Raw genomic sequence first — 71,723 nt, 5'->3', positions numbered from 1 at the left:
TGGTTTGGACGCAATGATCAGTCCTGGAGTCTGTACTGCTCTCATGCTGGTCCTCGTTATGTCTGTCACAATAACAGAGAAACATCCATCTCCTCCTCCTCCTCCTCCTCCTCCTCTGTCTCTAACAGAGCAGCAGTGTATGTGGACTGTCCTGCTGGCACTCTGTCCTTCTACAGAGTCTCCTCTGACACTCTGATCCACCTCCACACCTTCAACACCACATTCACTCAAACTCTTTATCCTGGGTTTACAGTCTGGTCTGGTGCCTCAGTGTCCCTGTGCTGAGTGGAGTGTAAAGAGTGTCTCCTGTTACAGAAACACTCTGACTGTTGAACAGATAGTTCAGTCTGTACATGTCTGTCTCTTTCACTCACAAACACGTTTTCAGATTCATGGATTCAATCAGTTGATGTTTGAAACTCTTCTAAATGATTCCTTGTAAACTTCTTCAGTCACAAACAAACAGGAAGTGATGTCACATGTGTTCCTGTCCACACAGCAGAATGAGTCTATTGCTGACAGTGATGTACAAACAGAGTGAGCATTTCTGAGGCCCAAAATAAACTGAGTAGTTCACTGAATGAACAATGGACTGTGAGCTCAGTTCCTTCATCATTAGTATGGATTATATATGTATATGTATTATATTAGTATCATATATATCAGGTGCTGCTGCTTTCAGTCATTGTGCAAATGTGCTGTTTGTAAGCTTGTAAAGCTGCAGTCAGCTGAGACTGAAGAAGTCACCTGATCAGTGAGCAAACGTTTCTGAAAACGTCCAGATGAACAGAATCAACCTTTTGGGATCAGCCAGCAATGCAGCATCATTGTTGTTCAGCTTCAGAGGTTTGCAGGAATGAACTGATGACCAGAAACAGCTGCAAAGTCCAAGAAAATACCAGCTGGAGTTCAGCTGCATTTGAAGAAGTCAAAGAAAAGTAAGGATGGCAAAGGGCGACGTTTTCTTCCAAAGAGCTGCAAACATGGTCGACGCCTCATTAGAAGAATCATCTGGACATTTGTGAGGAACTCTAACCAAGAAAGCAACGTCACACAGATCCAACAGACAGTTTCCATGACTGCAAGTGTTGAGTGGAAAAATGCTACATTGCATTATTGCATCCTCTCACCACAGGAGGCGCTGTTGGCACCACTGATTGCTGATCAGCTGTTCTCTGATGATCTGATTGATACTGTGAATAACGGGACTCACTGAACTCTGTGACACAGTGAAGATTACAGAGTTTAACTTCACCCTTTAAGACTGACCACAGAACCAAGTCCGCCAGAGCTTTTGTTATATTTTTACATGCTGTGGAGCCATTTGTGGGAGCATTTCAAGTTGCTATACATCAATACAACTGTTATAGCCCTAATTTTAATAATATGTGTGCATTAAGTCCATAGTAACTACATAAACTGCAAAAACAACCTCTGCTCATCCATCTCTGTGTGTATCAGGATACATTTGGTTCATAATACACAGAAAAATCAGAGTTATTACCTGTAATAAATGTGAAAGATTCCTGCAGTGATAACCAGGCAGGACTGAAACACATCCAAGCTGTCACTACGGTAACAGCACCGCCCATCCACAGGTGAGGGGAGGAGCAAAAAGAGGGACTTTGACCATTTTATACTAAAAACACTCAACTAATGTTTCTAATATGAAACAAATAAGCCCACATTAATGTGAGCGTTTATTAAATAATAATAATGATGATTTCCTCCTGATCTCATTTCCACAGCAGAGAAAACTGTGGTGTATATTGAGGTGGAGGGTGTGGTCTGTGGCTCAGGTGTAGAGTGAGGGTGGGGTGCACCACAGCAGCATGCTGGGACTGCTGAGGGTGGAGGAGGGAGTGATGATGACATCAGAGCTGCAGCACAGAGACCAGTGAACACACAGTCTGTTCATCTTTGCATAGATACAATATACAGCACAATATTGAATGACAGACACGCTGTGGGAGCTTCCACAGATACACTGACGTCAGCATCCAGAGTCCTCCTGCTGCTCCCCCCTCAGAGCCCCGTGATCAGCACCAACACATTCAGTTAGATGACAGAGTCCAGCTGCAGCTAGAATCAGCTCCCCTCTGTGAACAACAGCACAGCGTCAGTGTTTCACACTCAGTGAAAGGAGGAAACAGCAGAAGAACACCATGTGTGCTACGTTTCCCAGGACACACTACAAACTGCACAAATACAGAGCAGCACGTGGAAGGACCTGGAGCTGCATTTACAGAGCTGCAGACAGCGTGATGTCCTGTATGGACAGGTGGAAGGAACCAAGTCCTCAGCTGGAACACTCGTGTTTGTCCACAGACAGGAAACACAGCAGGAAACTTCCTCACAGAAGTGCAGCTCATGGATAACACACTTCCTGTCAGTCAGAATGAGGCTGCAGCCAAACACAGAAAGGTGTTTTTGTCCAGATGAGCCCAGAGAAGAAACACGAGTGTTCACAGACATCAGAAGCTCAGAGAGGTGAAACATGAGGTTGGAGTCCTCGTCAGCATCCAGAAGAGCTGCTGTGAAACCCTGAGTACTCATGACAGACTCTGATGGCACAAACACATCATGATTCAAACAGAAAGACAAACATGGAGCTCCTGATCCTCCTGCATGAGAACAAGCTGACATGAGCGCTGTGTCTGAGAGTGTCTCCCTGTCACAGTGACAATAACACAGCTGCTGCTCACAGTCATTAAACTGACCTGAGGTCAGCTGTGCTCCTTACATATGAACCATGTGACCTCACATCAGTGCTGTGGATGACTGTAGTCATAGAAGAGTAGAGCTGTAGCAGGTGGTGTGAGGAGGAGGTGGTGTATTGTAGTTAACGCAGTACTGAAACACTCCAGCAGAGGGCGCTGTTAAGTCCTTATTGTAACACAGTTACTGTGTGCAGTTAGACTTCATACATAATCTGCACTTATTTCCATCAGACATGCTGTCAGTAAATGATTGGTTTCTATTGATTCTACTTCCTGTTGACTCGTTTGATGACAGTGAAACAATCACAGCTGATTGTGTGATGATGTAAACTGTCACTGTTACATTCAGTGTGTGTGACATAATGTTAGTGCAGGCTGATAACAGCCTGGTTCTGTTAGAAACACATGAACGTGTCCATAGATCAGTGTGTGTTTAACATGAGAGCTTCAGCCCTGCTGATGTGTTAAATAAAGACATGCAGGAAAACTGATGAGACTCTGAAATAACTCTTTATATTTATAATGTAACTCTGCATCAAAAGAACAACAAAGGATCCCAGACAGGTTTCTGTGAACAAAGACCATTCTGATGTTTCTGTGTTTCTAACACTTTGACATTATTAGTAAACAGACTGCAGTGAGCAGCATTTATAAAGAGCTTCTATATAAAGATATGACAGCTGTTTGACAAGTTTATCACTCTGTGTTTGGACCTGATCAGTCCAGCTGTTTACTTGAAACATGTTCATTTACCTGTTCTGTTATATTCATGTTCTTGTCTCTGTTGAAAACACATTTTAATGTCCCTCAGATTTTTCTCCCAGATGAATAAATCTAAAAATGACACAAACTGACTGCAGCTACTTTTTGTCCTTTCTGTCAAAAACCTTCATGTGACTCATGAGAGACACGTTTCAGCTGTTTGTGACAGATCAGAGGCCAACAAGTCATTTATAACACTTTCCATCATTGTTTAAAGTTCTCAGTGTTTCTGTGTTGCTGCGTATAGGATCTCCCAGCATCATCACTGTGCTGTCCAATCATTGTGTGCGAGGTTACCCTTATAGTGCGATGTGTGTTTGCACAAAGAGAAGCATGTGTGTCAAATATAAATAAGCACAGAACAGAAACAGCTGCTCGTTTCTTCTGTTTAGAGTCAAGTTAGTGTTTTGTGTCTTTGTTTGAGGCCTGATGTCGAGCAGAGGTGTGTGTAACTGCACTGCTCTGTTATATGTGTGAAGTGTGTGCTTCTCTTCAGCATCATCTTTGTCACTGCTGATTCCTTTGTGTCATCATGTGTTGAGAAGAGAGAACAGTTATAACGGAGGAGCAAAAGGAAGCCCTGAAATCTGCATCAACAAGGAAGTGTTGGCTCACCAGTGATCCCAGCAGAGCCACTGGTTTGGCTCCAGTTGTTCTAGATTCAATGATGTTGCTGCTACAGATAAATGTCAGCATCTTTATTGAATTTAATATGAAGCAGAAATGGTGTCATTAGGAGAAGAAGAGGAGAACAAGTCCGGCGAGGAGGCAGCAGCTCTTAAAGATGAAACAGCAGCTCAGCCCTGAGCTCAGAGAGCTGCACATGAAAAAGCTCCTCAAGCAGATCCTGTCAGAGGTTTGTCATCAACAGGAGGAACTGTTCACATCATAGGATGAAGATGCTGTCAGCTGGATGAAGAAGGTTATTTAATGCAAACGTTCACACTGAAGTCAAATTGTTGTCGTGTTGAACAGATTCATGTACTGATCGTCTCCAGAATGTTAGAAGAGCTTCAATGAATCATTAGAAACAACTTACAGCTGCACAGCTGTGTCAAACACATCTGTGTGTCATTGTGGGATTGTTGTGTTTCTACATGTGACACACGTCTAAAACATGCACACAATCTGAACACAAACAGGGACTCATGTGTTCCCACAGCCAGATGCTGAGAGCCATTTCCTTGTAGTCCTGTGTCTACATACATGAACCATTAGATGTTATTGGAATGATTGTCAGCTCTGATAGTTTCATGTGTGTTTAGCTGGACGCTGTTTGATCCTCGACATGTTTAAAGGTGTCCAGTCCTGAGACACTGGGGCTGGAAACAGCTGTGATGTCATTGGACTGTCACACAGACAGAAGTGCATGAAGTGAGCAGCCGAGGAGCCGCTGATGTTTTGGATTCAACAGCATTTGAAAGGTCGACACAGACACATTTGCACACAGAAAGCTGAATCTGTCATATGCCACAGTGAACTCACTGTTCAGTGTTTTTCAGGAAGCTTCTTAACTGCCTCTGCTGCCAAACAAGCAGCTGATGTCCTTGAGAAGAAGCTGAAGAAGTCTTCAACAACAAATACAGGAAGTGGACTTTCAAATACTAGATTCACTTTAGACTCACAGAGAAATGACTCAACCAGCTGTGTTTGACTATATGAAAGGTCAGTGTGTGTCTGCACACAGACTGTTGTGTTGGACTGTTATTCAGTTGTCTGCTGAATGTTTTCAAATGTCTGCATCTCAGCTGTGATGAGAGTTATGAGCAGTTAGTGGGGTTAGGTTGATTGGTGTATGTGCCCATGAGTATGAGTGTACACGGGTGTTTCTCTGTGTTAGTGACAGTCTGACAGAAGGCTGCATCCCTCAGCCTCATGTGGGCTGTGTAGCCCCTTTACCACTGCAGTGAGAGCTCAGACCTGTTTCTGGTGGGTGGTGGACTCCTCCAGGGCTTCCCCTGATTCCCCTTCTGCCACAGAAGACTGTGGCCTCAGAAACTCATATCTGCTTTTTGCAAATGAAGCGAACCTGTTGGCTTCATCAGCAGGGGCGGATCTAGAAGGGTGGCATGGGGTGGCAAGTGCCACCCTAAAATGATCCCTTGCCACCCCAAGTGCCACCCCAGTTTTGCATATGACAGTGTTGTTTATTAAAATAAGTTTAACAGTTTGAGCGTAGTTACAGTCAGCAGTGAATATAAATGCTAGAACTGGATATATTCCATAGTGTCCCCCCCTCCACATTAACAAATGGTTCAGCCCATAGCAGGACTGGCTTTCTTCTTGTTTTCAGCAGCAAGCGATGCTTATGATTGTGCCAGAGCACATTTTGAACAACACCATGGGAATTTCGGATGTTACACAGGTGGGTGGATGTTACACTGTGGAAATGGAAGGAAGGTGAGTGCTATTAACCCTCTGTGGTCCACGGACACGCTGCACCTCCAGATCACATGACTGATGTAAGCTGACACAGCAACAAGCTGCAGCAACGCTGAGTCTGTTTCAGCCACATTGAAAGTTCGGACTTCAAAGTTTTTTACCAAGGGCGTAGATTGTCACGGACGGAAGTGACGTGTCCCCACCAATAATTTGATCTCTTCCAGTAAAGAAAATCAAACCCGATAGAAAGAAAGAAAAACGATCTGTCAGCGTCTCTATGGAGTGCCAGGACTGCCATAATGCATTAATTAAATACACCATTAAATAATTAATTAAATGTGGCAATAATTAATTAAAATTGGAATTAATTAATTAAATAGTTATAACACATGTAATTAATTATTTATGTATTTCACATTTTAATTAATTATTGACACATGTAATTAATTATTTAATGATATATTTATTTATTTCATTTTGGCAGTCCTGGCGCCTGGCTCTCATCATGAAATAATTTTATCTGTCAGCCTCACCCATCAAACTCAGGGGGCGGGGTTAACGCTGCCCATGCAGCTTCTCTAACATTTGATTGGTTGCCGTGCAAAGTAAGTCAAAACAGGTCGATCCTAGATAATCGATTGCTTGTGTAGACTTGGGGCAGGCAGGTATCCCAGAATGCAGATCAAATCACAGGCAGCAATGGTGGTGGTGTAGTTTTAAAATACCCCGTTTTTCTGTCACCAGCTACACTTTTAACAGTGTTTTAGCCGCGAATGTCGCGACGTATGTCTGGTCAGGTTGTCAACATAGAACATGTTTGCAAAAGTGCTCAGATGTTTTCAGAGATTTCACTAGCTCTGCTAACAATTAGCATGCAGAGTGCACCGAGGGGGTTACGTTAACCGGTTTGTTTACATATTCCACTCTCCGTGTTCCACATGTTGCATTCGCAGATTCTCATTTTCACCGAACGATCGTCTCTTTCCGCCTGGTCTTGTGTCTCTGTGCTTCTGTAACATAAAGAACGAGCTGACATTTTTCTCACGAAACCAGCGATCAGCTCAACAGACCCTCAGTTTACCTGCATGCATCCTCCTCCTCATCTGTCAGCTGTTTAACACCTGCTGCTAATTCAAGAAACACGCCTACGTTACCTGGTGATAGTCACAGTTTAACTGGGCAGCCGGTGCTCGATATAAAGCAATGTCAGCGCATTTTTCTGCACAAGATAAGGAAATATAGTGTTTTCCCCGAGTGCAGAGCTGCTGGAGCTCGTTTCCTTACAGAGCACTTTATAGGCGAACAGCTTCATCAGCGGCTGATGTCCAATCACCGGCACACAGCTTTGAAACCTCAGCTGAGTTTTAGCTCTCAGTGGTTAAACGCTGGACTTCATTCACTCAGGTTCTGTCTGTCGGGTCACGTTTACTTCGCTGTTTTATTTACAACTGAGCAAATCGGTTTGGCTGAGGTTAAAGTTACGTTTCATAACTGCATAGTTTCACAGACGTTTAACGGTTCACTGGCACATGTGTTAGACTGAACTATCATCTAAATATCATCTGTTTTTTAATAGTTATTCAACTGTATTCTAAGCACCAGCTGTCTGTTAGAATGTGATTTTTTTTTCTCTCTCTGTTGGCAGAGGTATAAAAATGCGCAGGAAAATCTGACATGCATGGCGAACTTCACCGACGATATTTAGGGAGGAATAAACACACATCAAACATAAATGAACCATTTGTCTGTCTCCATAATTGAGAGCATTTTCTCTTCTTATGTCAACTCTCTCTCTCTCTCTCTCTCTTTTTTTTTTCGGTCATGTTATGTTTACCTGTCAAAGGCTTGTTACAAACTATGAAACACATCGTGCAGACTTCTGGATGTTAGAAGAAAACTAATACTGCTCATGAATGAGACTAAAGGCAGGAAGGTGTCCTTTAAAACTAAACATGTTAATAGGACCTCCCTGTTTATATCATAGTTTATGATATAGCACGTGTATTTCACTAATAGCCTGCTGAGGCCACTATACGTGCTGGCCTCATATCAAATGTGAAGGCAGACTGAGTCTATGTTTGACGTTTTTTATATCTAATCTTCCTTTTCAAACATTTAAACAGCAGCGAGTCTGCAGCTGAGGGAACACAAACTCAGGTTTGCTCGTTTCTTGGATTCATTTGGTGATTTATTAAATGTATAACTGTTATTCTAATCTGCTGCTGAGTCTCTTACACTTTTCTTTATGCTGTATATTTTCACGTCTCTGGAATAGTTGGCAGTTAGATAGTCAGCTGGGAAACTTTGTGTTAACTCATGGAGCTGAGGATATCGTGGATATGCTGACCTCGCTGCGTGGTGTACAGAGCGAGGTCAGCATGATTAATATTCACAATAAAAATATTAGCCGAACATCATGAAGTCTGTATGTGTTTCACAGTGTGGAACAACCTTTGTACAGTTAAAGCCAGCAGTTACTACATGACGGAAACACCAACGTTATCTCTTTTATGTGTTTATACACAGGTCACGCTGATTACTGAACAAAAACCCAAAGATCAGATGTTAAACAGATTTATTTGCTCTCTCTCCTCCTTAAACATGTTTTTAATGTTAGTTATAATTCAGACTGAAACACGTAGGACACATAAGAACATCAGGAAATAAAACATCGATAAATATAACCTTAGTAAAAGAAGTCAGCGGAGGTTACTACAGCTGTGTACCGGGGCCTGCGCTTTGTCGGTGGGATTGCTTGCGAGGCGAGCGGGTCTATCCCACGCTTTGCCGTGAGACTGGGACGACATCTCCGAAATCATCGAAGCACTTTTGCAAAGAGGCTGTATCTTGACAAACCGACCAGACACATGAAGATTAAACCACTACATTCTCGGCTAAAAAAATATTAAAACGGTATTTGGTAACACACAAACAGGGTTTTTCAAAGCTCAGTTCTGTTAGCTTCCACATGCAGGTTGTTGTGTGCTAGAAACAATGGCCACCAGGCCAAAGCAATGGTTTTGACTCGATCAGCGTTAACCCCGCCCCCTGAGTTTGATGGGTGAGGCTGACAGATAAAATTATTTCATGATGAAAGCCAGGCGCCAGGACTGCCAAAATGAAATAAATAAATATATCATTAAATAATTAATTAAATGTGTCAATAATTAATTAAATGTGTCAATAATTAATTAATTAAATGTGTCAATAATTAATTAAATGTGTCAATAATTAATTAATTAAATGTGTCAATAATTAATTAATTACATGTGTCATAACTATTTATTTAATTAATTAATTCCAATTTTAATTAATTATTGCCACATTTAATTAATTATTTAATGGTGTATTTAATTAATGCATTATGGCAGTCCTGGCACTCCATACGTCTCACCCAGCGGTGCCCAAAGAGTTAAATTACTTCTACTGGAGTCCTGGTCATGTGACAAGTATGGCCAATGTGATTGGCTGAGCCTGTCAGGGAGCTCTGTTTAGTTTCAGCAGCGGCAAGCCTGCGCTGCGAGGAGGAGAGGAGGACGGCAGCAAAGAGGAAGAAGCTGGATGTAAGAAAGTGTTTTTCAAAGAAACCTGTGAGTCACTTAGAGCCAAGTTCACTCATAAAATGTGTCACAATAACGTTACAGGTAGTGATGGCTAAATGAAGCTTTCTGAAGCTTGTATTGAAAAACGGTTCATTACTCGAAGCTTTTCAACACAGTCCTCTCTGGTGACATCTGGTGGCCAAAAATATGAAGAGCAGCTTGAATCCACAAAAGAAAACCAACTGCTTCATAATGACTGCTCACTCTACAGAGTGGAGTTCTGTCTGATATTGGGCCGCCGCTGTGTTGCTTTGAACGTGTATTTTTTGGTGGTTAAAAAATGTGTTTTATTTGTTTAATAAATAGTTTTGACCGGTAAACTCTCCTTGTTTAAACATGCACCATGGTGTGGTCTTTCTTTGCTTGTGACTTCTTGATGTTGGTAAATACAATAATTGAAAAATACCACGTTACATATATATACATGTAATAATGTACAACACATTATGGAGTATGCTTCTGCTGTGAGGTCCTGCCTCCATGCAGGTATGCATTTAATCGCCGGAGGGGTATATTTATAAATAATATTATCCATCCATCCATTCGCTTCCGCTTATCCTTTTCAGGGTCGCGGGGGGCGCTGGAGCCTATCCCAGCTGTCATAGGGCGAGAGGCGGGGTACACCCTGGACAGGTCGCCAGTCTGTCACAGGGTCAACACACAGGGACAGACAACCATTCACACTCACACCTAGTGGCAATTTGGATTATCCAATTAACCTATCCCCACAAGCTGCATGTCTTTGGACGGTGGGAGGAAGCCGGAGTACCCGGAGGGAACCCACGCAAACACGGGGAGAACATGCAAACTCCACACAGAAAGACCCCGGCCTGATGGTGGAATTGAACTCAGGACCTTCTTGCTGTGCGGCAACAGTGCTAACCATCGTGCCACCGTGTTGGTATAAATGTAATAAATAATATTATATTAGGGAAATTTTCCCAGACATATTTTTGACCTGGGGGTAGAATTGATTGTGAAATGGAAAATGCTTATGAACTTGCAAATGAAAAACATGATGCATTGACGGTAACCCTTTTTCATTTTTATTTAAGCAGAGAATTTGTTCTAGTGTGCGATGACTGAACCTGTTCCTTTTCGTGGAGATCATTTCTCCTGCCTTAAGGAAAATCCCTTCACATGGCACAGAGGAGGCTGGAGTGCAGAGAAACTGGTAGAGATGCAGGTATACAGTCTACCTGGGCCCCACAAACTATCAGCCAAAGAGAATAAATAAATTCAATTGCTGCACATTTGGCAGACTAACATTTTCAGATTAATTAAACAATAAAATATATATTTTTACAACATTACATGTAAAGAGTCAAGTGGAAGTTTTTCTAAAGTTATTTAATGATATTTATATTATGGAAGCAGATTTTTGACATTTTATCTTTTTCCCGTTTTCAGATATAATAAACACGCACAAAACAAAAGCAAACGGCCAGAACACAAAGCTGGAAAACCCACCGGATCGACCAAAATCAACTCAAAATTCTCCCACACAACAGAACCTCCTCTATTCCTCACTGGCTCCAAATCTCTCAGTGGAATGATCAGTGGTTCACTATCTGTCACCACCAAACACTCCACAAATCCCGCGAATGATTCACTTCCTTATAAACCATTGAATCAGACACCGAAGCAGTTAGGTTCTAAATGAAGCTCCGGACGTCACTGATCACTCTGGCCAAACGAATCAAGCTTCGACACAGAGCTTCTGAAGCAGTGTGTTGATTTTTTTTTTTTTTTTTTGTCCCGTTTGGATCTATAGCCATCAGAATTGTTGTCTTAAGGCCAAGAAAGATGCCAGGCGCATTTATTTTACCAAGTGGATCATCATGGCCTTGCCATATTGGTCCATTTGATTGACCTTTATTATAATTATGAATTTATTTTATTTTCAGTTGCAAACAGGACAGACATGACTGGGGGATAGGACAGGGGGAAAGAATGAAAGAAAGAGAGGGAGAGAAAGAAAGAAAACCAAAGGGGAGAAGAGACGGTGAGAAGGGGGGAAGAGAGAAAAAAACAAACAAATAAAAAAAACAAAACTCCTGGGTCACCTGTATGGAGAAAAAAACCAAGAGGAGACAGCAAACAGCAAAGAGCAACATAATAAAAAAAAACAGCACCATCACAATAAACTAGCTAGCAGTAGATATCAGTAGATACTAAATAATAACCGATATTGTGCAGCACGCAAGATAGACAGCGCACAATGTGCTTTGAGGCAGCAGCCAAGAAAGCTGTAGTCCGTGTCTGTGAATACACATGTGTACACCTGTGTGCATACCTGTGTGGATCAGCATGCTTGCATTCCAAAGGTTTCTCCATGTAACGATCTGCTAGAGGGTGTGGGGGGGCCACAGCCCCGTCCTTTATGGTATCAAGCAGGTATGGAGGAGATCAAAACTCCAGACATCCAGAGGCCCCCAGAACACAAGAGACCATGGAAGACCCACAGAGGGGCAGCCGCGCCACTGTCCCAGAAAGAGCTGAGGAGAGTCCCAGATGAGGGCTCGCCCAGCAGCCGCGGAGCAGAAGCCAGGGGGAGTTGCAGTGACGCGCCCGTGAGCTCCGCCGGCAGCCAGCTGTGCCTGAGTGACCGAGCCCCAGGCCGAGAGGCCGGGGGCACCCCACCTCCGAAGTGGCCCGAGCGAGCCCCAATAAGCGGCCGCCAAGGAGTGAGCCGGTGTGTGTTGATTTTTTTGACACGCACCGGAGCTTCAGCTTCAAGCGGACCATCAGCACTGTTAGTTCTCTCAGTCTCAGAGCAGCGTTTCTAATTTTGATTGAAACTGTCAGAGAAAACGGCAGCCTCGAGCAGCCCGGATATTAGTTTACAGAGGCTGTTAGAATTATATGTCTAATGTTAAAATGTTGGTGACACAATAATTTCATCCTAATGGCACTGACGTATTCATAGGGTTCATTTTTGAGACAGAATATCATGAGGTAGTCACGATTTTGCAAATTTTCCACCTTGTAGTGCAGTTTGCACAGTTTTAAAATGCACTCAGCCTACAAACATTACTGACGAGTCAGGATAGGCACAAAGTGACAGAAACACTGAAGCAGCTGCACATTTTATTCTTATTGTCATGTTTGTCCTGTTTGTCAGGTGACAGAAGAACCAACACAGAGCTCAGAGAGCAATGGTGACACAAGGTCACAGGTGAAACTGGAGGATGACCTGATGGTTCATGACTGTATTTGAAGCACATGTGTGACTGCATGTATGTGGAGTGTCTCACTGTTATTGATCAGGTGACAGAGGCAGCTCTGCCATGTAGCTCAGAGGTGGAGAGGCGAGCTCACAGGTGACTGTAGATTAACTAGTATTTATCATGACAGTTGTCAGGCTGCTGATGTAAACTGATTCATTAATGTATGTTTGACAAAGAATCTGAATTGACACGTCTCACTTTTTATATGACACGAATCCATGTGTTACTTTATCAGGTGACAATATGTCCTAGTGCAGTCAGAGGGGAGGAGCCAGGGCCAAAGGTGAGGCCCATCAAGCACAGAATAATAATTTAATCTGAGGATAAAACGCAGGTACTGAGGCTGAAAGAAGCTTCAGTGCTCTCAGAAGACTAAAAACATGCTAAGGTCAACAATGACTCAAACGAGATGAAACAATGCTGCTGTGTGTCCACCAGCAGAGACTGGACAGTATAGATGGAAACCAACATGCCAGCAGTTTGTCTCTGTTAGTGAGAGGAGCAGGCCTGTGTTTGGCTGCTTCACATAGTGGACACTGAGTTGTTGTGTGGGACACCAGTAGGATTAATGTCTGTTGCTGTAACAGCAGCTCATGTTTAGAATAAAAAGCTCACTGATCTGATCGGGGCAACAGTGCCTAAACTGTTGCATCATTTTGCTGAGAGATCTTTTACTTTGTGGTCATCTGAGATCATCATCAACTTTATTTATAAAGCACTTTAAAACAACCACAGCTGACACAAAGTGCTGTACACTGGAACTGTAAAATAAAATTACATGAGATATAAATAAAAAACAAATAAAAGAAGAGTGAAATCATTAATTAAATAACTACTTCAATTAAAAGAGAAACTAAGTCTCACTGAGGTTAAAAGCCAAGGAATAAAAGTGGGTTTTAAGACGTGATGTAAAAGTGGACAGTGAAGGGACCTCTCTAACGTGCATGGGCAAATGATTCCATAACTTGGAGCCACAATAGAGAAGGCCCCGCCCCCTCTGAGCTTCCTCCTGGATCTCGGTACCTCCAGGAGCAGCTGGTCAGCTGACCTGAGAGACCGACAGGGTGTGTGGGGATGAAGAAGCTCAGAGAGGTAAGGCGGGGCAAGACTGTGAAGGCATTTAAAAACAAACATAAGAATTTTAAAATGAACTCTAAAAGACACAGGCAGCCAGTGCAGAGAGGCCAGCACGGGGGTTATATGCTCTCTTTTTTGAGTTCCTGTTAGGAGTCGTGCGAGCAAGGACTGACTGACCCCCACATAAAGTGAGTTACAGTCGTCCAGGCGGGAAGAAATAAAAGCATGGATCACTGTTTCAAGGTGCTGCCTCGAAAGAAAAGATTTTACTCTTGCCAGTCGCCTTAAATGATAAAAACCGGACTTCACCACTGCTCTGATTTGGTTGTCCAATTTAAAATCACTGTCCAACTTAAAACCAAGGTCAGTAGATGAGTAGTTTTATGGACAAAACCCAGCAGGTCATTCAGTGTTCCCTTAGTACACTGAGTTCCCTTGTCTAGTTCACGTCTATGTGTATCCTAAGTTCCTATATCCCCGTGTTCAGTCAGTGTTTGTGTCTGCCCTGTTCCCACGTCTCTGTTCCCTTTGTTATAGTGCCTGCCCGTGAGTCTGTGTTATGTTTCCTGTTTTACTTTGAAAGTCCATGTCTGATGTTAATGTGTCTGGTTTTGCTTCCTCTTGTCTCGTTAGGCCTGATTTGCCCCAGCTGTGTTTCCCTCCTGTTACCCATTCCCTGATTGCTCCCTCTGTGTATTTAAGCCCTGTGTTTCTCTGTGTCTGTGTCGCCATCTACTGTTTTCACACAGCCACACCTAACAAGTGCTAATGTATCAGAGATGTTGGTGTACTATAACTGAAGTAATGATGTTAAGTCCTTAAAGTCATATTCTTTATTGTCATGACTGTATTTGAAGCTATTTTTATTTTTGTATGATACCTGATTTATATGAAACATGGCTGCAGTAAACTAAAGTCTACAATACTTAGTCAGCCATTTGCTTAATAGTAATTTAACATTATATCATTCACATATAATATAATTCACATCGCACAGAGACTACAAGCCCATTATCATCAATGGAGCTCCAGTGGAGAGGGTGCAGTCCTTCAAGTATCTTGGTGTCCACATCTCCTCAGACCTGACACATTCAGGTCCAGACCAAAAAGGCTAGGCAGCGCCTGTATCACCTACGACAACTGAGGAAGTTCAGGGTCTCTCCAAAGATCCTCAGGATTTTCTATACAGGCGCTGTGGAGAGCATCCTCACACAGAACATGACATCGTGGTTCGGGAACAGCTGTGTGAAGGACCAAAAAGCTCTCCAGAGAGTGATCCGTACAGCAGAACGCTGCTGCAGGATTGCTCTCCCCCCGCTTCAGGACACCTACACCAGGAGATGCCGGACTAGAGCAGATACTGAAGGACCCGTCCCATCCTGGCAACAAACTGTTCCAACTCCTGCAATCTGGTAGAAGGTTCAGCATCATCCGGGCAAGGACAGAGAGACTCAAGAGGAGCTTCTATCCCCAAGCCATCCGTGCCCTAAACACACACACCCGCCCTCTCACATCATCTATAACTGACTGAGACAGGACTCTTCCAGACACTAAACCAAGGCACAATGTACATTTCAATTCCTTTAATTTTAAATATGTTTATATTGTCTATCCTGTAAAATAGTCAGACGTCTATTCATATTAATGTACAGAATTCACCTGCTTGCTGCTACTACTGCACATTCACCCAGTGTATATGCTATATATATATAATACTATATATATATATATATATATATATATATATATATATATATATATATACTATATATGTGTATATATCACTGCTGCCTGTAACTACGCTCAAACTGTTAATGCGATCTTATTTTAATAAACAACACTGTCAAATGCAAAACTGGGGTGGCACTTGGGGTGGCAAGGGATCATTTTAGGGTGGCACATGCATGCCACCCTTCTAGATCCGCCCCTGAAGACATCACATGTTTGCAAAAGTGCTCTAATGTTTTCGGAGACAACCCCTTGGCTTCCGTACTTGCGCATCGCTGTTCCACTGATGTATTGTTGTTCTAGTTAGAGTATTGTTGTTAGCCTATATCCTATCATTCAGCATCGCCTCACTCAAAACGCGCAATGGGTGCTTCGACTTACGAAAATGTTCCACTTACGAAAGACCTTCGGAAACGAATTAATTTGGTAAGTCGGGGTTCCACTGTACCTTACAGTGTAAACAAGTATGACTAGGTGTCTGTTGAGTCTCAAGTAAGTTGCCTGCAATGATATTTAAAGTCCAGCAGGTGTCAGTATGGAGCAAAACAGCAACACTGTGTCGACACAGTATCGGTACAGTTTGGGGAATGTGCTGAAACGCTTCACGAAGCCTCATCTACCCATCACTAAACAAAACTAACCTCAAACCTGAAATCCTTAGAAAGATATGCAGGGAGACGTGAAGGAGACGACACAGACGAACCAGCGACGAACATGAGACAACACACACTATAAATACACAGAGGGGAAACTACACACAGGAGGGAGGCACGGCCGATTCTGATTGACAAGACAGGGGAAACGCAAATTGAACACTCTGGCATAAGACACAGACCTTCACAATAAAACAGGAAATGCAGAAGGAAGCCACATAACAAACCCTAAAACTAGAACTCAGGAAACACTAAAAAACTAAGGAACCATGAGAAGGAACCAAAACTCAAAAAACACTGGGCCACCCACCCAGGACCATAACACTTCAGATCTGAGCAAGCACGCTGCCATGGGAACGTGACATTGACAGAGAAACCCCCGGATCCTCCCCCTGACATGACCGCTGTGGGCAGACCTCCACCCGCCCCACTCGGGAGTGGAAACACAAAACATTATTTTATGTCATGTGCTGGAATATACAGGAAATAGGTTTAAATGTTAAACACATTTCATCAAGTCAAAAACAGCTATAATATAATTTAATCTTTTCTTGATGCATAAAATAAAAAGATTAAAAACAATAAAACAATTAAAAGAAAGGCTTTTTAATTTGATTCATTTCTATATGATGGATTATGCAGAAAAAAGTCTCGGGCTGAAACGTCTACTTTCTACTTTATTACGTATTCAAGTCGTGTTTTTTTAAAGAGTAAAGTAACCAAATACTTTTGAAAATAAGTAATCAGTAAAGACATGGGATTACTTAGTAACTGAGTGCTTATTTCCAGTAACTTGAGCAGCACAGCTTGTAATGAAGTAAATGTTGTGTATGATGTGAATGAAAGAGAGCCTGGTGAGGTGAGTCAGTCTTTACACAGCTCTGTTAACAACATGTTGTTGCTGCTGCACAAAGATCAGGAATGCTGCAAACTGAATCTCTGCTGCAGGCAGTGACTCGTTTTTCTAGTTTAAACTTCCCTGGAAGATTGTTCAACTTGAAAACAGCCAACATCATTATCAACACCTCTCACTGTAAACTCAAACCATAAAACCCTTAAGGATCCACGGCCTTATGGTTCTTTAAACTGATGATCTTAAACATGTGAGCTCATCAGAACTGAAAATGAAGACAACCAGTTGTTGTTTTGAAATAAAAGTCCGAGACAAAACTGTTTGGTTCCAGTGTGTCCAAACTCTGATCTTGTGTTTCCTATATTAGAGCTGGAAAGCTGCTGAACACGTTTCCATGTTAGTTCCTGCAGCAGCCACTGAAACAGCATTTCTACAGTCCAGCACTGATTCAGCTCATAACAAGGTTCAGGTTGGTTCCTGCTGTAGACTCTAATAAAAAATGACTATCTATTACAAACCAGACAATTTTTCTTGGATTGACGTTTTGTAAATGTCCACAGCAGTAGGTGGAGGAGGAGGTGGGGCCCTCAGGCAGCAGACTCTCTTTGTAGAACCAGGAAACCAATCAGAAGGAACTCGGGTTAAAGAGAGCCAGGAGGATTCAAATGCAATGATATCCTGCTCAGCTACAGCTGACGGTCAGTGAGAAACAGCAGCTTATTAAAAGTTTTTAAATTACTGACAGACGGAGCAGCTGCTATGTAAAAGTGCAGGTTAGATATTTGGAGCCATCACTGAAATCCTCGATCAGCTCTGCTTTTGACCCCACATCTAAAAATGTCAAAGGACAGTTGGTTTGTAGACGTCAGGCTCTGAGGTTTACCAAGAGAGTCTAACAGGAAGCCCAACAGTGCACGTCAGAACTTCTCTGACACTGTTATACCAGAAATGTCCTTACCTGGTTGGCAAACCCACCAACCTGACACACCTGAAGTCTTTGGCACAAGTCGTGTTGACTATGTTCACTCAGGTGCTTGGTCTTCAGACCATGTTGTGATTGATGAACCTGACTTGACTCCTACCAAGACTGACTCAGATCTCACTGCACCACAGCCAGTAAGGTGGAGGCGCTCTGACAGAGAAAGACATCCACCTGAGAAGTTTCCTTATGAGGAAGTAGGAGAGCCGCTGACCTTGGCTATTAGCTTTCTAAGATGGCGCCGGTGAGGTCGGCTGCCGTCACGACTGCTCCGACCACTTTTTCTTTGTCTTTGTTTTTTAAGTTAGTTTTCAGCGTTTCTAAATCGGCAAAATCATCACCATTGGGTACATTAGGTATGACAGTGACACTCTTGTTTCTATTGGTATACAATGTACTCACAATTCGAAGTTTTTAACTCCGGATCCGAGCTGGCCGAGTGAGATCTCGAGGGAGAACAAAGGGAAGCGGCGGCGGCCTAGAGGGAAGCGAGCCGGCGTCAGGAACAGGCTGAGAGCTCGTGCACACCGCACACCTCTGCCTAGCATCCTGCTCGCCAACGTCCAGTCACTGGAGAACAAGCTTGACGACCTCAGGGCCAGGATAAAGTTCCAGAGAGACATTCGGGACTGCAATCTCCTCTGCTTCACCGAGACATGGCTGAACCCAGCGGTGCCGGACCACGCCATCCAGCCGGCCGAGTTCTTCTCGGTTCACCGCATGGACAGGACACGGGACTCGGGGAAGTCAAGGGGAGGCGGCGTGTGTTTAATGGTGAACAACAACTGGTGCAACAGTGCGAACGTTGTTCCTCTCACACGCTCCTGCACACCAAATCTGGAACTACTGTCCATCATGTGTCGTCCTTTTTATCTACCTCGGGAATTTACATCGGTCATTGTAAGTGCCGTTTATATTCCACCACAAGCGGACACGGTCACCGCCTTATGCGAGCTGCATGAGGCACTCACACAGCACCAGACACAACACCGGGACGCTGCGCTTATTGTGACGGGGGACTTTAATAGCGCCAACCTCAAACGCGCAGCGCCGAACTTTTATCAACACATCACCTGCCCCACCAGAGGTGAAAGGACACTGGACCACTGCTACACTACGGTCAAGGACGGCTACAAGGCACAATCCCGCCCCCCGTTTGGCAAATCTGATCACGCCGCCATCTTCCTCATGCCAAAATACAAACAAAGGCTGAAACAGGAAGTTCCGGTTCAGAGGAAGGTCGCGCGCTGGACGGATCAATCGGTGGCCGCGTTACAGGACGCACTCGATGACGCAGACTGGGGCATGTTCAGAAACAGCTCCGACGATGACGTCAACGTGTTTACGGAAGCGGTTGTGGGATTCATCGGGAAACTAGCGGATGATACCGTGGAGACAAAGACTATCACAACGTTTCCCAACCAGAAGCCGTGGGTGGATAAAACCATCCGCGACGCTCTGAGATCCCGCACCGCTGCCTACAACACGGGACTCATGACGGGGGACATGGACCCGTACAAAGCCGCGTCATATAACGTGCGGAGGGCGGTGAAAGAGGCGAAGCAGCGCTACGGGAGGAAACTAGAGTCACAACTCCAACAGAGTGACTCTAGGAGCCTGTGGCGGGGACTAAGGACAATAACGGACTATAAAGCACCAACAACCGGTATGACGAACGTGGCCGTGACTCTGGCAGACGAGCTGAACACTTTCTATGCTCGCTTCGAGGCTGCAGCTAAGGTCTCCAACAATGCTAGTGTTAGCGGCGCTAACGGCTGCAGACAGGAAGATACTGCCAGCACCGGAAACGTGCTCGTCATCTCCGAGCATGAAGTAAGGAGAGCCTTCAAGAGAGTGAACACCAGGAAAGCAGCAGGACCAGACGGCATCCCAGGTCGTATCCTAAGAGACTGCGCATACCAGCTAGCTCCTGTGTTCACTGAGATATTCAACATCTCTTTATCTCAGTCGGTGATCCCCACATGCTTCAAAGAGTCCATCATTGTTCCTGTCCCGAAGAAACCCCACCCTGCTTCTCTCAATGACTATCGCCCTGTAGCCCTCACCTCAGTAGTGATGAAGTGCTTTGAACGCCTGGTCAGAGACTTCATCATTTCTTCACTACCAGACACACTGGACCCACTACAGTTCGCTTACCGTCCAAATCGTTCCACAGACGATGCCATCTCTCATCTCCTCCACACATCACTCACTCACTTGGACACTAGAAGGGGGAATTATGTTAAAATGCTCTTCATAGACTACAGCTCTGCATTTAACACCATAATTCCCTCCACACTCACCACCAAGCTGGAGCATCTGGGACTCAGCTCATCTATGTGTCAGTGGATCTCCAACTTCCTAACTGGCAGACCACAGGCAGTAAGGATGGGCGGACATGTCTCAGCCTCCACCACTCTCAGCACTGGAGCCCCCCAGGGGTGTGTTCTGAGCCCCCTGCTGTACTCTTTGTACACATATGACTGTGTGGCCACTACCAGCTCCACCACCATCATCAAGTTTGCTGACGACACCGTCGTGGTGGGCCTGATCTCTGATAACAACGAGACGGCCTACCTGAAGGAGATTAGGAATCTGGAGAACTGGTGCCAGAGGAACAACCTCCTTCTAAACGTCAGTAAGACAAAGGAGCTGATAGTGGACTTCAGCACTAAGCAGGAGAGGAACTACCAGACCCCCGTCATCAACGAGTGCCCAGTGGAGAGAGTGGACAGCTTCAAATACCTCGGAGTTCACATCACGCAGGACCTGTCATGGTCCTGTCACATCAACACCGTGGTGAAAAAGGCCCGACAGCGTCTCTACCACCTCAGACGCTTGAGAGACTTCCAACTGCCCTCCAAGGTGCTCAGGAACTTTTACTCGTGCACCATAGAGAGCATCCTGGCGGGAAACATCTTAACCTGGTTCGGGAACAGCACCATGCAGGACAGACGAGCTCTACAGAGGGTTGTGCGGTCAGCTGAGCGCACCATCCGCTCCGAGCTCCCTGACCTGCACTCAATCTACAGCAGGCGGTGCTGGACCAAGGCCAGGAAGATCGTGAAGGACCTCAGCCATCCCAACAACAGACTGTTCTCTCTGTTGAGGTCAGGAAAGCGATTCCGCTCCCTGAAGACCAACACAGAGAGAATGAGGAGGAGCTTCTTCCCGCAGGCGATACGGTCTCTCAATCACACCACCACACAGTACTGACCCACACATACAGTTCTTACACACACACTGGACTTTCTGGACTTTGGTTTTGCACAACACTGGTCACTATATTCTTCATTTCCGGTTAATACTTGTACAGCTGCTGTTATTGTGTATATATTTATTTATATTTAGATTTCTTCATACATTCTTATATAGTTCTATATTGTGTATTGTGTATTTTGTTGTACAGTTATTTTATTTTCAACTTTAATTTATATATTTATCTTTATCTTATTCTTCCCAGTTAAATTTACCCTTCATTCTAATTTGTGTTGTACAGTTATTTCATTTTTAACCTTAATTTATATTCTATTCCTTCCTAGTTAAATTTACCCTTTTTAATTTTTCATATTTATTTCCTATCTTATTCATAGCCTTTTCCTTTTTTGTTTTCTTTAGGTCACGAGCAGTTGTCCAAGCATTTCACTACATATCGTACTGTGTATGACTGTGTACGTGACAAATAAAATTTGAATTTGAATTTGAATTTGAATTTGAATTTAGCTCCTTTTCTCAAACCTCAGCTGTTGCATTCTCCACAACTGTTACTCCACCACGTCCACGTTGGTCAACGATGCATGAAGGGACTCGCCCGGTGGCGCCAGTGTCCGGCAGCCTGGCCTCTGTCAGTGCGCCCCAGGGCAGCCGTGGCTACAATATAGCTGCCATCACCAGTGTGTGAATGTGTGTGTGAATGGGTGGATGACTGAATGTAGAGTAAAGCGCTATACAAATGCAGGCCATTTACCATTTAAGTCGTGTGGAAATGCGGAGAGTCTGTGAGCTGCATTCACAAACAGGTTGGATCACTCTGAATGACAACGATTAGAGGAGGGTCTTCCATCAGTACCAAGCTCTGCTGATTTTCATTAATAAAACTTAAACCTGCTCAGTGAAAAACAGAGTGAAATCAGACAAGACTGAGTCCACTTTTAACTTTGTTTCGTCAGATTTAACAGGAACTCATCTGAAGATCAGCCTCCTCCCTGTACGGGGAAAATTCCTATCAAGTCTCCACCTGTCCTGCTTCAGGTGAAGCCCCGCCTCCTTCCAGGAATCACCTGTGTGTCTGTGTTTAGTGTGCAGCTGTGGAGCTTGTTGTTGGTGTGTGAAGAAGCTGTAAGTTTGCTCTGTTTCCTCCTTTAACAGTTTGTCTTTAGGAACTTTATGAGCAGATCAGGAAGTGAGACGTTTGTATTTACATAAAATAAAACCAATGAGATGATTTGATGATTGGCTGAATCCACTCTGGTTATCAGTCAGTAACTCTGCACTCAAACATTTGTCTTTGATAAACAGTTTAAAACGATCTGAATGAAACTTTGGATCCAACATCACTGGTGGAACAATGATCGTCCCTTTAACTGGAAACAGATGAAACCAGTTTGTTCTTCAGAAGCCGACATTCAGGTTTTACTGAGTGACGTCAAAACAACATGAAGCTGCTCCAGCTCAGTTCAGGGTCACTGCAAACAGAGATAATCAGAAGTAAATACAGACTCTCTCACACAGCATCAATATTTAAGGATGTTTTCACTGCGGTTTAAATCCTACATATACTTGATGTTGATGCAGGAGTAAAGCCTCTCAGAATCAAACACATTTAAGCCTCTGTGACTCAGGACTGTGTGAAGTGCACAATCGAACACTTTTTAATCTGTTTCAAGTTAAACACAATGAAGTGTTCAAAGGAAAAACATGTTACTATGTGAATCCTGCTTGATGGACCAGAGCAGAGCCTCCCTCTGTGCTCTGTTCATCACTCTGTCAGTCTGAGTTATTCATGAAGCACAAGCAGCTGATGATAAGCTGGTTAATGTTGGCACACACACACACTGTGACACTGTCAGACATGAGGAAGTGTGCAGGTAAACTCTGCTCAGAAATGACAATGAGGAGGTACACAGACTGATGGAGCTCATAGAGTGAGACGTTTATTTTACATGAAGTAAACCTGATGTATGATCTGATCTGTAGATCAAACTGATGTGTTTAATAACCTGTTGTTTAGGGCTGGGCGATATGGCCTCAAATCCATATCACGATATATTCTTCTGTATAACATATTTTCCACACTTAAAATCCTTTAATTTCCTCAAAAATCGAGAGTGTGCCTTATGTATGAATTCTGGTTGTGCTTACTGACCTCGAACCGATTTTGGCTGCAGAAATCTGTTAAAAATGTTTTAGTACAACTTTGGTAAGCAGCACTGCTTGATGGATCGTCAGAGCATTACGGCTGCTGTAGGGAGGAGCTTCACGGAGTAATCTGGGTCCTAAACTCCGACAGCTTCAGGTACCAAAGTCAAACGAACACTAAGAGTTAAAAATGGTCTAAATTCTTTCATCTTTAATTAAATCATCAGCGTTGCTGCTTTACCAGGTGTAACAATTAAGTTTAACATCCAGGTAGGGCTGCTCAATTAATGGAATTTTAATCTCGATTACGATCTGGGCTTTCAACGATCATTAAAAATGACTGAGCCGATTATTAGCCCCTCCCTCGTGCTTTACTCTCGCGCTGCTCCGTGTGGCAAATCGAGCGCACCTCTCTGCATTTCGAACACGTGTCACAACAATTAAGAGCAGCGGCCTCCAACCTTTTTTGCTCCACGGACCGGTTTATGCCGGACAATATTTTCACGGGCCGGCCATTAAGGTGTCGCGGATAAATACAACAAAATAAAACTAGTGCCGGTACCGAAAAAAAGAAAATTTATTCATAACACACGTGAAAAGACCCAGGAAAACCGAGTAAACGATAAAAACGATGACAAAATAACATGGAAAACCGATAAAAACCCTGAAAACTATACATTTCACACCTGAGCCTCAACTCTCGCGGCCCGGTACCAAACGACTCACCGACCGGGACCGGTCCGAGGCCCGGGGGTTGGGGACCGCTGATTAAGAGGACCCGAGGGAAGCTTGGAAAGCTAAACAGAAGTTATTTGGAGAGGAGAGTGACTGCTGTTGGTTGAAAAGAGGTAAAAAAAAACTTCAGTGGTTTGGAAACATGGGTTCAGTCAGACGTGGATCAAGTAGACTGTGTGTAAACTTTGCTACGGTGTCATAGCTGCACCACAGAGCAACACTGCAAAGTTCACTAAACATAGATGTTTACATTTTTCATTTATTTTTTTATATTGCAAACATTTGCACTGTTATCAGTATTTGCACACTATTTAATATTATTTTTTGACAACCTTTAAAGTCATTATTCAACACATTGTTATTGTTAAATAAATATTGTCAAATAATCGAGATCTCAATTTCAGTGAAAATAACCGTGATTATCATTTTTGCCATAATCGAGCAGCCCTACATCCAGGCATCCATGAAAACAGAATTTATTCAATTTAACGGAGTTAGAAGTTAACAGGAAGTTAGCTCGCTAGTTTCCACCTAAACATTTCATAGCATATTCTGACTGAGAGATTTTTGAAACTAATTCAAACGTACAGCTCTGCTATCACTTCCAACATAAATGAAGACTAAACAGCAGTGGCGTTTGCAGGGTTACTGAAGTTGGACTACCTGGTATATAATGTTGTGCTACATGACTGCTAGCGACACAGCTATGTTAGCATAACATTAGCACAGTGAAGCTGGAGGATGAATGCTAACTTTTTGGCTTTCGCCATATTTCAATAGTGCTTCATCTCTTTGTTATGACTGTCGCCCGCCATAATTGCAGATGATAATTGTTGTAGCTGCTGCGATGCTTTCGACCAAAACAGGCGCAGCTTGATGACATCATCAACATGCGGTATAGTCACAATCTCGATCTTTGGCCAAATTTATATCGTTTCTATCGTATATCGTTTCTATGGCCCACCCCTACTGTTGTTACTGTTGATCAGCTGAGATCAGCTGTGCTACAAACTGGAACTCTGCTGAACTGGATTTACTCGTTTGGTGAACTTCCAAGAACGAATGCTTCCTTGGCTGAACGCAGTGAACATAATTTAAAAAACAGCTTTACTTGCACATAAATCTGTCAGTAAAGTCTGGATAATAAATTCTGGTGGTGTTATAGGTTCTCTTGGTCAGCTTGGTGTTGGTTTGGCTCCTGCATAAAACAGTTTGCTCTCATATTTGACACTGACAGGAACAAAGAGTAAAAAACACGACAACCAAACTAAAAAAGAGAGACGAGTTAAAGCAGAAGATATTTTGTGTGTCAGAACATGTGATCCTCACCAAGAGAGAAAAGCTCTGATTATTGTTGCTGAACTGTGACGGTGAACAGTCTCCTCTGTTGATCCCAGTGTGACTGAAGTCCGTGTGATGAGTGAGGACTGAGCCTGTGTTGGTCGATCGTCTCTAAACAGGATGTGAAGCATCAGTTCAGTCGTATTAAAGCCCTGAATAAACAGTCCTTCTGGATCCACTGTCTGTGTTTGGCTCCTCATCTTCAAAGACTCAACACAAGATGTTGGTCACATCAACATAAAACACAGGATTTGCTGCAGATGTTGAAGTGTGTTCTCCATATGAGAGAAGCTGCTGATCGTGTTTGTATGTTAGCACCTGTAGGATCGATGAACAGCTCTGACTCAGTTCACTAACCAGGCTCAGGGGAATAACTGGGATATTTCCCCAACAGAGACGTCCTGCTGGGATCGTTTTCCTGCTCTACACTCTGGTGTTTCTGCTCAAAGAACAAGAAAATGAATTTCCATGAGCCTACAGATCGTGGACTTCTTTGAGAAACTTAAAGAAGACGCTTTTCTTTCCTTAGATTGAACTTAAACAAAGGATTTGAGGAGCAGAAAAGTTTTTAAAGATCAATTAAACATATTAATAAATATTCTGTTTATTTTACGTTATTTAGGTGTTTAGGTTATTTTTCTGTTTTCTGTCACACGTCTGCTCTCGAGTCGTTATCAACAGTGTATCAATGCATTCCTGTGGGTGGAGACAGAAACACACACCCAAAAAGAGCTCAGAGCAAGAATAAAAGAGGAGGAGACAGGATCAGAGTGGGACAGTGGAGCTTGTTGTTGGTGTCTCTGTGTGAAGAAACTGTAAGTTTGCTTTGTTTCCTCCTTTAACAGTTTGTTTGTTTCTGTGATGTTTGGACCTGATGTTCTCCATCACACCGACACTCTCTCTCCCCTCTGTTCCATATGTGACAGAGGGGAGAGAGAGTCTCTCACTCAGAGAACCAAGGTTACAATGTAACCACACGTTCAGCTCTTGTGTTTGAATCCTCATGATTATAGATTATTGATCGGCTGGAATCAAACAGTTTGAAGAACATTTATTCATGTGGTAGTTTCAGCTGCTGCTCACAAATCTGATAACAGGAACAAGTTAGTTCCACGAGGAAGACGTTCGTCTGGGCGCGTTGGCCTCGTCGGTCATGTGACCGTGTTACTGTTCGGGCTCAAACTGATACGAGTGGTTTAGCAGGTGTGACAGGACGATGTTGCACAGCCTCATTGTTCAGGTGTGAGTCAGACTCTGAGTCTTTATACAGTCCTGTTTAACAACATGTTGTTCCTGTTGATGTGTCACAGAGATCAGCTGTGCTAAACTCTGCTGCGTGCAGCTACTAGTTTCTCTAGTTTGGTGATGGAAACGTCGATGAGACTGTTTCCATCACCAAACATCACGAGGAACACCTCTGAGTCTGATTCTGACTCTGTGCATAAAACCACAATTATCCCTTCATGTCTGTTCATCTGATTCTGTAACGTGAGAAACTTTGATGTCTGAATTTTGAATCATTAATCATTAAAGTCCAGACTCATAATTCTTAGAGGTTGGACTCAGCAGACGCTCCATAACACAACATCATCACAGTCCTTCACTTATGATTTCATATGATTGAGTTTTGAGTGTTACAGTGATGTGTTTTCATGTTGTTGCAGGTCTCTGAGTGTCAGTGAAACCTGTCAGTTAAAACGAAGATCTTTCACTTCATTTCCCTCAGTGCGTTTCTAGACCTGATTTTCTGATTTACATGCGCTCACTTCCTGTGTTGTGACAAGTTAATTATCCTGAGCGCGCACTGGGCAGGGAGACTCCGCCTCCATTAAAACCAACTAGATGTGGAAGTAGTGACGTTTTAGTTTAGTGCAGACGTGAGAGATGAGTGTCGTTACATTACTGTTCATTTTCTGTTACAGCGTTTATTGTCCACACGTGTGATCAGACAGGATTATTTCAACGATCTCATGTTTATTTTATCCTCCTGTAACTTTATGAAGAGCTAAACTGTCAGCACTAGTTAGTCCTTATAAGAACTGTTTGTGAGCTAAGAATCAACAATGACAAAGACTGTGAGTGTCATGCAGTGACTCCTCAGAATTAGGCTGATTTTTAAGTTTTGTGTCAATCAAAGCTAGAAGCTGGTGTAGCGTTGAGCTTTATTGTTGATTAATTAAAAAAATATATGTAAAAGAAAAAAGGACTAGATGTGTTTTCTGTCTTTAGAAAAAGGTAAAATTGGTTATATTTTGTTGGGCTAATTCTGACCAATCGTGACAGTCCAGAACTTTTCCCTGCTGCTGTATCCTGTAACAATCAGTGTTGGGACTAACGTGTTCGTAAATAACGCGTTAGGTGTGATGATAACGCCAACTGATTTTAGTTTTATGATTCCTGGCTCCCATCTATGAGGTTTCTCATGTTTGTAAAAGTTACCTCATCATCCTCAGAGTCATCCTCCTCAACTGGCTGCTACTTTATGAAAACCATGTGTAACACCTGCACATGTGTTTGAAAAAACAAACGCTTTGATTTTGACACCCCAAGAAAATCTTCCTAGATCTGCACGTGTTCAGAGTAAGAGCAGAATAAACAGCAGCAGAAGCTGATTGATGAACAGCTGAATGACATATCAGCTGTAGCTGCAGCATCTGCACAGAGTTTGATTGGCTAACGCTGATTTGTTTGTTTTTTTAAACAGGACAGCAGAGAGAGAGAGGAGGAGATGAAGAGTGCAGCAGATTGATGAGACAGTGAAGAAGAGGTGAGCATCTGACAGAGCAGAGCCAGTTTAAAGGAGCCTCACAAGCTCACACATGACAGCTTCATCAACATGGAGCTCTGAGTGTTTATTAAAGGATCATTGGACGCTCTGACACAGCTGACTGCAGCCTTTAGCTGTGAGCACACAGTGTCTCCATGAGCCTACAGATCGTGGACTTCTTTGAGAAACTTAAAGAAGACGCTTTTCTTTCCTTAGATTGAACTTAAACAAAGGATTTGAGGAGCAGAAAAGTTTTTAAAGAGAAATTAAACATATTAATAAATATTCTGTTTATTTTACGTTATTTAGCTGTTTAGGTTATTTTTCTGCTTTCTGTTACACGTCTGCTCTCGAGTCGTTATCAACAGTGTATCAATGCATTCCTGTGGGTGGAGACAGAAACACACACCCAAAAAGAGCTCAGAGCAAGAATAAAAGAGGAGGAGACAGGATCAGAGTGGGACAGTGGAGCTTGTTGTTGGTGTCTCTGTGTGAAGAAACTGTAAGTTTGCTTTGTTTCCTCCTTTAACAGTTTGTTTGTTTCTGTGATGTTTGGACCTGATGTCCTCCATCACACCGACACTCTCTCTCCCCTCTGTTCCATATGTGACAGAGGGGAGAGAGTCTCTCACTCAGAGAACCAAGGTTACAATGTAACCACACGTTCAGCTCTTGTGTTTGAATCCTCATGATTATAGATTATTGATTGGCTGGAATCAAACAGTTTGAAGAACATTTATTCGTGTGGCAGTTTCAGCTGCTGCTCACAAATCTGATAACAGGAACAAGTTAGTTCCACGAGGAAGACGTTCGTCTGGGCGCGTTGGCCTCATCGGTCATGTGACCGTGTTACTGTTCGGGCTCAAACTGATACGAGTGGTTTAGCAGGTGTGACAGGACGATGCTGCACAGCCTCATTGTTCAGGTGTGAGTCAGACTCTGAGTCTTTATACAGTCCTGTTTAACAACATGTTGTTCCTGTTGATGTGTCACAGAGATCAGCTGTGCTAAACTCTGCTGCGTGCAGCTACTAGTTTCTCTAGTTTGGTGATGGAAACGTCGATGAGACTGTTTCCATCACCAAACATCACGAGGAACACCTCTGAGTCTGATTCTGACTCTGTGCATAAAACCACAAATATCCCTTCATGTCTGTTCATCTGATTCTGTAATGTGAGAAACTTTGATGTCTGAGTTTTGTTCTATCATTAAAGGATGTTGGCTGCTGTGTTTGCACATGCTCAGTGTGACAGGATGGTGGCTGCTGTGTTTGCACATGCTCAGTGTGACAGGATGGTGGCTGCTGTGTTTGCACATGCTCAGTGTGACAGGATGTTGGCTGCTGTGCTTGCACATGCTCAGTGTGACAGGATGGTGGCTGCTGTGTTTGCACATGCTCAGTGTGACAGGATGTTGGCTGCTGTGCTTGCACATGCTCAGTTTGACAGGATGTTGGCTGCTCTGTTTGCACATGCTCAGTGTGACAGGATGTTGGCTGCTGTGTTTGCACATGCTCAGTGTGACAGGATGTTGGCTGCTGTGAAAGCTGAATGCTCTGTGGTTAGAAGTGATGTCACACATTAGGATAACTGTGCTCGCTCTCTGTCAGAGTAACAGAGAGCGAGCAATTTGACCACATGACCCTCAGTACACAGCATGATGTGCGCTGTAAACAGGAAGTAGAGGAGCAGGACTGAGGTAAACCTCTGAGGGATCAAACTGAGACTGAGCTCCAGATGTTTCCACATGTTTCTGCTCTGCGTGTGTTTGATGATTATTTCAGGTATAGATGATGGAATATGGCCAGTCTGATGTGAGCCTGCTTCTCTGACAGCTCCTCACCTCTCTGTGCTGCCCCCTGCTGGCTCTGATCATTACTGACTGAGTCCTTGCTGCCACTTTATTAGGTACAGCTTGCTAACACAGGCTCAGACCTGCTTTGCCTTCAGAGCTGAGCCTTAAATCTTCATGGCTCAGATTCAGCAAAGTGCTGGAAACATCCCTCAGAGTCATGTGATCAGTGACGTCTGCTTTCAGCACTGACAGATAGACAGGATATATAATAATAATAATCAAATGCTGATTTTTTTTCAGCCCTTTGTCTGAATGCTAATCCAGCTGTGTGTGTTTGTGATGACAGTAAATAAATGTCAGACTTACAGCTCCTGCTTTACTGCATTAAAGTGATCAGATGAGTTCAGCACTTTGACATGGATGGTAGTGAAAGCAGGAAATGACAAATGTAGCACAGCAGCAGCGTTTAACAGAAACTCTGGGATGAACATCATTCATAGAACAGCTTCCAGCTTCTTTTGCTCGGCTACAGTTTGGATGGATTTGCATTTAAAGATGCAACAAGACTAAAATGGTTAGGGTCAGGAGGTCAAAGGTCAGAGCTCCTGTGGGTCTGAGGGCGGCCTCACGCTGGAGAAGGATGAAGGAGTCTGACCTGAGCCAGTGTTTGACATGAACACATCAGCACTGCTGTCAGTGAGCCTAACGACAGCCGTTAGCATCATTTCAGTGTTTCAGTCATAAAAACACTTCCTGTCTCTGTGGTGGTTACAGTGACATCATGCAGTTTGTGCTTTGACCTCCAGAGGGCGACAAATCAGCACAGACAGAGAGCTCCAATCAAACTTTGCTGCCATCAGGAATAATTCTTCAAATATAATCATCAGTGTTTGAGCAGCTATGATATCAGGGACAATCTAGACATGTGTGACAATACTGAACATGTCACATGACACACCTCAAACATCATGTGATCCACTCTCAGTCTGCACTTTCATTCATGACTTCAACAGGTTGAAATGAGCTTTGAAGAAACATTCAGTGAAATAAATCTTTCATGGATTCATGTGAGCAGCAGATGAACTTTGTACCAACAACATCTTCAATAACAGAGTCTGAATGAAGCTCAGGTGTTGATGCTGCTCACTGATTGGACGCTTGCTTTCAGCTCTGCTCTCAGTCTTTACTGCACAGGTGAAGGTAGAAAGTGTGACTGGATCTATAGACTGGAAACAGAGAAACATGCTGAACATTTGAAGCTTTGCAGCAGAAATGTTCATGTTACAAATACAGCAGAGCTGATCTGGGATCAGTGTGTTCACACCTGCAGCTACAACAAGGTTTCATGTCTCCACACGTCAGCATGTGAACTTTACTCTGACTCAGTCTGAGCAGTCAGACGGCATATTTTTAAAGTTAACACATCAGCACACACAGAGCTGAGCCCCTCCCACCTGTGCTGAGTTTCAGGTGGAGTCCCGCCTCCTTCCAGGAAGCAGCTCACCTGTGTGTCCGTGTTTAGTGTCCAGGTGTGGAGTGGAGCTTGTTGTTGGTGTGTGAAGAAACTGTAAGTTTGCTTTGTTTCCTCCTTTAACAGTTTGTCTTTAGGAACTTTACTGTTTGTTCAGCTCGTGTTTGATTTCTTCACACAACAAACTGTGTGTGTTTGTATTTCCGGTCTCTCCATTAAAGTCAGTGTGTAATGTTTCCTGGCTAACATCAGCTGTGTGCAGCTTAGTTCAGCACAAATCTGCCGCTCCATAGTTCACGGTAACGGACTCACAGCTGGACCAACGAGGCCGAGTGTGTCCGCCACTCTGAGCTACGTTCGTGTTTGTGTACTTGTAGTTTGTACTTTGAGTTCACTCAGAGCCCACAGAGGACGCAGCGTACGTGATGACGTCACAGCCCTTTACCTCCTTTACTGTCACTGTGCTTAATATTTACACACGAGACACCTGCAGAGCTCTGACGCTGAGCTAGCACACAGCATGCTAACACTAAGCTAGCCAAGAACCCAGAGTGAGTTAAAGCTGAGTAAACACTGACCCCAGACCAGCACCGTGATAAAGTGAGCTGCTGCTGCTGAACTTGAACAGGTAACAAAGTGATGAGCAGTCAGGCTGCAGGTTTCTACCTGTTCATGTTTCTACAGTAGAATCACTTTGAAGTGTCTTTGTGCTGTTTCATCTTTGATTTGTGTTCATAAACTAGAGCTGGGCGATAGAACGATAACGATATGTATCGCGATATAACTTTTACTCGATAGAGAAATTAAGCTATCGCGATAGACCTCGCCGCTCTTGTCCTCAAAAAAAAAAAAAAAAAAAAGGTCAGCCAATCCAAATTAAGTAGCGCAGAGCCGAACCAATCACAGCCGCAGTGTCACGTCGCGTGACTTGTTACCGTATAGCACAAGTGCCAAGCCACACGTGTGTTTGTTTGGGAAGCAGCCAGCGGGTAATGGAGGAAATGAGTGTGCCGACTAGAAAAATCAACCGAGTGTGACCGAAGAGAAAACAGATGATGGTTCCAATGCCGGAGAGATTGTCGAACGGAAGAGCCATAGAAGCTCCGTAGTGTGAAGGTATTTCGGCTATTTCAAGTCTGACAAAAAACAGAGTAGCGTGCACTGTAAATGTGCCGAAAGCAAGTCTGGAAATACAATAAACTGGTGCATGCGTCACACTGTGCGCCACGTTATTGTTTCGGTGAAATGAATTTCTACAATACTGTTAATTCTACTCTCTGCAGTGTTTAAATGCTTACATATACACACAGTTACTGTCCCTCCACACATACGACTCGGTTCTGCTTCTATGCCCCAGCTTTGTTTACTTTTTCCCACCGAGGCTTCTAGACTTCTGATTGGCCAACATTTCTGCACGGTTAGGAATCTAGCTCCACCTGCTGCTTTGGCATGTTCATAGCAGCGTTTTCCTTCATTTCTGCCTTTATGTGTGGACGAGATTATTTTTAAAACGAAAACGGAAAATCTCCGTTTTCAAAAATACCCGTGTACGTGTGGACGTAGCCTCAGTCTCTGACTGGAAGCGCTGATTCGTCATTCGGCTTTTGTCAGACTAAAGTAACTGTTAAAACTGTTTGAAAAGCTAAGCTATACAACAAGGAGAGATTGAGAATTTCCTTTTAGTTCTCAGTTTATTTGATATTGACAAAAGTTAGTCAGTTTTGTCTGTTCTTCTGTAAAACAAACTAAGATTTATTTTTAGAATTAATATTTTGTTTCTAAGTGGAATTGACAATTTAGTCTGTTTTGTTTGTTCTATTTTGAAACTTAAACGCTTTAGCGGCTGCCTTTTGTGTAGTTTGCAATATTTGCCTTTATTTATCTGAAAAAGTCTCATGTTCCTTAAGTACATCTACCCTGTTGAACTTATTATGGGAAATAAATATTTAAATAAAAACAAGCTGCTGATTATTTCACATTTTACTTGTGAGCAACGGCACATTTAAATCTTACAAATATAGTTATTTGGCTTATATCGTGATAGATATCGTTATCGCCTGAAATGAAAAAAACATATCGTGATATGAAAAAATCTCATATCGCCCAGCTCTACTTTAAAGGTGATCGTTTAGGACTTCAGCAATAATACAGACAGCAATGTAGTTAGCAGTAAAACAGATTTATTGGGAATTAACTTAAAAAACAAACAAACATCTGTCTCCTATTTTCTGTCACACAGGAAAGAAGCATCAATATCTGATGAGAAGACTTATTTATTTCTTTTTGGGGGGTTTTCAACAGGAGAAGAATATCTAACAAGTTGATTTGTTCACATCTTAATTTTTAAGTGACATATGCATTTTGAGTTTATACACTCTTTATATAAGGCGACAGTTTCCTTTTGCAGTATTTTTGTGTGGAGTGTTTTTCTATTTCTTAACAAAAAGGGAACAAAGGTGTTTAAGTTCACCTAGGATGATTTGTCTTAACTTTCACATGGTCTTACTGAGGTGATGTGAATTGAAACATGCATTTTTTTTTGGCGGTGAGGGAGGGTTGTGCTGGAAAAGTTTGAAAAGGGACCTTGAAAGTGCTTAAGAAGTGCTTGAATTTGACCCTGAAAAAGGCATATGAACCCTGATCATTATCATTAGCCTGTGTAAGTCCTGAGTGTCCTCCAGTTCAGTGTCTTTGTCAGTCCCACATGTGTCGTTTCTGTTCAGCTGGTCTTCCAGTCAGTCATCCATCTCAGACTCTGTCATTCTGTCATAAACACCAGCCTTCACCACCTGTGAGTCCTGCGTTTGGGTCCTCTCTTCTCCACATCCACACTGCGATGCTGTGACATATACAGTACATAAAATCAAAATTCACGTTTTATGCAACTAAAGTGTTTCATTATGTAGGCTACAGAACATAATTCAGTTATAGACGATATATGAAACATGTATACTTACTGCATTTGAATCATTTAAACCATATGTGATATAAACACCTGCACGTGTGTTTGAAAAAACAAACGCTTTGATTTTGACACCCCAAGAAAATCTTCCTAGATCTGCACGTGTTCAGAGTAAGAGCAGAATAAACAGCAGCAGAAGCTGATTGATGAACAGCTGGATGACATATCAGCTGTAGCTGCAGCATCTGCACAGAGTTTGATTGGCTAACGCTGATTTGTTTGTTTTTTTAAACAGGACAGCAGAGAGAGGAGGAGATGGAGAGTGCAGCAGATTGATGAGACAGTGAAGAAGAGGTGAGCATCTGACAGAGCAGAGCCAGTTTAAAGGAGCCTCACAAGCTCACACATGACAGCTTCATCAACATGGAGCTCTGAGTGTTTATTAAAGGATCATTGGACGCTCTGACACAGCTGACTGCAGCCTTTAGCTGTGAGCACACAGTGTCTCACATTTACATTCACTTCCCTGTCAAACTCAATAACTTTAAACAGCTGCTGTTATCAGGTGAAGATAGCAAAGCTTTCAGGGCTGAGCCCCAGTGTTTCAGGATAATGGCCCCAGAGACCACAGTCACATATGTGGGGAAGGATTTTAAGTTTAAAACTTCCTGTAAGCATTAACAGCAGAGACGCACAAAGTCGCAGACAGGGAACAAAGTATTTTAGGTTTGTATTGTCAGATTATTTAATCATTATACTGAACAAATATGTGAAAAAGTAAAAACCTCTATTATGATGAGGTTATCACTACATTCACATGTCGTCGATGTGTTCTTTCACACAGATCAGTTTCAGTGTGTGTGGCCCGTACACTAAACCATGACACAAATTCATATGATGTGACACCCAGACTGTGTTCACTGTTTCTTTTGGTAAAATCATCTTCTCGTGTTTTTATAGAAAGATGATGGAAGAACCTAAAGAACAGCCAGCCAAAGCAGCTCCATCAGCAGGTAGGAGATCAGTGCTTTGTATGATGAGACGTATGGATGTATAGACTTCAGGCAGATTCTTTTTTGTAACTGTGATAAGTACATAAAATTCACGAGTTGTAACCTGTCCTAATCTTTGCCTTAATCTTTCTGTGGGACATTAATATAACATGAGAACTTCCAGTCTAAGGAGTTTGGCAGAGAAACAACTGGACTTTTTTGTACTTTGAACCCACATATGAGGTTAAAACGATGCCACCTTAAAATGAAACTGAAGAAATATTGAAACTGAAACAAATGTATTGAAAGTGAAATGATAGTGAAAAAACATAAATATAGAAATTTAAAGAAAAAACTCACTGTTCATGTGGTTTTCACACTTACATCGTTTTTTTCCACGTACAGTTATTTTTTCAGCTTCAATTAGTTGGCACTGCTTCGGCATCTGAGGGTGCGCTTGAGGGGCGGGGCTTCAGAGCCACATATATGAGCCACATATGTTTGCGCACATTATATTGCTGACCAGTGACTGTAGAAATCATGGACGACCTAATATCTGCAGCAGCCGCAGTCATGAAGAAACTTGCGTATCTCTGAACGGCACATAGAGCGGGGACGCTGAGAGGAGGTCCAGCGTTTACCGACTGTTTCAAACTGACAGACTCAGGTGTTCTTCAGTGTCTGCCTGACAGAAGGACCTGAGAGCCGCCACAATATTTTTGGTAAGTGAAAGGTGTTTGTAAGCTAATCTGTAGCTAACATCCTTAGCTAGCTAGCTAAGATGGGCACTCGGCTATCGGCAAAACTTGTTTTGTAAAGTTTGTTTAGCTAACCCGTGCAGGTGAACGAAATGAACAGAAACGCACCGGGCTGCTCAGTCAGTAACTAACCACAGTTACTGTACTTTTATTATGAGTATTACACTGTAAGAGCAACAGGCTGCACTCTGCTGCAGCTCCTGTGCAGAGCTGATTATTCAATATGTGCAAACAGCAGCATGTTTTCACTCTTTTGCCACATCTGTAAGGATATTAACACATATTTTTAAAAAGGCTTGCACTTCAGTAACCCCTCATTAATCATTAATTACAGATTAAATAGCAAAGCCTAATATTTATGTACTCAAACCAAATACTTCTGCTTGGCAGCTTAAGTTAAAATGTGTGTTTCATTTTTCCTCGGATTACATTTTTAGCACTGACTCTGTGTATTGTTTTTACTAAGTTTGTTTCAAATATTCAGGTTAAATAAAACAGTCTGAATCATTCTTATTGAGGTAAGTTCACAAAGTTACATGTGCAGTACAGCTTACATCCTTTGAGAGGGAAAAAAGCATTAATATTTGTTATGATACCTCTGTATGTTGGTGACCACGGTGCAGCAGCAGACTGAACCAGGACTGAAACCTGCTCCGTCTGCTCATGTATGCAGATTCACATTCACAAAGCACCAACAACTCAAAGGTTAACATTATATTGGAAAATCTGTTGGTATATACGGCTTTAAGAAATAAACAGCTCGTATGTGAGCAGAGCTGAAGAACTAAAGAAATGTAAGAGAAGAACTTCAGATCCTGGGTGTGTGAGGACAGAAGGATCAGCTCTATTTCAGATTTGAGATAAACTTTATATTTCAGTTTGTGATGGTTCTGTTCTCTTTGTGATTACAGGAGCTGCCCTCAGATTCAGACCTCAGCACCACCCAGTGACAGCAGACAGATCATCCAACATGTTCACATGTTAACTGCAGAATGAACTGATGCAAACAGTGCAAAGGTTAAAGCACCACATGTGCTGTAGTGAAAGCTGCAGCTGTTTTATGGATAAAAACAAAGTCAAAAGGATTAATCACCCATGTATCATATAAATGTTGGGTTTTTCTCTGTATCTGTTATTGTACGATCTACTGTACAATATAAAGCACCTTCAGGTGACTGTTGTTGTGATTTGGCGCTATATAAATAAAATTGAATTAAATTGAAATGTAACTGTGTCACTATATATCAGCATTAACAGGACCTCAGCTTGGTGTTTCACAAAGCTGCTGATCTCAGACCTGCACAGCTTCCGTTTTAAACACTGAATGTACTCAGCTGCATGAAGAGCACGTTTGAGTTTCTCTGACACAATTAAATAAAAACTGATGAAGGTCAAAGGTCGTCACTTGTATGTCGAACTACAGACTTGTCATCTGGAATTCTTTCACAGTTTTTTATTTTTGCCAATAGTGTGTTATTTACCATAAAGTGATTCAGAGTCATTTATACCAGAGTAACCATAGAGGATCATATATTTTTAAGTATATAACTATCCACAGGACTGAATATAATATCTCTAAGTAAAAGTCCAGAGACTCTGAGGATTATCCAAGTATTTATAACATTACACAAAGCAAAGCTCAAAAAGCTGCTGGCCCTGATGCATTACAGGGCATGCTTGCCCCCCACACTGGATCCTCACCAATTTGTCTATCAAATCAATGGAGTACAGAGGATGCTGTATCCACAGCTCTTCACTGTGTACTCTCACACCTGGACAACAAGAGTACTCATGCAAAAATACTGTTAGTTGACTTCAGCTCAGCATTCAGTACAGTTCTTCCCTCCAAGCTGATCACCAAACGTGTGGATCTTGGACTCAACAACTCCATCTGTACCTGGATCATGGCTCATGGACTTTCTGACCAACAGACCTCAGCATGTTAGGTCAGGCCATAACAGCTCTACCACTGTCACACTCACACTGGCACTCCACAGGGCTGTGTGCTGAGCCCGTTCCTCTATGACTGCAGACCTTAGTATGCATCCAACTCCATCCTTGGACGGGTCTCCAGCTTCAAGTTCTTGGGGATCCACATCTCTGAGAATCTGTCCTGGTCAACTAACACCTCCAGCCTGGTCAAGAAGGCCCATCAGGGCCTCTTTTTCTTTAGGATACTGAAGAAGAATCAACTTCCACCGCTGTGTGATAGAGAGCATCCTGACCAACTGTGTCACAGTCTGGTGTGGGAACTGCTCTGCTGCTGACCGCAAGGCACTGCAGCGCCCAACACATCACAGGGATTCCACTTCCTGGCATTGAGGATGTCCGCAAGAAGAGATGTCTACGCCGAGTATGCATCATTCTCGGACTCCTCTCATACTGCCAATAAACTCTTCCAGCTCCTCCTCCCCTCCAGGAGGCGCTACAGGAGCCTTCAGACTAAAACCAGCAGGTTTAGGAACAGCTTCTTCCCCACAGCTGTTACCCTACTGAACTCAGTCCCCGCTGAGCCTTTCCATCCACACTCACCTAACCCTTCTACACTCCTCCTCCCAGTGACCATGATCCTTTCATTATCAACATTCACCACGTTGGTTACTGCTGTAGTTTTAGGACACTGACATGGTGTAGTCTCTGTTATAGTGTGTACACTGTTATAGTCTGTTCAGAGAGCTACGCTTCCACTACTGTAGATATTTTCATAGCACTCTGTAGATCTGTTTACCTCACAGTGCTTCATCTTTATATATGTATATTTGTTCATAGTATACCTGTATACCTGTCCGTCTGTATAGCAATACAGATCATCTGTGTATCGGTTACAATATTATTTTTCAGTTTCAATATTTTCTTCAGTTTCATTTTAAGCTGGCATAATTTTAACCCCACACATCCTAAAATTCAGTATTTGTTGATGAGATGATGAAGTGTTAATTCAACAAAGTTAGAATATTTTTCACATGATTTTGACTGAGAACCATGTTTATGTCTCTTTCTTCTTCCTGTAGAGGAGGAGCTTGCCAGGGTGCGGTCAGCCTTTGTCTGGAGGGTAACAACAGAAATCCTCACACAGCTGCTTGAGGCCCTCGTATGTGACACTGTCTTAAATGAGTTGGAGAAAGAATCGATACTGGAGAAGAACCTAGCCAGAGCAGATAAGGCACGCAGCTTCATCGACACAGTGAGGAAAAAAGGAGACAAAGCATGCAAGATAACAATCAAACATCTTCAGATCAAAGATCCTTCTCTTTTCTCTCAGCGTTTGAACTCTGATCCATCTGCTCAACAAGGTGAGGTCATGTATCATATACCATGAATAAAAATGGTCACCTTGCAGTTTGTTGAGATGTGAAAGTGAAACCTCAGAATTCACTGTAAGAAAAAGGAGAGGGCAAGAACGTCATTCTACGACGAATGTTTGGATTTGTTACATGCCTGCAAATGTATTTTCTAAACTACATGGACATCATAAACCTGTGAAACTACTTAGATCTAATGTGAGCTGTATTTAATTAAACACAAGTGTTCTTTACTTTTAAAAACCATGCAAACTGATTGCCTTAAAGAAGAAAAGCACGAGTCATTTGACTTAAATGCCACATTTTTATATAATCAAGTTCAAGTTCAAATTTTATTCATCACCTGCAGTGTCAGGTTGCCCTGCAGTGGAATGAACCCGCCCCCCGACCATACACACACAACACAGACATCACATGGGGATACAAGTCAGAGAACGTTGCATTATAGAAAAAACACTGAAATCTACACTACAATGGGAAAGTACAAGGGGAAAAAAGAGACCTCTGCTCATGCTGGGCTATAGAGGACAGCATGAGAACAGGAAACAAAAAAACTCCTCTGCACAGAAAGCACATAAATGTCCACAGTACAACATTATAGAGCACGTGACCAACAACAAGGTTGGTTAGGGGATAAGGAGTAATCCCAGGCAACACAGCAGCCATCCTGCCACTGCGCCGACTCTCCAGCGTGGGCCCAGACCCGCCTCGTGTTCCCAGGAGGCAACAAGCATCGAAGGCATTGGAAGGGGAGGGGGGATGTGTGAGTGCTTATCAGTGTAAATGTATGTGTGTGCGTGTCCATAGTTCAGCTGAGACAGTGTCCTCCGCCCTATCAGGCTAAGTAAACAGTCTACCAGCCAACCCAGGTGGCCTTGCATGGAATGGGAAGGAACAGACTCAACACAGTCGTTATCAGGGTGTTTTTGTTCAGCTCAGGCCTTGAGCCCACAGCTGGCGCCGAAGGGGTAGCCGCATTATATGATTTGTGATTTTTCTTTTACAAACAACTCATGAGAATTTCAAGCTGTTTTTAACACTCCGACACCGACACTGGTCTCTCAATCTCCCGCTGGATAGCTGCGAGCCTCTCAATTATGTTATTTACCTTCAATTCTGTGGTCTTTTCAGGCTTTTGCTCACAGAGCAGATTCTGAGACTTCACGACCGCAGCCAACTGATCCGCGATGTAATCCAGCTTCCGCCCCAAGGTGTTGTTCCGAGTGGATTCTTCCTTGATGTAATCCAATATACACTCAGAGGTGTTATTCTGAGCCTTCACTGCAGCCGTTAGCGCCTCCAAGCTCTTAACCATGCTGCATTCACTGAGCCCTTTCTGAGAAGCCGCACCTCGTCCCATCCTTTCAATCCCAGCGGGCAGCCTTGTGGGGGTTTGAACAGCCGGTTCCGCTTTCTTAATTCTCCGATAAACCAGGGCCAAGCCAGCTCCGATCAGCAAGAACCCTGTTATCATGGTTCCGAATAGGTACATATCTTCAGCGTCCTCGATCGACAGTCCCGCCAGGCACACGATCCTCCATGTCTGCCACTCGTCCATCGTGTATCCGGCAGGGAAAGTCCCTCCAGGGCACTCGGGCTCTCCCGAGCCCAGACAACTCGTTGAGAAAAGGGTGTCAATAGCATTCAGAGACCAGTTGATCAAATCCATAATTCTCTTTTAGGTTTTTAGACACAGACTGTGAGAGAGTGTTCCAGGGAAGTGAAATACACATGAGACAAGACAAAGACACAAGAGGCTAAGCAGGGAAGATAAGGGGAAGGAGAAGAGGAGAAAAGTGCGACTGCCTTCGCCAAGAGCCAAACGAGAAGGAACATGTTTAGTGTGGCCAGAAAGGGTTTACATTATCTTTCGCCATTGTAATTTACGACAAGAATTAAATGTGAATTACTGAATCTCTCTCAGATGCTTATTTAAATAACATAGCAGTGTTGTTATTTTTGGTGACAAAGTTTGGAGAAGAGGCACAGAAAGCAGAAACCTGTTTAGCCTGCACATGTTGGCATCAGGTACATATGAAAAGCTGCAAAGCAATACAGATGTGTAGGTTCAAAACATTTAATGTGGCTGTTTTCAGGAATTACATTTAGGAATTCCTGTAGCCCCTTTTTTCTGGTTTTCTGGTAGAATAAGTATATTAAAAACTAAAACGTATGATAGGCTCAACAAAGGACAAAGTACGTCAGATAGCTCCTTCAGACCAGATTTGTATTTTTCCTTCTTTTTTCCTTTTTTTGATTCAGATGCTCTTCAGAAGTGTCAGCCTAAACTTAAGTCTAAGCTGAAGAAGAAGTTCCAGCGTGTGTTTGAGGGCATCGCTAAAGCAGGAAACTCAACCCTTCTGAATCAGATCTACACAGAGCTCTACATCACAGAGGGAGGGACTGCAGAGGTCAATGATGAACATGAGGTCAGACAGATTGAAACAGCATCCAGGAAACCAGACGGACCAGAAACAACCATCAGACAAGAAGACATCTTTAAAGACACACCTGGAAGAGATGAACCAATCAGATCAGTGCTGACAAAGGGAGTGGCTGGCATTGGGAAAACAGTCTTAACACAGAAATACAGCCTGGACTGGGCTGAAGACAAAGCCAACCAGGACATCCAGTTCATATTTCCATTCACTTTCAGAGAGCTGAATGTGCTGAAAGAGGAAAAGTTCAGCTTGGTGGGACTTGTTCATCACTTCTTTACTGAAACCAAAGAAGCAGGAATCTGCAGCTTTGAAGACTTCCAGGTTGTGTTCATCTTTGATGGTCTGGATGAGTGTCGACTTCCTCTGGACTTCCACAAAACTGTGACTGATGTTACGATGCCCACCACAGTTGATGTACTTCTCACAAGCCTGATCAGGGGGAATCTTCTTCCCTCTGCTCACGTCTGGATAACCACACGACCTGCAGCAGCAGACCAGATCCCCCCTGAGTATGTTCACAGGGTGACAGAGGTCAGGGGGTTCACTGATCCACAGAAGGAGGAGTACTTTAGGAACCGATTCAGAGAGAAGGAGCAGGCCAGCAGGATCATCTCCCACATCAAGACATCTCGAAGCCTCCACATCATGTGCCACATCCCAGTCTTCTGCTGGATCACTACTACAGTTCTGGAGCGTGTCCTGAAAACCAGAGAGGGAGGACAACTGCCCAAGACCCTGACTGAGATGTACATCCACTTCCTGGTGGTTCAGGCCAAAGTGAAGAAGGTCAAGTATGATGGAGGAGCTGAGACAGATCCACACTGGAGTCCAGAGAGCAGGAAGATGATGGAGTCTCTGGGAAAACTGGCTTTTGATCAGCTGCAGAAAGGAAACCTGATCTTCTATGAATCAGACCTGACAGAGTGTGGCATTGATATCAGAGCAGCCTCAGTGTACTCAGGAGTGTTCACACAGATCTTTAAAGAGGAAAGTGGACTGTACCAGGACAAGGTGTTCTGCTTCATCCATCTGAGTGTTCAGGAGTTTCTGGCTGCTCTTCATGTCCATCTGACCTTCATCAACTCTGGGCTCAATCTGATGGAACAACAACAAACAACATCCAAGAAGTCTGAAACAGGAGATTCTGCAAAGAAACACTTCTACCAGAGTGCTGTGGACAAGGCCTTACAGAGTCCAAATGGACACCTGGACTTGTTCCTCCGCTTCCTCCTGGGTCTTTCCCTGCAGACCAATCAGGCTCTCCTACGAGGTCTGCTGACACAGACAGGAAGTAGCTCACAGACCAATCAGACTCTCCTACGAGGTCTGCTGACACAGACAGGAAGTAGCTCACAGACCAATAAGAAAACAGTCCAGTACATCAAGGAGAAGCTCAGTGAGGATCTGTCTGCAGAGAAAAGCATCAATCTGTTCCACTGTCTGAATGAACTGAATGATCGTTCTCTAGTGGAGGAGATCCAACAGTCCCTGAGATCAGGAAGTCTCTCCACAGATGAACTGTCTCCTGCTCAGTGGTCAGCTCTGGTCTTCATCTTACTGTCATCAGAAGAAGATCTGGATGTGTTTGACCTGAAGAAATACTCTGCTTCAGAGGAGGCTCTTCTGAGGCTGCTGCCAGTGGTCAAAGCCTCCAACAAAGCTCTGTAAGTAAACATGAACTCATCGCTTCATTCTTAAAATCATGGGAAATAAATCAGAGGTGCTCAGTTCAAAGAACACTACCACTTTAGAAAAATTAAAAAATAGTCACTAAAATAGTCATGATACTTTAAATATTTCTCTCCAGCAGGACATGTCAGCATTTCTGGAATATTTTTGTCTTCAACTCGAATCAAAGCACAATCCAGATCCAGCCTATAAGAACATGAGCTCTGATCCTTCAGCCCCTCTGACAGGTTTATTATCCTCAAGTTGTTCACTTGTCTCCAACAACCAGGAGTCTAGCTCTGTTTTTTAAAGCAAATACTTGAGCTACCAGACTGCACCTACATCGTTTTCAGATGTTCTTATTTTAAGGTCTGGTTTGTGTCTCATCTTTATTGCAATCCCCCATGTCTCTCTGTTTTTCAAATATAAATCTGTTACCTCGGTGTGGCCAGAACAACATGGTGAACCCAAAATACAGACAAAGGTGAAGGAACTGAATATTACTAGACGTGAAGGCTTTATTTACACACAGGAACTTGACACTTGGAATTTTTTAACATGAACTGTGAACTATGGCGGAAGTCAAGCACTTGAAGCTGTGAGCATGAAGTGGGCTCTATGGTAGGTTTCCGGAAATGGGTCTTGGTAGATGGTAATCTGAGTCACTGTAACAGAGGTAGAGCAGCATCAGAAAGATCACTGGTGGAGGTTACAGTAAGTGAACGAGGTTATCTTCAATGTCTTATTTGGGGTTTCTGTAGCTCAGGAGGTAAAGCTGGTCTGATCTGACCTACTGATCGGAAGGTTGGTGGTTCGATCCCTGGCTCCTCCAGTCTGCATGCCAAGTATCCTTGGGCAAGATACTAACCCCAACTTGCTCTCCGATGCATCCATGAGAGTATGAATGCGTGTGAATGTACTTAGAAAGCACTAAGTTCAGATAAAGTGTTTGTGAGAATGGGTGTGATTGGGTGGATGTGGCATGTCGTATAGAGCGCTGTGAGTACTCCGTGAGAGTAGAAAAACGCTATATAAGAATCAGTCCATTTACCATTTACTTGTCAGTAATTGGAAAGCAACTTGGGGAAGGCAGGTGGTGAGGTCTGGGTGAGTACTTGTTAGCTTTGAATCCAGGCAAAGTGGTCCAGTAAGTCTAAGAGACGAAAGGCATTAATGTGGCTGTGAGTGAATCAAGAAGACCAGCATCCAGGAAAACGTGACTGAACTGCAAGGGTGAGTAGATGATCTGAGGATTAGGAGGTTAGCAGAGTTATTGGGAGTGCTGATGTTATATTCAGCCTAGTAGATTACTGTCAGGTGTGGACAATGGACAGGCTGACCAGGCTTCACCCAAAGGCAGAAACCAGAGTCTAGTGGGAAACCACCGCCGCTCACACAGACCATGAAAGCAGCATGACCCCCCCCCCCCCCCCAAAGCATTCTCTTTCACTTGGCATCATTTACCTCTCCCTGCTCCAATTTCTGATGTGTCCACCTTTGCAATGATAACTGTGATCAGGGTGAACCAAAAAGGTGCCGTGGTGAACAGATACTTCAGTTTGGTGAATGCAGTTTCAGCTTTGGGGGACCAGATGCATGCTGAGACTTGAGTGGTGCAGCTACCTGACTATAGTTGCAAATGAACCCTCTATAAAAAATTGCTATTCCCAAAACCCATTGGAGATGCTTCTGGAATCTACAATGGGTACAAGGGGTATGCCACTCTGTGAAAGCTTTCACTTTTGCCAGATCCGTCTTCACCTGCCCCCGTGCCAAAATGTAACTGAAAAAAGTTATTGATGAGGAATGGAATTCACACTTTTCTGCTTTGACATGAGGTTTATTCTCCAGCAAACGTTGGAAAAATAGCATGGACATGAGACTGATGTTCCTCGCAGGTTTTGGGAAAAATGAGTATATCATCCAGATACACCAATACGAACCTGTCAAGGAAGTCCCGGAGGACATCGTTAACTAATCTTGAAACATTGCGGGAGCATTAGTTAACCCAGGCGGCATGACCAAATACTCGTAGTCCCCCAATGGCATGTTTAAAACGGTCTTCCACTTGTCTCCCTGATTGATCTGGAAAAAGTGGTAAGCGTTGCGGATGTGGGGTTTTGTAAACCCAGTGGCACTGTGAAATGGCCTGAAAGCAGAGCTAATGAGGTAATAGGTACTTATTCTTGATGGTAATATCACTGAGGCCCCTGAAGTAAATGCATGGCCAGAGAGAGCCATCCTTTTTCCCCACAAAAAAGAAGTTCCAACTTGAGATGACAATCGTTGGATTATGCCTGCACCGAGGGATTCCTTAATGTACTTTTCCATAGCTGCACACTCAGGTCTAGACAGGTTATAGAGCCAGCTAGAAGGCCGGGTGGAGCCAGAGAGTAGTTCTATGGTGCTGTCCTGTGGTCTGTGAGGTGGCAGTGAAAGCGCTTTACTTTTGCTAAATACTTCCTGAAGATCATGACATTTGGTGGGCACAGAGGAGAGATCTAAAACAGTCTCAGTGTTGGTTGATGGTTCCACAGGTTCCGGTGGACGGGCAGAAACAAGGCAATTTGAATGACAGAACAGACTCTAACTGATTACCCTCTGACCTGACCAGTCTAAGTGGGGGTTATGTAATTCTAGCCAAGGAAACCCGAGTTGGTTTGTGAGGTGCATGAAAAGCAAAAAAGGTAAGTGTTTTCTTGTGATTGCCAGGGGAGACAGGCTCTGTGCGGTGAGTTATGTGAGGGGACACTCGGTTATTTAATGACTTAGTGGGAATGGGCGGATTAAGGGGGCATAGAGGGATGTTTAACTGTCTCGCTAACTCAGACTCCATGAGGTTCTAATTGAACAAGAGCCTGAAAGGTCTGGTTAACTAGCACAGAGACTTGGAGTTGCAATCTGGGTTTTTATGTTTGTGTGAGTATCCTCCACCCTTATCCCTGAACTTTCCAGTGGGCAGACCCTGGTGTGGAATCGAAAACAGACAGGCTCATCACGAGAAGCAAGCTGATCTTTCATGGTTTGATTTAATGACTGAAAAACATACAGCGGACGGTGGTTAGCACTGTTGCCGCACAGCAAGAAGGTCCTGAGCAAAAGTCTTTACAAACTCAACCAGGAAATCATCATGCGAGCAGAAAGAAAGAGGATGAGCAGATAGGTAAGCAAGAGAAACCCGCCAGTGTCCCAGGTTTCCAGAGAAGGTTCAGGTTCCAGGTACCTGAAATGGGATGTAATTCAATTCAATTTTATTTATATAGTGCCAAATCACAACAGTCGCCTCAATGCGCTTTATATTGTACAGTAGATCGTACAGTAATAGATACAGAGAAAAACCCAACAATCATATGACCCCCTATGAGCAAGCACTTTCGCGACAGTGGGAAGGAAAAACTCCCTTTTAACAGGAAGAAATGTTTGGTGTCAAAGTCAAAGCACAGATCCATCCAGTCTCTGTATTTCAGCTTATTTCCTTTATACACACATTTAACAAGAACAGTTTCAGACAGCTAGTGTTTATGTGACCAAGTGGTCGGCGGGGTTATGAACAAAATAAATAAACTTGACAACGCCACCTAGGGGAATTACACCCCCAGGAAATATATTTAAGAAAAATAAATAAAAGGAATAAAAGAAGACCTCACAGATTCAAGGATGCACACTGAGGCAGGTTGGCTTCCAATATTAAAACAGTTTTATTTATAGAAATGAATAAAATATTATAAATAATATTTTATAAATAAAATATTAAAAGTCAAGATGTAGCGTCATTATTGACAGTGTCCTACAGTAAAAATAAACAATCGTGGAACTTGGACTTACCAGCAGCCGTGGAACCAAAAGAAAATCACACCAAAAGAATCACTGCAGACCACCCAGTGCTGTACAAAAGAAAGTGTGAAAACGACCCACCACCTGAGGTCCCAGGGCCACTGGCTCGTCCTCCTTCACTGAAATAAAACACAGAAAAGTATGTTAAAAGAATAAAAGGACACTGAGCGTCAGGCTCGCTACAAATCATAAAAAGACTAAAACACACTTTAATAACTTTAATAAAAGAAATCACACACACACACACACACACACACACACACACACACACACACACACACACGGGAAAGGCTTATTCCCCACGGGTCAAACTACCACTCGTGCTGGTAATAATTATTCTCAGGCGTAGGCCGGTCTGGCTCCCCACCGGCTGAGACCGGCCACCCAGGCGATTTGGAGTCCCAGCACGACACTCGGGCAGAGAATCACTTCAGCCCGATCACAGAAGTGTGGGTACGAGCAACAGTCCAGGGTAAAATAGAACACCAGGCGAACCCAAAAAAAGGTAAGCCTACTTAATAAAAACAAGATAAGACAAGACAAGACAAGCTCCACCGAGGAGGAGTCCTCACAACAGCGGCTGAGAAGGCAGTTCACTCTTCCAATTTAGATTGGGCGATTTGCCATGGAGAGGTGAGTACAGCAGTGAAACCCCCAGGAAAGGAGGCACTATATTCTCATTGGTGGGGATAACACCAACACCTCTCTCCGCAATGGCAGAATAAAACAGACTGCTGTAGCTGTCATATAATCTGCTCTTGCTGATCAGTCCGTCGCAGTACGCCAGCATTTACTGCTGTATCGTACCAGAAGCTCGGGAGGAATTAATCCAACAAGACATCGGCTTAGCTTTATACAGGCTAGCGCCACCCTGCAATCAATGTGCAGGTGGGTTCCCAATTAACCCGATCACCTGATACAAGGAGCGAGTGCAGCGGAAAGAGAGCGAGGGTGGTAGAGCGAGCGACAGAGAGAGAATGAGAGAAGAAAAAGAACGGAAGGCGAGTAGCCCATCTGGCTACATCTACCTGACATTACCTGCGTACCTCACAGTTTGCAGGTAATGGGCATAATAATTACTGAACAGAGACATCCTGCTGTGAACTTTGTTGCTGTGGATCTAAAATGTAAAAATACATCTGAGAAGATTTCTAATCATGATTTTATGAGCCCCCAAATTTTGATTCTGTTCATCTGGACGTAGCGCTCTCAGCGGGAGAAACATTTTGTCACTCATCAAGATGACTTCTTCGGGCTCAGCTGACTGCAGCTTTCCCCAATCTTATAAAGAGTACATCTGCATAATGACTCAAACCTAATGGTCAAGGAACTGACCTCCCAGCCTTATTGTTCCTTCAGTGGGCTGGTTTCAGTCATTATGCAAATGTACTTTTTATAGGGTTGGAAACCAGAAGTCAGCTGAGACTGACGAAGTCACCTGGATGAGTGACGAAATGTTTCTCCCACTGAAAGCGCTACGTCCAGATGAACAGAATCAACTTTTGGGATTTACTAACCTGGATGATTGAGCATGGATCAAGACGGGTTTTTATGAGGTATACAGTTTCTTATAATTTCTAAACCAGAAGGTTGAGGAGATGGAGCTCATGATAACTGGCTACTGCCCTTCAGCGTGCTTTATGAAATCATCCAATCAAAATAAAGTTGGCCTTTAGGGAGAGCGGGGCTTTAAAGGGGAATGAGCCAAAGCAGCTTTTAGACAGAAAATGAAACGAGAGTCCAGGATGTGATACATTATTTATAACTACATTTACAGTAATCACACATATTAGAATTAATAAAGTGACCAGCAGTACTGTAGTAAGTGTAATACTGCAGTACTCACAGGCCTGTGCCAGCAGACACTGAACTACTGTCACTAAATCAACCTGGTCTTCACTGGTTTCTATTTACATACATTGGAATAATTGTGTTTAATTTGAAATATTTTTCTTCTGTTACACTTAAATTCTTGAACATTTTTTTATTTAATTGTGCATTGTAGTGTACTCATTTGTACACATTTGATTACTTATTTATAATCGTTACGTTATTTATATAGCGCCAAATCACAACAAAAGTCACCTCAAGGCACTTCATAAATACAGAGAAAAACCCAACAATCATATGACCCCCTATGAACAAGCACTTTGGCGACAGTGGGAAGGAAAAACTCCCTTTTAACAGAAAGAAACCTCTGGCAGAACCAGGCTCAGGGAGGGGCGGGGCCATTTGCTGTGATTGGTTGGAGTGAGAGAAGGAAGACAGGATAAAGACATGCTGTGGAAGAGAGACAGAGGTTAATAACACATATGATTCAATGCAGAGAGGTCTGTTAACACATAGTGAGTGAGAAAGGTGACTGGAAAGGAAAAACTCAATGCATCATGGGAATCCCCCGGCAGCCTACGTCTATTGCAGCATAACTAAGGGAGGATTCAGGGTCACCTGGTCCAGCCCTAACTATATGCTTTAGCAAAAAGGAAAGTTTGAAGCTGATCTTCAAAGTAGAGAGGGCGTCTGTCTCCTGAACTCAAACTGGGAGCTGCTTCCACACCCAGTCCAACATAGCCAGGCTTTCTTTGCTGCTTTGACAAAACCTCAAATCCCAGTCAGAGATGATGAGCATCATCACAGTGATGATCATTTCTCTATTAACCCAGGCTTTCTGCTTCAGGATCTGTGCACGCTCACAGGACAAGGAGACCTTTAAACATCATTTCACTAAATGGATGGACTGAGCTCAGCCTACAGATGAACTGGTGCCAGAGATCATAAAGAACATCAAACAGTCAAATTCAACACTTTTAATGGAAATATGAGATTAATCTTAAAAGTAGAGATAGTGTCTGTCTCCTGAATCCAAACTGGAAGCTGGTTCCACAGAAGAGGGGCCTGAAAACTGAAGGCTCTGCCTCCCATTCTACTTTCAAATACTCTAGGAACAACAAGTAGGCCTGCAGTGTGAGAGCGAAGTGCTCTAATGGGGTGATATGGTACTACAAGGTCATTAAGATAAGATTGGGCCTGATTATTTAAGATCTTGTATGTGAGGAGCAGGATTTTGAATTCAATTCTGGATTTAACAGGAAGCCAATGAAGGGAAGCCAAAACAGGAGAAATCTGCTCTCTCTTTCTAGTCCCTGTCAGGACTCTTGCTGCAGCATTTTGGATTAGCTGAAGGCTTTTCAGGGAGTTTTTTGGACATCCTGATAATAACGAATTACAATAGTCCAGCCTGGAAGTAATAAATGCATGAACTAGTTTTTCAGCGTCACTCTGAGACAGGATATTTCTAACTTTAGAGATGTTGCGCAAATGGAAGAAAGCATGCAGGAAAAGTTTCAAACAAAACTAACATCACTGGAGGCTTACTCGAGGAGGGAGTCGCTCAGACTGTACAGGGTGCCGGAGGGAGAAGAATCGGGAGCTCCATCTATGGCCCACTTTGTGGAGAAGCTACTCCGGGAGAATCTCGCCATCCCACCATCAACACCGTTACAAATTCAGAGAGCACACAGAGTGTTATCATTACTCCCTCCGGACGGCTCCCAACCCAGATCGATCCTGGTAAAATTCCTGTGCTTCACGGTTAAAGAAGTAGTGCTGAGGCTCGCTTGGCAAAAGAAAGGCTTTATGCTGAATTCCAGCAAGATTAACCTCGACCACGATTACCCCCCTGAGATCATGGCTATGAGGAAGGAGTATGCAGAGGCACGAAAGGTCCTAAAAGAGAAGAATGTACGGTTTAGGACCCTCTACTCAGCGCGCCTTAAGGTTTTTTTCGAAGACGGAGTGAAAACCTACAACACGGTGGAGGAGGCAACGGCTGACCTGGCGAGTCGGGGCCTGCCGGTAAAGGTGATTTCACCACCGGCAACCCCCAGAGAAAAACTACAAAGATGCCCGCTGTGGCGGGGAGTTGGTGGTCGGCGTCCGCGTCAGATCCGAGGAGCTGCGGGATATAGAGAGAAGCTGCAAGTATACAGACGTGAAGAGAACGAATTTAATGTTATGTATTAGCTATGGACAACATGGTGAAATATGGTTACTGTCGAGCTAAAATGGGTGGGGCTTCTTGTGCTGTGAGTGACGTCGCAGTGGAAAGCCCCCTAACTCAGGGGGTAATAAGGGGTTTCCCTTCAAGTTGTGAGGGTGTCAGTGGAAGTGCTCCACTGTCAGAAGCCAGCTTAGGAGCTTTCAAGCTCCAGTTATGTTCAAATGTTTTCAGTTCATTCCTAACTTTTTTCACTTGTTACTGTTTTAAGAGGGGGTTGCCTGCTGCTATTGAGTTTATGCGCTGTGGTAACTTAATATATCTTTATGGGAAGTGAGTCAGTGAAAGTAATCTCTTTTAATATTAACGGGGTTCTGAACGTGATTAAGATGAATAAGATACTGTCCAAACTAAGGAAGGAGAAGGCCCAGATTGCATTACTTCAGGAGACACACATGAACCAAGTAGATCACTTGAGATTGAAAAGAAAGGGTTTTAAATATGTATTCTCCTCTTCCGTTAAGTCCAAACACAAGAGGGGTGTGGCTACACTTATCTCTGGTACACTTAACTATGAACATATCTAAGAACTCTGTGACGAGGAAGGCAGATTGGTTAGAATAACAGAATGGATAGAGGGGTCTGAAATCACAATTTTAAATGTTTATGCTCCCCCCGGGAGCGATTGGCTATTCTATAGGAATAGGTTTGATTTATTGGTGGATTCTCAGGGGATAGTTGTCTGTGGGGGGGTTTTAACTTTAGACTTGACCCTAAACTAGACTCCTCCTCCCCGACCAACCAGGTAACAGCACTTACTAGAAAAGTCAATTCCTATATGGTAGAGATGGGGATAATAGATGTATGGAGGGACCGCTACGCATCTACCAGAAATTTCACTCATTACTCTGGTTCCTTTAAAGTGTATGCAAGGCTGGACTACTTTTTTATGTTTAAAGTTGATAGGTTTAGGGTCAAAGACTGTGACATATTAACAAGAGATCTATCTGACCACAGTCCTATCTCTCTATCTTTGCAGGTGGCTAGGAAAAAATGTACCACACTGTGGAAATTGTTATCGCACCTTAATGATCCTGCCATAGTTTCCAAATTAAAGGTAGACATTAAAGAATTTCTAGATGTTAATGACACAGGAGAGGTATCTCCAGCTATTCTTTGGGATACGCTCAAAGCGGTAATGAGAGGTACATTAATTTCTATCGCCTCCCACTTAAAGAGAATCAAAGGGCAAAAATTAGCAGAACTACAGGCAAATTTAAAGTTGAAAGAATAGGAAGACATAAACACCGCAAATCCTACTCTGAAGCAGGATATCAGGAAAATACAGGATGAAATTAATGATATTTACACCCAGGAGGCCCAAAATAACTTAATTTTTTTGAGGCAAAAATACTATGAGACAGGAGGGAAATCTGCAAAATATCTGGCAAATAAATTACGCAAACAACTAGAGGAAAGTACGATATACCAAATCAAGGACCCCAAGACTAATATTCTGGAATCAAAATTAGAAGACATTCAGAAATGTTTTGAGACCTTCTTTAGGGAGCTGTACTCACAGCCCAATGCTACGGAGGAGAATTGTACTGATGCCTTTCTTAGCTCTCTAGAATTACCTTCACTCCCGTCTCTCAAAAATGAGCTTCTAACACATCCCATTTTAGTGGAAGAAATTAATGCTTTTTCCAGATTAAAACCAGGTAAGGCAGTTGGGCCGGACGGGTTCAGTTCTCAGTGGTATCGCACCCTGAGGGCAGATCTAGTCCCCACATTGCTGAAGTCATTTAACTACATCCTACAGGAGGGAGAAATCCCACCCTCCTGGAGGGAGGCAACTATTTCAATTATCCCAAAAGAGGGGAAAGATAAACGAGAATGTGGAAACTATCGACCAATCAGTGTCCTTAACTTGGATTACAAACTATTTACTTCTATTCTTGCTCGTAGGCTGGAGAAGTTTTTACCTGACCTCATCGATTTAGATCAGACTGGTTTCATTCACTATAGACAAACAACTGACAACATTAGGAGAATATTACACATCTCTACTCAAATTTACAGTAAATCGGGATAATGAGAAAATTAAGTACCTGGGAATATATTTGACTGCGGACCTCTCGCTGCTCTTTCAGGCAAACTACGAGCCAATATCTGCAAGTATAAAAGCTGATTTGCACAGATGGAATCTGGTCCCCTTTATGCATCTCAGCTCCCGGGTAACCGCAATCAAGATGGACACGCTCCCCAGACTGCTTTATCTTTTTAGAAACTTGCCAATAGAAGTGAGCGATTACCAATTTATTGAGTGGGACAAATGGATCTCCAGATTTATCTGGCAGGGCCGAAAGCCAAGGATTAAATATGCTACCCTCCAGCTCCCCAAGGAAAAGGGAGGACTGGGTCTCCCCTGCCTCAGGAATTACTATTATGTCGCTCAAATAACCCCCCTCTTATATTGGTGTAACAAAACATACACGGCTAGGTGGAAGGAACTGGAGTCCAGCCTGTTGGACCGATTCCCCCTACAAGCTGTAATGGCAGATAAGGGTCTAATGTGCCGGCTGGAAAAGCTGGGGAACCCCTGGTTAACCCACACCCTCCAAGTTTGGCAGAAGGTAATCAACATCTGTGGGATACACAAAATGCTAAAAATCTTCAGGTGGGTTGCTTTCGACTCGGATTTTATTCCAAACAGACACGACTCTAACTTTGAAGCATGGATATCCTATGGCCTTACGACATTCCTCTCTCTTACTCATAGAAATATTGTGCTCAGATTTGAGGCCTTACGGGACGATCACAACCTGACAAAATACAACTTTCATAGAAACTTACAGCTGAGATCATATATTGATCATGAATGCAAACTGTCCGACTTCAATGATGCTGAGTCGCATTTTTTCCTCATCCTGAAAAATGCCACAACCATGACCCCTACTAAATCTATTTCTAAACTATACAAAGCCCTCTCTAGTGCCAGCAAGGATAACACTTTATACACTAAGGATAAATGGGAAAGGGAATCAGGGATTGCTATTTCTGTGGGGGAGTGGGAAAATGTTTTGTACTGCCAGTGGTCCACGTCCAGTTCTATGAGCTGGAAGGAACATGGCTGGAAGAATATTATTAGGTACTTCAAGACTCCATATCAGGAGAGGTACAAAGGGGCTTATATGCAATGCTGGAGACAATGCGGCTCGACTGTTGCTAACCATTTTCATGTCTTTTGGGACTGTCCCAAGTTAAAAAACGTTCAGGTCTCCTTAAGTGCAGTCTTTAACGTTCAAATACCTTTAGATTTTAAGGTTTTATACATGGGTTTGGTCCCCTTTCTGGAATGTAGGAGTGAGATTAAGTTGGTGCAATTACTCTTGGTGGCAAGTAAAAAAACAATTACTAGAAGATGGTTAAGCCCAGCCCAGCCTACCCTAGACGACTGGTTTTGGATCATTTTAGAGATATTTAGGATGGAAAAACTTACATATCTGTTAAGAAATCAAAAAGCCAAATTCTACCAAATTTGGAACAATTGGATCCAATTCATCACCCCCACGAGGGCTGACTTCACTTGATCTCACTATTACTTGGTTGTTTTTTGTTTGTTTGTTTTTTACATTTACTTCTATTACTATTGCTTGTTTATTTACTTATTTCTTCACAATGATTGCAGCATGGGCACCCCTCCCAGTTTGTGTTTATAGTTCCATGTAATGTGTTCTATATATCTCCTTTGGGAGAGCATGCGAGCAACTGTCCTAGTAATAGCTAGTGGAGGTTAATATGCACCCGCTGATCACTTTGTTTATCATTTGCTCTCCTGGACTTAATCTAAAACCTGGAAGGACTTTGTTCCCATGTTATTCATATACTGCTATGCAGATGGTTTTTTCTTGTCCAATCCAAATAAAGATATAATTAAAAAAAAACATTTTATTCAAGTTCATCCATATGATGTTGTATCTTAGTATGTTAAGGTTTCATCAAAAATAAAAAGATGGCATGTAATATAATAACAAACTTTACATAAGTATTATAGATTATCTTTTGTTTTTCAGACTGGGTGGCTGTAACCTGTCAGAGAGAAGCTGTGAAGCTCTGTGCTCAGTCCTCAGCTCCCAGTCCTCCAGTCTGAGAGAGCTGGACCTGAGTAACTCTGACCTGCAGGATTCAGGAGTGAAGCTTCTGTCTGCTGGACTAAAGAGTTCACAGTGTGCAGTGGAAACTCTCAGGTCAGGATTCAAACGTTAACACATATGATCATTTAAAATATGAATTATATTATTGATTGACTTATCTATAGAGCTTTTAGCTAAACTTATATTTATATTTGAGTGGATTATTAGACTGAATTACTGTGTAAAATTTGTCACAGTCATACGATTTTGTTTATTTATTTATTTTTTTAATTCATGTACTGGCCATTTTACATAAATTTGGCTAATCTTCTACAATATATACATTTGATTTCGTTAGGAACAAAATGTTCAAATTACATATTTTGCTGGATATTGGGTATTAATGAAATTATTATGTCTTTAATGACACCACATTTCCATATGTAGGAGGTTACTGGTGGTATTGTTTCAGTGTCTGAGTTTTCCTTGCAAAGAAACATCTGGAATTTAACAATACATATTTTAAAGCTGTTTTCTCCAAAGGGATTTGTATTAGTGATGGTAAATTTGATTCTTTTTACCGAATCGAGTTTAAATGAGTCACTCACCAAAATGAATCGGGTTTTTTAAGTCATTTGAGTCTCTGAGTCAGTTGCCCAGAGAGTAGGGCTGAACGATATATCGCATTTGCGATAATATCGCGACATGATCAAGTGCAATTTTCTAACCGCAAAGGCTGCGATTATACTCTGGACATGTCCAAATTCATGGGCTGCATCCTCCTGAGGCCGCATTTGTAGACCGATTACGTCACAGCGACGCGCCGAAGGCTGTCCAAATTACTACCATATCCCAGAATTCATAGCGCGGCCCAGCCAAACTCCAGTTTCCAGCAATGGCGGCCGCTACTAAGTTTTAAAATTACTCATACTAATCTTTCTGGGTCACAAAATAAACTTTTAACATATTTTCAGACGAGAAAGTAGTTGTGTAAACATCAAATATCTGCTCTGTTTATCAAGATATCCCATATTTGCAAAAGTGCTTTGACGTTTTCAGAGGCGTCTGCTACCCACCAGCTCGACAGCTAGCCAGGAGCTCGAGGGTTACTGATGCGGCCGAGAACGGCACAACTCCCGGCACATCATTTTCAGATCACCGCGGAGTTTCGCTGCTCGGGTTAAACGTAATATATAAGTCACTTAGACAACCTAAAAATGTTATTGTTGGGCTTTTTTCAGTGTTTTGTTTGTTCGTGAGTAAATCGGTTTGGCTGAGATTAAAGTTATTAGATTAGATAAAATAAAACTTTATTAATCCCCCGGGTGGGTTCCTCCTTGGTTTTCACACAGCTGACTAAACGTCAAACAGAAAACTTATTAAACAGAAGTATGAGACAGTCGAGAATTTACACCAGTGTCTGGTTATATTTTAGATAGCAAGAAGCAGACGGCCGAGTTTATTAAACGCCACCGAGACAGCGGTGACGCTAATCAGAACTAGCCTTCTGAGTGGCTATATAAATCAGTGTGTTTGTATATAAATCAGAAATGGTGTAAAAATGTGACCGTTCGTAGACAAGTGTGTCTGCCTGACATTGAGCTCCTCTCTGTGTCTTTGAGGCCGTTTTATCTGCCCAGGGAATTCCCACAGATCAACGTCACCATTGTTTACATCCACCCTAAAGCGAATCCTAAGAATGCGACTGACACCATCTCCATTTTTTTCCTAATAACAAACCATGGTCTTCAAAAGGTCTTATGAGGCTGATTCATGAAAGGAAAAAAGCTTTTATTGAAGGGAATATCTTGAAAGTTAGAGAAATTAGGAAGGAGATCAGATCAGAAATTAAAAAAGCCAAAGTAAAATACAAGGATAAGGTAGAGGCGGAGATGGGTAGCAATAACTTAAGGGTGGCCTGGGCAGGCATGAAACACATGACTGGTCACTGTTACAGTGACTGTAATAAGATAAGTCTTCCTGGTTTTAGTTCAGACTCTCAGTTAGCAAGTAGAGAAGCTTATAGACCCTCTACAATTTGCATACAGGCCTCGTAGACGTGTTGATGATGCAGTGGTCACTCTGTTGAACTTCCTTTATCGCCATCTTGATGGCGCCAAAGCTCATGCTCAGCTCTTATTTATTGATTTTTCTTCAGCTTTTAATACTATCCAGCCACATCTTTTAGCTGATAAACTTCTTAACCAGTTTACACTTGATCTTAATCTCGTTGGTTGGGTTTTAAACTTTTTAACTGACAGATCTCAGTGTGTGAGAGTGAACGGCTGTTTTTCCAAACAGCTGAACTCTTCCACTGGCTCACCGCAAGGTTGTTGTCTCTCTCCTCTACTGTATATTTTGTACACTAATGACTGTCGCAGTACACAGGCCAACAGGCATTTCATTAAATACGCAGATGACACAGTCATTGTAAGCCTCCTTCATGGTGAAGAGGATTCCCATGGGCCTGTTGTGGATGAGTTTGTTTCGTGGTGTGATCAGTCCTTCTTAATGATCAGCACCTTGAAAACCAAGGACATGGTTATTGACTTCAGGGAGACATCCCCTCATCCTGCGCTAACAGTGGTAAATGTGCAGCCATTGAACTGGTGGACAGTTATAAGTATTTGGGGGTTGTTCTTGATAAAGCTCTGTGCTTTGAGTCACATCTTGCTGCTACAGTGAAAAAGGTTCAACAAAGACTTTTTAAGGAGGTTGAGAGGTTTCAATGTTTCATCTGCAATGATGACTCTTTTTTTTATAAAAGTTTTATTGAATCTGTTTTAACTTTCTGTATCATTGCTTGGTACGGTAATATGTCTGAATAATAAGACCAGACTTAACAACCTGGTTAAAGTGGCTGGTAAGATTTCAGGGAGGTCTCAGGTCCAGCTTGTGGACTTTTATAACAGGCAGGTGCTGAGGAAGGCGACCTCTGTCATGTTGTGTTCAGATCATCCTCTCTTTAATGATTTTCAACTGCTTCCATCAGGTCGTCGTTATAAAGTGCCTGCAGTGAAGACAAAGAGACATAGATTGTCTTTTGTACCTACTGCTATTATCATAGTTAATAACACTGAACCATATGTGTTGTTGCCATTGCACATTGTACTTTTTTGATGAAAAATCTAGGTTGTTTTCTCAGGCTTATATTATATTATATTATTTTGGAGTGTGTATGTGATGTGTTGGTTGCCTGTTTGTTTGTTTGTTTGTACGGACATACTGCAAATCAATTTCCCATTAGGGACAATAAAGTTACCAATAACCAATAATCATCCAGGTAAGTAAATCTCCAAAAGTTGATTCTGTTCATCTGGACGTAGCGTTTTGTGGGAGAAATGTTTCATCATCATCCAGGTGACTTCTTCAATCTCGGCTGACTGCAGGTTTCAATCTTATAAACAGTACATTTGCATAATGACTGAAACCAGCCCACTGAAGGAACAATGGGCTGGGAGGTCAGTTCCTTAATCATAATTATGCAAATTCTCATGACCATTGATCAAAGCCCACTGATCAAAGCCCACTGATCAAAGCCCACTGATCAAAGCCCACTGATCAAAGCCCACTGATCAATAGCCATGAGAACCATTCACAGAGAGTTGGGGAATGGCTGCAATCACAGCATTTTAATCATTATTTTAAAGGCTGTAGATTGGAGCCATTGCTCTAATAGTGTACAAATGTAACAGGGCTTGGTGCTGATGCTAACAGTGCTAGCTGCTTCAGCCTTTATTTACACATTATAAGCACATTTCGCTTATTTTAAACAGTATATAAAACAGCTAGTACTGCTGGGACGTTATATTTTCACAAGCTAACATGAGCCAATCAGTGAGATGTCTAGCCATGACAGTTGTATGTTGCTGTGAGAAGAGTCGGGCTACATACAGTGATGATAGTGTTAGCCATGTTAGCATTTAGCTTCTATGTTTTTATAGTTTACACTTCTTGTTTATTGCTAGCTGCTCTGTTTAGTTGCTTTAGGGTTTCTTAGTTTACTTTTCCTGCATTATTTTGGTAGTTATCGTGCTTGGTGTCATAAGTTCAGTTTGACTTCCTCCCCTGACATTGTCTACATTAGTTTCAGCTGTGGAAGGATTTATTGAGTGTTTTCTATTTCTTCCATTTGAACAATAGTGGTGCACTCTATGCTTGTAGCTGCTGTGTGCTACGTTCTTCTGTCAAACAAGATGGCGCCTGTGTTTGGCTTTGCCGCCGCTGCAGCTTGCTGGAGGCAACAATGTAGTTTTTCACTGTCGTCAATCATTTTTTGTAATGTCATTTTTGCTCTTTTGAGTTCTGACTTAATTTCTGCTGCTTTAAATTATGATTGGGAGATACTGTTAACCCTTTAAGGCCGGTCAGAGTGGGAACGCTCAGTTTTGCGTAACTATTTTTAAATGCCTGTAGATCGGCAACCACACAAGCTAGTGCAATAATTTTTATTTTTGCATGTGAAACCGGAGTTGTACTTACATCTTATGTATCCAGCTTATCCTAGGTCACCGTTTCCTTCCACACATAGCTTTGCAAAAGTTGCATGAAAAACACTTGCAGCAACAAAAAAGTAATATTCCAGAAACACGCTTTGCCAATCCGATCAGATGTTCATAGCACTTCCTACGTTGGAATAGATGTCAGCCCAAACTATCGTATGTCCGCCATTACCTGCCCGAAACCTGAAGTGACGTCGTTTTTGCGAAAATTCTAGTTGTTTGTTTGTTTGTTTGTTTTTTTTACCTTGAAGCCTACACTGGTGTTTTTAAAAGTCATGTTTGAGTTTACCCTTTCAGTATAGTTTCTGGGAGGCTTAGAACTCAAATTACACAGTTGGAAATAGTTTATTTTGATGCACTGAAGTTTTTCTTGCAAATTCACATGGTAGTATTTATTTTAGTTTTTCATGCAGTATATACAATTTGGTGTATCTCAAAAATACAACTATGGATACACTCAAATTACATTTCCTGTGGTTGGAAACTATTTTGTGCAACTTTTTTAGTTCTTCCGTTTTGAGGGATAAACCTCTTAAATTTCTCTAACTACAAATATATGTAAAAATACAAAACAAAACAATTTTCAATTTGTTCTAGTTTATTGCACTTTTTGCTGTATATGTATATATGTATATGTAGTTACTATGGACTGAATGCATACATATTATAAAAATTTGGGCTATAATGGTTGTATTGATGTATAGCAACTTGAACTGCTCCCCAAAATGGCACTACAGCAGTGGTTCCCAAACTTTTTTTGCTGGGCCCCCCTTTGTTTTACACGAAAAACGTTCGCCTCCCCCCCGGCGCGTGAACAGCACGCACACGCACTAACACATCCTCCAACCACACACGCCCATATTTTGCTCCATTGCGGTTTATTTCACACCTCAAACATTTAGTAAACAATTAAGCAAATACAAGTAATCTGCAATAAATTACAGGTAGTAAGAAAATAAACTACTAAATCTTTTACGCTACGTCCGCACCTACACTGGTATTTTTGAAAACGCAGCTGTTTCATCCAAACAGTGTTTCAAATCACCAAAAACTGAGATTATTTTAAAACTCCTTTTTTGCGGACGAGGAATACAGAGTTCATCTGGCAACGTCAAAGGTTGCGCCTTTTTTCACGTCACGTTATTGTTTATGTGAGATGAATTGCAGAATGGCAGACAGAGACAAAATACTGTTACTCTGAGTATCTGCAGGTTTCACACGCAGTTACTGTCCCTCCATTTACAAAGGCGTCACGGGTAGTTGTTTTTTCTTCTTCTGTAATACTAATCAACATTGCTGTCAATACATTTTCAAAAAATGCCTCTCTGTGCAAAATGGGTTCAAAAACATAAACAGCTGTGGGATCCTGTTTGTCTGTGATTTGAATCGAGGGAACAAATCGTGGCAGGATCAGCCTGATGTTATTTGTATCCCACTGTAACTTTACTCTATAAAGAGCAAACATCTCCAAAATGTCAGGAGTAGTTAGTCACTACAACAAGTGTTTGTGAACTAAAAATTAAGAATGTGGGATCCTGTTTGTCCATGATTGGAAGAGCCCAGCGCTGCTCCCGACGCAGGGACCTACCACAGCACCTGTGCAGGTGAAGCCAAAGGGCAGATTTGCTTCACCATATTTTCTAGTCTTTGGCTTAGAATGAAGTTGGTTTGGAAACATATTCAGCGATGCTTCATCTCCTGCTTTGCGTTTCTGTGGGCGCCGTGCTAGCAGTGTTCAAGCGTTTTGTTCCCCTCCCTTTTCATACCGCGCCCCCCCTGCCATGGCTCTGCGCCCCCCCCTAGGGGGCGGGCACCACACTTTGGGAAGGTCTGCACTACAGCATGTAAAAATCTAAAGATAAGCTCTGGCAGACTTGGTTCTATGGTAGGTCTTAAAGGGTTTAACATCAAAGATTCAGTGGAGAGCTACTGTAACAGCTGAACAGAAAAACTCTTCCTCCCCTGGTGTGCTACTCTTCACAACCCGCAGGACTTTCACCCTCAAGAGATGGAAAAGGGGAACGAGGGCCGACGTCCAGGTGAAACTGAGAAGCTACCAGAGGCTAGCTTCTTGGCTGTGGGGAGAATCCTGGTGCCTGCGTCCACTTCCTCTCCTGACCTTTAGTTAATATGTTACGCCGGTGACTGGGACCTGGGCTCTGTGGCTCAGAAGCAGTTTTTCTCACGGTGTGTCCGTCAAACGTTCACTGTTTTTATTGATAACAGCTATGTCTGCTCATCGATCATTGCTTCCCCCAGCTCTGGAGTCGCTGCCCTGCCCAGCAGGTCCACAGGTCTGCATTGTCTTTATTTCAAGTGCCGCTGCAGTCAGCTGTTGATTTTGCAGATCGACCGTCATCAACTCGGTTGGCCCCGCTTAACGTTCGCTCCATAACAAACAAATCATTTATTCTAAGCGATCTCTTTATTAAAGAGTCTCTAGATTTCATGTGTCTGACTGAGACGTGGCAGCAAAATAAGAATTATGTCCAATGTTCCCTCTAATGTTTCATGTGTCTGAGCGAACACACAAACTCCCTGAGCGGTCCCTTGGATCACTGGATCACGTTGTCATTAACGTGGCTTCACTCTACATCAACCAAAACACCGGTGTCGGCACATGAGGACGCTGTCATAGCCCGTCAGCGACGTTGATTTGTCGCATCTGCGGCAGATTTACTGCTGACTCTGATCAAGAAAGTGAGACGTCGAAAGAGAGGTAAGCGAGCCGGCGTACTCGTGCGTTTGAGGAGACGCGGACTGAGAACGGCCCTTCCTGGGATCTTCCTTTCTAATGTACGCTCGCTCTGGAATAAGATAGACGAACTGGCCCTGATGAGAAGCATGAACAGAGACTTTGCCTCCTCCTGTGTCTTATGTTTTACGGAGTCGTGGCTCAGTGAGGACATCCCGGACTGCGCGCTCAAGCTGGAGGGCTTTCATCTGCTGCGCGCGGACCGGCAGGCCGCTCTCTCCGGTAAAACCAAAGGTGGAGGTGTCTGCTTCTACATCAATAGTGGCTGGTGCACAGATGTAACAGTGATTGCTCAGCACTGCTCTCCCTCTCTGGAATATCTCTTTATTCACTGCAAACCGTTTTATTCTCCGCGGGAGTTTGCTTCATTCATCCTGGCCGCTGTTTACATCCCGCCAGACGCGGATGCGCAAGCAGCTCAGTGCGCACTCGCAGAGCAGATTCTCCACATGGAGCGGACATACCCGGACTCTCTCATCATTGCTCTTGGGGACTTTAACAAAGCCAATCTGAGCCATGAGCTTCCGAAATACAAGCAGTATATTAAATGCCCGACCAGAGAGGAGAGGACATTAGACCACTGCTAAAGCACGATCAGCGGGGCCTATCGCGCGGTGCCGCGCGCTTCACTCGGACTTTCTGACCACGTCATGATCCACCTGATCCCCACGTACAGACAGAGGCTGAAGCTCTCCAAACCTGTCGTGAGGACCAAAAAACTGGAGCAACGAGGCTGTGGAGGAGCTTCGCACGTGTTTGGAGACCACAGACTGGGACACAATGAAGGCTGCTTCTAACAGCTTGGACGAGTTTACGGACACTGTCACCTCCTATATCCACTTCTGTGAGGACAGCATTGTGCCATCACGCACCAGGGTGAGTTATAACAACGACAAACCCTGGTTTACTCCTAAACTCAAAAAGCTGTGGCTGGAAAAGAGTAAGGCGTTCAGAAGCGGAGACAGGGACTGCTACAGAGAGGCCAAGTACAGGTTCACTAAAGAAGTGGACATTGCTAAACATCAGCACTCTGAGAAGATGCAGCAGCAGATCTCAGAGAATGACTCGGCCTCTGTGTGGAAAGGTTTTAGGAATATTACAAACTACAAGCCTAAAACCCCCCACTCCACTGATGACTTGCTCTTAGCCAACACCCTTAACGACTTTTACTGCCGTTTTGACGAGCCATCAGGCAGCCTTCACACCTCCAACGGCCCCAACAATAGAAGCACTTTGGACACTCATTCCCCCACCTCTCCCCCCTCCATAGAGCCATCACCACCTTCAAACTGTTCATCTGCAACACCCGCCCCCTCACCCCACACAAAAGAGGATTTCACACCACCTCCTCCGACCACAACTCTTCATATTCATGAAGCAGATGTGAGGAAGCAGTTTAGGAGTCTGAATGCTCGGAAAGCTCCCGGCCCAGACGGTGTGTCTCCTGCCACCCTCAGACACTGTGCAAACGAGCTGGCCCCAGTGTTTTCTGGCATCTTCAACTCCTCACTGCAGGCATGTCATGTGCCTGCCTGCTTCAAGTCCTCTACCATAATCCCTGTCCCCAAGAAACCTAGGATCACTGGACTAAATGACTACAGACCCGTGGCTCTGACATCTGTGGTCATGAAGTCATTTGAGCGCCTAGTTCTCTCCCATCTCAAGACCCTCACGGCCCCCCTCCTGGACCCCCTGCAGTTTGCATATAGAGCCAACAGGTCTGTAGACGACGCCATCAACATGGCCCTACACTTCATCCTGCAGCATCTGGACTCCCCAGGAACCTACGCCAGGATCCTGTTTGTGGACTTCAGCTCTGCCTTCAACACCATCCTTCCAGACCATCTCCGAGGCAAGCTTTCCCAGATGAATGTGCCTGATCCCATCTGCCGGTGGATCACTGACTTCCTGACGGACAGGAAGCAGCACGTGAGGCTGGGAAAGAATGTCTCGGACTCCCGGACCATCAGCACCGGCTCCCCTCAGGGCTGTGTTCTTTCTCCTCTGCTCTTCTCCCTGTACACCAACTGCTGCACCTCCACCCACCAGTCTGTCAAGCTAATCAAGTTCGCAGATGACACCACCGTCATTGGGCTCATCTCGGACGGGGATGAGTCTGCCTACAGGAGGGAGGTTGAACGTCTGGTGTCTTGGTGCAGCCACAACAACCTGGTGCTGAATGCCCAGAAGACAGTGGAGATTATTGTGGACTTCAGGAAGCACACAGCCCCACTCCCCCCCATCATCCTGACTGACACCCCCATCACCTCTGTGGACTCATTCCGCTTCCTGGGTACCACCATCACCCAGGACCTGAAGTGGGAGCCCACCATCACCTCCGTCATCAAGAAAGCCCAGCAGAGGATGTACTTCCTGAGGCAGCTGAAGAAATTCAACCTGCCAACACGGACGATGATGCAGTTCTACACTGCAATCATCGAGTCCATCCTCACCTCCTCCATCACCGTGTGGTACGCTGGAGCCACTATCAGGGACAAACAGAGACTGCAGCGTGTTGTGCGCTCTGCTGAGAAGGTGATTGGCTGCAGACTCCCATCTCTGCAGGACCTGTACACCTCCAGGACACTGCGGCGTGCAGCCCGGATCTCAGCTGACCCTTCTCACCCTGGACACAGTCTGTTTGACCTGCTCCCCTCAGGCAGGAGGCTCCGGTCCATTCGCACCAGAACCTCTCGCCACAAGAACAGTTTCTTCCCCTCTGCTGTTGGACACATTAACAATAACCACATGACTGTCCCCGCCACTAACACATGACCCTACGCTGTGTCACTGCATCATTTCATGTTTGGCACTGATCACCACCTGCACTCATGTATATATCTTTCTACGTAGCACTCATAATTCTTATTCTCATGTATATATCTCAAGTATATAGCATGCACATATCTTTCTTTCTACATAGCACTTTAATTCTTATTGTCTGCACTGAAGCACCGCAGCAATTTCCTAATGTTGTAAACCTCAACATCTGGCAATAAACCCATTCTGATTCTGATTCTGATTCTGATTAGCTGCGTATATACGAATGTGAATCATTGGCTGGACTATGGGATAAGGCGGCATCGTTCTAAATACTGGAGCAGCCAGTCACTGACTAACACTGCAAAGCAGAATTGTTAACGTATTTATTTTAATTTCAATTCAGGTTAGTATTTAGTATTTAGTATTTATTTATTTATTTATTGTCATTGTCAAGAACAATGAAATTGCGTTTGGGGCTTCCATACAACCCAAAAAAAAAGAAGAAAATAATAAATACCCCTTAAAACCCAAGTGTACATATTTAATCCAGTGTGACTCCAATGCAATAAGACAATCCTTAGCAACAACATGAGAACATGACAAGTAATGTTCGTAGAAAATCAGACAAAGACCTGAGAAACATGACAAAGTACAACAATGCAACCCATTCAATATTATTGTACTGTGAGATATGATATCAGATATGATAGTTATCTATTTAAGAAGGAGGGGGGGGGGGCAGGAGGGGGAAGAGAATAAAGATATGATGCACCAATGCAGACCAGTTCATTGCTATTAAGAAGTTGGATATGGTTATTGTCCGTGAGAGGGGGGCAGAGAGTTCAAGAGCCTCACAGCCTGTTAGATATCTTTTTGTGCGCAATGCAGATACTCTGTGTGCAGAGAGCGTGTCAGCGGATTGCGCCCGTGCGCAGCTTAGAGGGAACATTGATTATGTCCACTTGAATGAAATCTGCCCGGCTGGCTGCTCCGTCATCTGAACTCCGCGTCTTTTAGGACGTGGTGGAGGACTCGCTGTTGTTTACCAGGACAGATTCACATGCAGTCTGATGACCTCGGACTCCTTTTCTGCATTTGAGTCACAGATGATGGTCAGTTCTCTAAAAACCAGTTATTGTATTTTATTCTACCTGATGGGGTCTTTCTAACTGAATTTAATGACCTTCTGACATCCATCATTTCATTGGAGAAGGTTGGGAGATTTGAGCCGTCATATTGATGAAGCATCCTGTAACACTGCTGCTGAGCTCATCACTGTCACTGAGTCTTTTAACTTTAGGCAGCATGTTTCTGGCCCCACACATACAAAGGGTCACACACTGGATCTTGTTTTCTCCCTGGGTTTAAATATACATGATGTATGTGTGGAGGATGTCCATGTGAGTGACCATAGCTGCATATTTTTTAACTTGTTATTTTACTTGGATCCTTCATCTCCTAAACTGATGATCCAAAGGCGGATTATAAACCAAGATGCTGCTGGAAGGTTCTCTGCCATGTTTGACCCTCGCATGGCTCGTAGTGACCTCGACTCACGTATTTTATCCTTTAATGATCAATGCAAGTTGTTGGAAAGCCCACTGATAACATGTTTACATGGCTAAAATGTTATGGCTCATTCATTGATAGTATTTTCGCCATAGAAATTGTTATGTCCTATATTGTTGAACCCACCATGTCTATGCTGATGCTCTTTGAACGCACCACATACGTACTCGAGGCCATGCAGTGGCTGCTAGTCTGTGTTCTCAGTATTTTTATGTGTCAGTTCCAGTTTTAGAGCTCTAAAGTGCAGCTATCGTGTTAGGAATATGTTAGGAATAGACAGGAACACTGAGCACACTGAGGTCAAATCTTTATTTAGGGCGACCGTGGCTCAGGGGGTTGGGAATCGCATCTGTAACCGGAAGGTCACCGGTTCGATCCCTGGGCTCTCTGTCCTGGTCGTTGTGTCCTTGGGCTTTACCCTACTTGCCTACTGGTGTTGGCCAGAGGGGCCGATGGCGCGATATGGCATCCTCGCTTCTGTCAGTCTGCCCCAGGGCAGCTGTGGCTACAACCGTAGCTGCCTCCACCAGTGTATGAATGTGAGAGTGACTGAATAGTGGCATTGTAAAGCGCTTTGGGTGCCTTGAAAAGCGCTATATAAATCCAATCCATTATTATTATTATTATTTTACCACTCGCTGCATTCTTGATGTTCATGTTCTTCTCTTTCCCCTCACCCTGCAACCAGTCATGGTAGATGCTCCTCCTGGAGCCTGTTTTCACTGGGAGGATCTTTGTGTCAAAGGGAGTTCTTCTTCCCACCATCACCAAGTGCTGCTCACAGTGGAGGCGGTTACCTTACACTGTTAAACAGCTTCAGATGACTGTTGTTGTCTGTTGGGTATTGTCACTTATAAATAAAGTTACATTGAATGGATGTATGGATGGATAGATGTTATTGTGACAAAGAGAAAACGATTGTTGACAGATTGATTGTTGTTTTGTGTGTCTGCAGTCTGTCAGGCTGTCTGATCACAGAGGAAGGCTGTACTTCTCTGGCCTCAGCTCTGAGCTCCAACCCCTCCCATCTGAGACAGCTGGACCTGAGCTACAATCATCCAGGTCCCTCAGGAATGAAGCTGCTCTCGGCTGGACTGAAGGATCCAGGCTGGAGACTGGACACTCTCAGGTATGGAGAGAATGTCTGATAGAGGAGGAAGAGCTGGAAACATTTCCTGTGTCCTTCACTCACTTCCTGTTTGTTTCCTGCAGATGAGACATGAACAATCACACATGCAGGAATATTTTCAGGGACAGACACACTAGTCTAGCTGGATAGTTCATGGATATTTATGTAGGGGTCTCCAAGGAGTCTGGTTGCAGGAACATTTAGGTCACAGGTGTACCTGAGATAGATACCAGTGTACCTAATAAAGTGTCAGCCATGTGTATGTTTCCCATGCTGTATGTCCACAGTGACAGAAGGATGAAACAAGGCTGTGAATCATTTCAGTCTGTGTTTGTGACAAAGAGGCAGACAGGAGCAGCTAACATTTGGAAATGGAAGCTTAAATAATGACAAACTCTACATTCACAGCTGAATTAACAATAAATTTGTTCTCAAGTGCACATTTAGCAGCTAATGCTATTACTGTTTTCCCTTGCTTTCTACAACTTGAGCAGCTATTGCTAAGTAGGCCACTTTGCTCTGCTAAGGATTTATGTGACCATGATGAAAACTCTGATAAGCTAATGCTGCTAAGCTAATACTGTTTATGGGCCCTGTTAGAATCAATATTTCATTCTCATTCTGTTGTTTGAGAACAATATTAACGTTTCACATCATTATAACACAAGAGAAAAGGGTATTAGCGTTAGCTACTAATGCTTATTCACCTCAAATTAGCTTTAGCTGCTAATGGTAGCCTACTTAGCAATAACTGCTCACTAATATAATGCTAATTCACATCAAATTAGCATTAGCTGCTCAAGTTGTTATAAGGAAAGAGAAAACGGTATTAGCATTAGCTGCTAATAATTGTTCACCCCTAATTAGAGTTAGCCCCTAATGGCAGCCTACTTAGCATTAACTCCTGACGTCGTTGTAATGCAGGGGAAAAGAGTTACCATTATCGGATAATGCTAATTCACATCAAATTAACATTAGTTAACAACGGTAGACTTCGTATCATTAGCTGCTGTCATTCTTACAAAGCAAACAGTATGAGCATTAGCTGTTAATGCTTTCTCATCTAACATTAGAATTGGCCACTAATGGCGTATTGTTAAAAAGTAAAAAAACACATTGTTAGCATGGACGACCAACTGCTCCAAGCTGGTCAAGAAGGCTCACCAGCGCCTCTTCTTCTTGAGGACTCTGAGGAAGAACCACCTGTCCTCAGACATCCTGGTGAACTTCTATCGCTGCACCATCGAGAGCATCCTGACCAACTGTATAACAGTCTGGTACGGGAACTGCTCTGCCTCGGACCGGAAGGCGTTGCAGAGGGTCGTGAAAACTGCCCAGCGCATCGCCGGAGCACCACTTCCTGCCATAAAAGACATCTACAGGAAGCGGTGTCTGAAAAGGGCTGGGAAAATCATCAAAGACCCCAGTCACCCATCACATGGACTCTTCACCCTCCTGCCCTCTGGGAGGCGCCACAGGAGCCTCCGGACTAAGACCACCAGGTACCAGAACAGCTTCTTCCCCACAGCTGTCAGACTCCTGAACTCTGCCTCCTGACATCTGACCCACGTTAAACTCATGGACTGAACATACACACACCCACAATGGACAACTGTACCCTCAAACACAATAATAACATGGACTGAACCACCACTCACAACCACTAGCACTTTATATAGCCTCTGTAGAAACTATCTACACCCTCACTTATCTTAACTGCACTACTGTATAGCTCTGTGTAAATAATCATTCTGTACATTCGATAATTTTTAATCCTACAACTGTTTACAACTTGCATAGTTCCCATTTCTGTATAGCTGTATATCCCAGATTCTGTAAAGTTATTTATTTCATATTCTGTATAGTTTTTCATATTTATATTCATATCCTGTACATAGCTTGTACTCACTACAGCCTGTACATACTTATAGTTATAGAATATTCACAACATACTTCATACCGTGTACATTATAACATACCATAATAGACCCATTTCTGTAATATACTCACATATCTATATTATTGCTAATATATATTGTAATATATCTATATCACTAAAGCACTTCTGGATGGATGCAAACTGCATTTCGTTGCCCTGTACCTGTGCATGTGCAATGACAATAAAGTTGAATTCTATTCTATTCTATTCTATAAGCGGATGATGCTAATTCACCTAAATTAGCATTAGCTAATGATGGCTACATACCTAGCATTAGCTACTGATATTGATATAAATCAAGAAAATATGGTATTAGCATTAGCTTTTAATGCTTTTTCATCTAAAATTAGAATTAGCCACTAATGGCGTGCTATTTAGCATTACCTCTTCACATCGCAGGGGAAAAGTTAAAATTAAATAAAAAAAAATGTTCAGATTAGCTACTCATATTGTTAAAAAGTAAGAAAAAACATTGTTAGCATAAGCGGATAATGCTAATTCACCTCAAATTAGTATTAGCTAATAACGGCAACCTACTTAGCATTAGCTGGTCACACTGTTATAATGCAAGAAAATATGGTATTACCATTAGCTGCCAATTCCTAAATACCTAAAATTAGCATTACCTGTAATGGAAGTCTACTTAGCATTAACTCCTCACTAATGTAATGCTAATTCACATCAAATTAGCTTTAGCTTTAGTATTAGCTGCTAGCACCAGCCTACCCAGCACTAGCTGCTCACATTGTTAAAAGGGAAGAGAAAACGATATTAGCATTAGCTGGTAATAATTATTCACCCCTAATTAGAATTAGCCACTAATGGCAGCATACTTAGCATTAACTCCTCACATCGTTATAATGCAAATGAGGCTAACTTACATTAAATTAGACTGCTGTTATTAGCTAATGCTATTTAGCAGTAGCTGCTCACATTGTTATAAAGCAAAGGAAAACGATATGAGCATTAGGTTCTAATGCGTATTTGCCTTTAATTAGACGTAGGTGCTAATGGCGACCTACTCAGCATTAGCAGCTCAGATGTTGTATTGCTAGGGAAAAGAGTGTTAGCATTAGCCGTTCACATTGTTATAAAGTTAAGGGAAATAGTGTTAGCATTAGCTACTCACATTGTTAAAAAGTAAGTGTTAGCATTAGTGCATAATGCTAATTCACATCCAATTAGCATTAGTTAATAACGGCAGCCTATTTAGCATTAGCAGATAATGTTGAATTTGGCCCACTGGAAAAGTTAAGAACTCAAGATTTAGGAGTGTTTCTCGATAGCTCTTTCTCATTTGAGAAACAAATAAATGTTGTTATTAAAACCAGCTGTAAGCTTTATATTGTTGATTGTCATTTCCCATATGGAAAAGATATATAAATCTTATAAAGTTTGTATCTGTCTTGTGTGAAACTTGTATGAAAAGCATACAAGAGTGAAAACAGATATAAGATCCCTTGAAAAATTATATAATGAAACTTGTATGTTTTCGATACTTACTAAAACAATATATGAAAGTAATGAGAAAGTGGCCACTTTCGTGAGTATGACTTTCATCATATAAGTTTTTAGTCTTTTCCA

At 43.0% G+C, this 71,723-nt stretch overlaps 3 protein-coding genes across 6 annotated transcripts in view; 2 read left to right on the top strand and 1 right to left on the bottom strand.

Moving 5' to 3' along the window:
- The window catches only part of LOC147336974 (protein NLRC3-like), a 26,129-nt gene extending 25,468 nt beyond the window's left edge, over nt 1–661 (top strand). For all 3 annotated transcript variants that reach the window (XM_086287174.1, XM_086287172.1, XM_086287173.1), the window contains one exon: nt 1–661. This exon is cut by the window's left edge and continues 257 nt beyond it. In XM_086287174.1, the coding sequence (XP_086143300.1) occupies nt 1–285 (285 nt within the window). In that variant the 3' untranslated portion in view covers nt 286–661.
- A 25,429-nt stretch (nt 662–26,090) lies between these two features.
- On the top strand, nt 26,091–43,638 carry LOC147336972 (protein NLRC3-like). Its single transcript, XM_086287188.1, has 5 exons — nt 26,091–26,235; nt 28,125–28,187; nt 35,315–35,367; nt 39,116–39,397; nt 41,669–43,638. Exons 3-5 carry the CDS (start codon nt 35,319–35,321, stop codon nt 43,513–43,515), a joined length of 2,178 nt encoding a protein of 725 aa, XP_086143314.1. The 5' UTR covers nt 26,091–26,235; nt 28,125–28,187; nt 35,315–35,318; the 3' UTR covers nt 43,516–43,638.
- LOC147336973 (uncharacterized) lies at nt 39,440–41,709 on the bottom strand. Of its 2 annotated transcripts, XM_086287234.1 has the most exons (2): nt 40,515–41,709; nt 39,440–39,479 (listed from the first exon to the last, which is right to left on the bottom strand). In XM_086287234.1, exons 1-2 carry the CDS (start codon nt 41,073–41,075, stop codon nt 39,477–39,479), a joined length of 564 nt encoding a protein of 187 aa, XP_086143360.1. In that variant the 5' UTR covers nt 41,076–41,709; the 3' UTR covers nt 39,440–39,476. The 2 variants fall into 2 exon arrangements, with proteins under 2 accessions (XP_086143360.1, XP_086143359.1); XM_086287233.1 differs by lacking the exon at nt 39,440–39,479 and having other exon boundaries at nt 39,730–41,709.
- Nucleotides 43,639–71,723: the final 28,085 nt, after the last annotated feature.

Source organism: Aulonocara sp. 'chitande type north' Nkhata Bay, linkage group LG3, assembly GCF_057382095.1.
Source record: "Aulonocara sp. 'chitande type north' Nkhata Bay isolate Kocher_YH1m ecotype deep benthic linkage group LG3, A_spYH_male_GT1.1, whole genome shotgun sequence".
Lineage (NCBI taxonomy): Eukaryota > Metazoa > Chordata > Actinopteri > Cichliformes > Cichlidae > Aulonocara > Aulonocara sp. 'chitande type north' Nkhata Bay.
The sequence above is the reverse complement of the archived record's forward strand: the minus strand, read 5'-3'. Positions and strand labels throughout refer to the sequence as shown.

Coding starts and splice junctions, on each gene's coding strand:
- LOC147336973 (XM_086287233.1), bottom strand. CDS start 41,075: ATGGATTTGATCAACTGGTCTCTGAATGCTATTGACACCCTTTTCTCA.
- LOC147336972 (XM_086287188.1), top strand. CDS start 35,319: ATGATGGAAGAACCTAAAGAACAGCCAGCCAAAGCAGCTCCATCAGCA. Junction 35,368..39,115: donor CAAAGCAGCTCCATCAGCAG/GTAGGAGATCAG, acceptor TTCTTCCTGTAG/AGGAGGAGCTTGCCAGGGTG. Junction 39,398..41,668: donor TGATCCATCTGCTCAACAAG/GTGAGGTCATGT, acceptor TTTTTGATTCAG/ATGCTCTTCAGAAGTGTCAG.